Source organism: Schistocerca piceifrons, chromosome 2 (genome assembly GCF_021461385.2).
Source record: "Schistocerca piceifrons isolate TAMUIC-IGC-003096 chromosome 2, iqSchPice1.1, whole genome shotgun sequence".
Classification (NCBI taxonomy): domain Eukaryota; kingdom Metazoa; phylum Arthropoda; class Insecta; order Orthoptera; family Acrididae; genus Schistocerca; species Schistocerca piceifrons.
Window position 1 is genome coordinate 1,113,237,819 of NC_060139.1, and position 72,089 is coordinate 1,113,309,907.

General features: G+C 37.8%; 2 long non-coding RNA genes across 3 annotated transcripts; both read right to left on the reverse strand.

Annotated features, from left to right (window-relative positions):
- Positions 1-6,605: 6,605 nt before the first annotated feature.
- LOC124776840 lies at positions 6,606-23,818 on the reverse strand. The gene is made up of 3 exons (XR_007015659.1): positions 23,759-23,818; positions 8,412-8,567; positions 6,606-6,666 (listed from the first exon to the last, which is right to left on the reverse strand). It is a non-coding gene; the product is annotated as an uncharacterized LOC124776840 (long non-coding RNA).
- Positions 23,819-23,833: 15 nt separating this feature from the next.
- Positions 23,834-33,214, reverse strand: LOC124776841. 2 transcript variants are annotated; one of them, XR_007015660.1, is made up of 3 exons: positions 33,134-33,214; positions 28,255-28,394; positions 23,834-23,894 (listed from the first exon to the last, which is right to left on the reverse strand). It is a non-coding gene; the product is annotated as an uncharacterized LOC124776841 (long non-coding RNA). The 2 variants fall into 2 exon arrangements; XR_007015661.1 differs by lacking the exon at positions 33,134-33,214 and adding an exon at positions 32,830-33,123.
- Positions 33,215-72,089: the final 38,875 nt, after the last annotated feature.

Sequence of the window (72,089 nt, forward strand, 5' to 3'; positions counted from 1 at the left end):
ATGAATCCCCATCAGTTCTGCTGCACACAAGATATCGCGGTGAATATGGTTCCTGTCTGTCCGCAGCCCTGCGTCCCTCCCAGGGCGTGGCTAGGGAAGGGAACGATTTGGGGTTATATGCCACAGCGTTAAAGTCTACTTTACCGCGCTTAGAGACGTTGGTGGTCGTGCGACCACCGGATTGAGATTGTACCCGCTTCATTGCGGGGTATCCGCCCCGATGCCACCCACTCCGACCAGGGGCTCTCCCCACGGGTGCCATCCAGCCACAGCAAAGGCCACCTAGCAGGATGGCCGTTGCCGGGAGTCCTGATGCCCCGGAGAGACGGGCATCTACTCCTTGGCTTACTTGGGGAGGCGGCAGCGCAGGCATCGGCAGTAAGATCCCTGTGTTGTCAGGGGCTACAACCTAGAGGGTACATGACGACCCCACCACAACGGGCTGGCTACCGTGCTGGATTTTGGGTGCCATGGGTAGTCCATAGTGATCGTGGGTGCGGATTATGATGCACTAAGGGCGTAACTTACACAATCCATCAGGTGTGTATGCCCAAAATGAGGGATAGAGGGTGCAGTTACGACACCCAGACGATAAAGAGTGCCAAGGTCTTAGGGCACAGAGGACTGATGGTGCACCACGTAAGGGGTCCTTCCCCAAAAGGCTCTTACTTCTGTTATGGAGGTCAAACCCTAATGAGGACCATCACATTAAAGGCCGAAACAGTTGAGACTCCTTTTAGTCGCCTCTTACGACAGGCAGGAATACCGCGGGCCTATTCTAACCCCTGAACCCGCATGGGGGAAATGGACACAGGCAGACAGTGATTGTTGGTAATGAGGATCACCCTGTGGCTAAACATGCCTTGGTGCACGGCCAGCACATCTTGGCACAGTGTTACACCGTCCGGGTTATCTGGATACTTCCCACTAACACCAACCTGTCAGAACTCCGGAGATGGGAACTTGCCCTTCAGTATATCCTCTCTTCTCGTTATCCGCCAGGCCTCAACCTCCGCTAATTTCAAGTTGCCGCCACTCGTACCTCACCTGTCTTTCAACATCATTTTTGCCTCTGTACTTCTGCCTCGACTGACATCTCTGCCCAAACTCTTTGTCTTTAAATATGTCTGTTTGTGTCTGTGTATGTGTGGTTGGATATGGGTGTGTGTGCAAGTGTATACCTGTTCTTTTTTCCCCCTAAGGTAAGTCTTTCCGCTCCCGGGATTGGAATGACTCCTTACCCTCTCCCTTAAAACCCACATCCTTTCGTCTTTCCCTCTCCTTCCCTCTTTCCTGATGACGCAACAGTTTGTTGCGTCGAATTTTACGATTCCAACAGGATAAAAACATGCCGTGTGAACTTACATTTGAAGAAACACTAGCAGAACTAGAGAACCATCAAGAGAGTGACGATGAAGATGATATATAGAATTGGCGATTATTCCACCCGATGCAGATGTAATAACAGATGAAGAAGACACTGACGAAAATGTACTGTTGTACAAGATGACGCCGGTACTTTAGAGCTCACAACCAGCTGAGATGAAGTTAATGCTACAGTTGTACATCCAGAAGCCAAAAGAAGGAAAGCATTGGGAGGTGGAGGAGAAAGTGGTATGTTATCTACAAAAAAATATATATGTAAGTGGTATAAATGTCAACAACGTACACAAACAATAGTGAACCAGGGAAGAGCAACAAACATTATGATGCGGAATGTCTAGCAAATAACACAGTGCCCCAGGTGTTTGAGGATTTTCTTTTTTCTGAGAAACTAATGGATACTATTATTGAACAAAGCGAAATTTATGCTTGCCAACATAACAGAATAAATTTTCTGTTAACCAAAGAAGAACTAACTGAGTGGTTATCATAAGCTTCCCCACAAGAATAAGTACTGGGAACAGGTTCCTGATGTCGGTGTTCCTTTAGTCTTCAACTCCGGGTCAAGAAATAGGTTTTGGGAAATAGAGAGATTCATTCATCTCAATGACAACTCCAAAATAGACAGAAACGACAAGATGTACAAACTGAGGTTATAATTTGAAATGCTGAAATAGGAATTTGGTAAATTTGGCGTATTTCATTCAGAACTCTCAACTGATGAAATAATGGTACATTATTATGGCAAACATTCAGCTAAAATGTTTCTGAGGGGAAAGCCTATCAAATTTGGATATAAAATTTGGTGTCTTACAAGTTCCAATGGCTTTCTTTATAATTTTTCACCATACTGTGGCAAGACTGACAACAAACAGGAGCCTTTAGGTGCAAGGGTACTAAATGAACTAACCAGCATGATTCCAGAATCAGAGTATCCGAATTATAAGCTTTTCTTTGACGACTTTTTCACCAGTGTTGACACACTGATCACACTCGGAAAGAGTAAAACGAAAGTTGCAGGAACAATAACAGAGATCCGAACTAATGCATGTCCTTTGATTGACTCAAAAAGAATGGCAAAAGGAAGGAACGAGGATTCTATGACTACATATTTGACAAAGAGAATGAAGTTCTGGTTGTGAAATGGAGTGACAACAAACCAGTATGTGTAGTGACAAATAACAGTACTATTATTCCTCGAGTTCTACTAAAAGATACTCACGGGCAAAGAAAAAGGAAATATCTGTTACACTGCCACATATCATTGAAGAATACAATGCCCATATGGGTGGCATATATCTACTGGACAAGCAGATATCACTTTATAGGACGAGGATAAGGTCAAAGAAATGGTGGTGGCCATTATTCACACAGATGATATATATCTGCGTAGTAAACACATGGCGTGCATACCAAATTGCTAACTCTAATGAGAAGCTCTTACTTTTGGATGTCCGACAGAGAATAGTGATGTTTTTTCTATCAAAGAAAAAAGGATCAGTACCAAAACAAAGAGGACCACAAGGAAGCAAATTGATGGGAGGACGGGTGAGCACAGATGTACGACTAGATCCAGGAAATCATTTCTTTGTGCCAAGTAAAACACAGAAGAGATGTGCTTACTGCAAGAAAAAAACAAGAAAAATTTGTGATAGGTGCAATGTTGGTGTACATGACAAGTGTTTTGCTTCATTTCATACTGAATATACATTCCATAATATTAAAATATTCTTTATTTAATGTTTGTGTTGCTTCTTACAATATTATGCATGGAGAATAAGATTGTGAATTTGGATAGCGCATTTGGCCAATGTCCCAAAAATGGGACGTCTGTAGTTTTTGTTCTAATAAACTGAAACTTTTCAAAACAACTTTTTATTCAATTTATCACTCAATGTAACATATTTATTTATAAAAGTTTGCAAAAAAAAGATCCAATAGAGTTCTGGCCGGTAGAGCGTTAAGGGAAAACCAGATGTAACACAAAATGTCTGGCAGAAAATCTGCTACAGGAACTACATCACAAACCCCGACTGCTCACAGATTATGCAAAGGACAATGGTAACTTCCGAAAATTCTCAAAAATACACATTTATTTGCATTGATATACAATGAAATTTAGGGGTGATGTATACTTTGGCTGAGCTGTGAACCACAAAGCATTGATTTGCTACGTAAATTACGTATACAAAACACTGGTAGCACTAACTTACAAAGTATAGTTTTGCAGGCATCTCAAAATTCTGAAACTAAACTATTTCTCACATAATTGGACAACAAAATAAGAGACAGACTATATTGAATGAGGATAATAGGCATACTGTTCTAAAAATTTTTGAAAGAGCACAATTTAGTTTAAGCCTACAATTGACGCTAATAGTACTAGTTTATCACGGGATTCCCAAATGTTTGAAATTTCACAACATATCAGAATTCAAACAAGTATCGATACAATCAATGAAAAATTACGCAGAAGTGACATGAACAGCAAAATATACTAATATAGAACTTCAAATAGACACATTATCTAGTACAAACAGTCCCCACATAAGGGAAAATTCCTAAGTCAGCTTTATTTAAATGGGTAAATAAAATAAATAACAAAACTGGAAATTGTCCCTCCTCTTGCAATGGATTGCTACTGGACAACTGCTTTTGTACATTAAATGGAGAGTACAGTACACATCTAATTAACACCAATGGATTTCTTTTCACAGAATAACAATCTTTGGATACTGTACTGCATAGTGTGGGAATTCTGAGACATTCTGGGTTGCTGCAGAGTGATTCATTTTCTAAAATAGACAGTGTAGTGGTGTACACTGTTAACACACTAGGCATATTACACGGGCCACTTGTTCACTCCTTTTGTACACACATCTGTTAGACTGAGGTAGCAATGGAGTTTAAAAGAAGACATTCATACATGGCACTGAATTTAAGATAGAAGTGAATTTAAAGCAGTATTTGGAATCTCTTCATGCAATAAACCAACAGTCTGCTGCTGATTTAATGATTTCTGAGACACACTCTTGAAGACTGAAGTCAATAATGACAGCCACTACTGAAGGAAACTAGCTTCACCTCTGGATAATGATGACTGAAGAGGACAGCTCCCCACTGTCTCTACCAACAAAACGAATGCAATCTTTGAATCAGATCAGAACTAGTTTGTTGAGTTCCTGCATGGCAATCTTCAGATCAGAAAAATAGTTGTTAGATACAACACCTTTTAACACTTGAGTAAAAAAACTTGCTGCTAAATCCTGATATTAAACAGTTGAAAAATTTGATTCTCAGTGGTCAAAAGCAGCATACAACAACTAATGACAGAAAACAACTGTACCAATCTTAGAAACAAACATGTGATAGACCTTCTCAGAACACACCCATATGGCAAAAGTGAAAAAGAGGACACAAAAATTATTAATGTCATTGGATGAAAACGATACTTTTCAACTTAAGATAATATAGTTACTAAAAATATTTTTAGTTAAGCAACTAGTTTCAGCTCGAAAAGCCATTTTTCGGTTTACACACATAGCGAGGTCTCACAGAAATAAAAAGGCAGCAAACTCACACTATGTGCTACTGTTCATCATGGCTTACAAATTACAGTAGAAATGCTACTGTTTGTTGTACTTTAAAAACATTTAAAATGGCTTTTTGGGCCAGAACTAACTGTACAGGGTGATTCAAAAAGAATACCACAACTTTAAAAATGTGTATTTAATGAAAGAAACATAATATAACCTTCTGTTATACATCATTACAAAGAGTATTTAAAAAGGTTTTTTTTCACTCAAAAACGAGTTCAGAGATGTTCAATATGGCCCCCTCCAGACACTCGAGCAATATCAACCCGATACTCCAACTCGTTCCACACTCTCTGTAGCATATCAGGCGTAACAGTTTGGATAGCTGCTGTTATTTCTCGTTTCAAATCATCAATGGTGGCTGGGAGAGGTGGCCGAAACACCATATCTTTAAAATACCCCCATGGAAAAAAAAAAAAAATCGCAGGGGGTAAGATCAGCGCTTCTTGGAGGCCAGTGATGAAGTGCTCCGTCACGGGCTGCCTGGCGGCCGATCCATTGCCTCGGGTAGTTGACGTTCAGGTAGTTACGGACAGATAAGTGCCAATGTGGTGGCGCTCCATCCTGCTGAAATACGAATTATTGTGCTTCTTGTTCGAGCTGAGGGAACAGCCAATTCTCTAACATCTCCAGATACTGTAGTCCAGTTACAGTAGCACCTTCGAAGAAAAAGGGACCAAAATCTTTATTGGCTGAAATGGCACAGAAAACGTTCACCTTAGGCGAGTCACGTTCATACTGAGTTGTTTCCCGCGGATTCTCAGTGCCCCATATACAGACATTGTGACGGTTGACTTTCCCGTTAGTGTGGAAAGTTGCTTCATCACTAAACACAATCTTTGAAACGAAAGATTCATCTGTTTCCATTTGAGCAAGGATAAAATCACAGAAATCGATTCTTTTAATCTTATCAGCTGCAGACAGTGCTTGAACCAATTTCAGACGATAAGGTCTCATAACTAACCTTTTTCGTAGGACTCTCCATACAGTTGAATATGGAATTTGCAGCTCTCTGCTAGCGCTGCAAGTCGATTTTCCTGGGCTGCGAACAAATGCTTGCTGGATGCGTGCTACATTTTCATCACTCGTTCTCGGCCGTCCAGAACTTTTCCCTTTGTACAAACACCCATTCTCTGTAAACTGTTTATACCAACGTTTAATACACCACCTATCAGGAGGTTTAACACCATACTTCGTTCAAAATGCATGCTGAACAACTGTCGTCGATTCACTTCTGCCGTACTCAATAACACAAAAAGCTTTCTGTTGAGCGGTCGCCATCTTAGCATCAACTGACGCTGACGCCTAGTCAACAGCGCCTCAAGCGAACAAATGTACAATTAAATTAAACTTTATAGCTCCCTTAATTCGCCGACAGATAGTGCTTAGCTCTGCCTTTTGTCGTTGCAGAGTTTTAAATTCCTAAAGTTGTGGTATTCTTTTTGAATCACCCTGTATAATTAAGGAGAGGTCTTATTAAAATACAACAGCTTAAATGGAAAAAAATATCACCTTCATTCATTATGAAGGTTGTCGTAATGTCAGAGACATTTTGAATGTATCACACATATGTAAATTTAATTACCTGAGCAGATCAGTATCCTTCATCACTCCAAGTAATGTTGTAAACAGGATATGCAGTCTTCAGAATTTCTACAGTCTTGCTGTGGTCTGCCTTCCCAAACCCCTGAAATGAAGCAGTCCTTGGGTATTTTAAAACTAAAGTACAATTAAACAGTGTGCTACATATCACAATAATAATTAAACACTAAAACGAGAACTCTTAACTACAACTACATCATAAGTAAACCATGGGCTTGTACGTACACTAAAACTGCGTCTAATACAGAGCACATGAAACCGTAAAGCAATCTGAAATTTTCTACACCACACATCACAACACAAAAGCAGCAGAAAAAGGGAGTGTGTAAAGACCATCAGAACAGATGTGCAAGATGCAGCATCAGAATTAATTTTTCTATTGATGGGTCTGGCATTGTACACAACACTGAAACACAAGCAGCAGTAACCGTGCAAAAAAAATTAAACACGTACCCACAATCTGCAACTGTATTAACTGTGTTAAATGAAACAGGTAGGTCACAAAATGTGTGAAACACAGTCTGAAAAGTATAAAATAGGTGCGAGGGGTACAGAGGAATCATTTGGTCTGCTCCAAGTGCAAGGAATTGTTGATTTGAGTAATTATGACAACTGTCCTGGCAACTGGAAAAAGTCTTGTAAAAACACCAGGCTCACCACAATTCATGTGCTGCCGTAACTATACTCAATCAAAAGATACAGAAGCTGGTAATAATAATAATAATAATAATAATAATAATGTCATAAAATTATGGGACAGAAGATCCCCTCCCTCTCTCTCTCTCTCTCTCTCTCTCTCTCTCTCTCTCTCTCTCTCTCTCTCTCTCTCTCTCTCGCTACATATACAACTCTCTCTCGCTAAATATACAAGTGGAAGCAAGGATTGTGGCCTCAAAAGTAATCTGAAAGGTGTAAGAAAAAATCCTGAATCAGATTGAACAGCACAGTTGGTATCAGCATTGTCCACGGAAGGCAAGGTTTCAGGATGTAGTCCTGGCCCAGCACATAGTTTTAATTTGTCAGGAAGTTTCATAATCATGGCTGCTACCCAGAACAACAGTAGCCATTTCAATCATAACACTTGTCCACAACACCACACCCAAATTATTGTACACGGTTGTAAGAAGCATGATGATGATTTACAGGTATTAACATCTGGTGACATTTACTTCTGACCATCTAACAAGGTATTCTATAATTTGTGCCATGTAACCAAAGCAGAAACTGCTTTCCCATGGAGGAGCTTGGCGTATAACATTCTTAAAAGTTTTAAAAATACTTGAATTATAGGGCACACAACGTATGAACAGAAACTTCACTGTTCTTAAAATATCTTTTGTTAACTGTGGTCTGCAGCTTATACGAATTGTAGAAATGACATCATGTAACACTTTAAGCTGTTGATAATTTTTTTTTACGATGCAACCAGTTTTGGTCAAGACCATTTTCGAGCACCTGTTGTTCCCACAGCATAGAAACAGGAAAAATTCAGGCAAAAAGGATATTTCAAAATTGTAGTAACAATACATACAATGCTTGTGGATATTTAATTTATATTTCTGACATTGTATTCTTTTGATATATATAGTTTTTGCTGGTAATCAAATTCTGTAAGTGTTGCTTGTATTGTTCCTATAATTTTCAAACATTCTTTTCATCCCAAATTTTCCCGTATCCGCGATGTATATACAACAGGTGCCTGAAAATGGTCTTCAACTGAAACCATTATGGTCTTCAACTGAAACCAGTCACACAGTAAAAAATTAAGTTGAATAACAGCTCAAGATGACACATACTGTCATTTCTACAACTCACTGCTTTTGGTACTACCTGTGAGTAGCTGTACACTTTGATGACCTTGGCACTGGGGTCGTGCTGTATTCTGCCACCACCAGTGCACTCTGCATCAACGCCGAGGCCTTTCACCCTGTCCATCGTCTCATCTTAGACATCCGAATGGAAGCCAACTCACTTGTATCCTCGCACCTAGTAACAGGAACCATAGTCAAACTTTGAACAAAATGTATCAAGAGTACTAAGCAAGAAGAAAACACAAAAGTAGAAACGTGAGTGGAAATTGTGGCATCAAAAATAATCTGAAAACGTAACTTAAAGGAGCTGTTGTTATATCCACTATCTATAGGAAACACACACAGGAGCTTCTGTTTCTTTTTTTTTTTTTCTTTTTTTTCCCATACCTACTGCAAATGCAAATGAAAGCTTTTGTATATTCGGACACGTGTTCTCTCGGAAAACACTGAACATAACGTAAATCATCTAGCTGACAAGGTAGTTGGCAACATCAGCACATGGCTTTTGGAGAACGGATTAATACTTCACTGCCAACAACTGAACTCTTGTAAAATAGAAATAGTCTTGTCCTGAGCTGGTCGAACAGACATTTTAAATTCTTAAGACTGAAGATAGATGAAAAGCTCTCTCAGAAGTATCATGTTCAACACCTTAAGCAGAAAATGAACACTTCTGTCTTCACTATACACTATGTCTTGGACACAAACACAAAAGCTTGTTTACTTTTGCTCTGTTATCTCATATGGTGTTATAGTTTGGGCCAATTCTGTGCACTTGGCAAGAATATTCTCATCCCTGAAAAATGCAGTCAGCAAGCTCTGCAGTGCCAGCTTGTGAACATTCAGGGTTGCTGCAAGTTTCCCCAAGTGACATTCCCCGATTTCCAGCAAGTTTTAGCATTTTTCCCTGACAAATTTCGAGGTCTCAAGGGCAAGTAAAGACAAGTTCACAAAAAAAAAAAAAAAAAAAAAAAAAAAAAAAAAAAAAAAAAAAAAAAAAAAAAAAAAAAAAAAAATGTAAGGACTTCTGTATTTCTTCCCCTCATGAGCAAAAATCTTAAGTACTAATTTCAGCATCTTTTGTAATGAACAGTTTTTAGATGGAGAAAGAAAGACAATGGTATATAATATTCCATTAAGACCACTGATGTTATTTTATTTCAATAAAACTAAACATATTTGGTGACACAAATACGCATTTCCTTGGAGTCACAAGACAGATTTAAAATACCTACACTGATTTCAGAAATAACCTCAGAAAAAAGTAGGCCTATTGAAAGAAGTATATAAGGCAGGCCAAAATATACAGGTACATAGCATACAAACCGCCTGTGACTGCCACAAGTTGTTCTTCCTATCGCTCATACTTTCTAATATACAGGGTGTACATTACATCTGGGAACACTTTCAATTATTTGTTGCACAAGAACCAAACATAGCACAGATATCGCACATATGTCATTTTGAAGAGAAACCCTGAAAGTTCTTTTTCATGTATACCACCACAGCATACTTTGGTGATTTGCCGATAGCACCAGTCATAAATATGGCAAGTTCAGGTGCGGAGCGAACTTTCTGTGTGTTGGAGTTCGAAAAAAAAAGTGTGTGCTACAGCTGTTCAATGGATGTTTAGAACAAAGTACGGTAAGAAACCACCAACAAGGAAGGCACAACAAATTTATTATGACGGGTTGCTTGTGCCCAGCACAGAGAAGCAGACATCCCAGTGTGAGTGAAGTGAATTTGGATTGCATACGAGAGACATTCATAAGGAGTCCAAAGAAATTGGTGCGTCGTGCATCCCATGAACTCGAAATGGCTCCACTGACTGTGGCAAGTCATGCGACAGAAGTTGTCTATGAAACCATTCAAATTGGAGCTAGGGTAGAAGGTCAATAACGACGACAAAGACAAGTGTTTTGAGTTTTGTTCACAGTTGCAACAATTGAATAAGGACGGGGATGGAATTTTGATCGCTTAAGTTTTAGCAATGAAGCCACTTTTGACACTAATGGGAAAGTGTACAGGCATAATTGTCGAATCTGGGGTACAAAGCATCCACACGAATGCATTGAATTTGGGTGTGATTCGCTAAATGTAAATGTTTTTTTGTGCTTTGTCGTGTCGAAAACTGTACAGGCCATTCTTCTTCGCCAAGAGCATTGTCACTGGATATTCCTACTCGGATATGTTGCAGCAATGGCTGATGCCTCAGATGCAATTGGGCTCTCCGTTCATCTTTTAGCAGGATGGGGCTCCACCCCATTTTCATCGTGAAGTTTGTGGGTACCTGAATACGGAGCTGCCGCATCGATGAACTGGCCGTGCTACAGAAGGGAACAGCTGTTTCATGAAATGGCCTCCCTGATCACCAGATCTCACTCCGTGTGACTTTTTTTCTGTGGGGACACATTAAAGATCCGGTGTATGTATGGTCTCTACCACGTGATGTAGCGGAGCTCCGGGAGAGAATACGAGAAACAAATATCGCAACTGACGATGCCATGCTGGGACAGGTATGACACGAATTCGATTACTGTATTGATGTCTGCCGGGACACTCATGTTTCGCGTACTGAATGTTCGTAAAAAAAAAAAAAAAAAAAAAAAAAAAAAAGATATGTACATCCTGTATAAATTATTTTCTAAGCCCCAAAATGTACTAGAATAAATAAAATGTTTATAAAACAATGTACCGCACAATGTACTTGCAGTGAGAAAGTCACAATTCCTGAACTCCATCGCCTGTGGCCTCTGGCCTGCCGAGGAGCACCACAGTCCTGAGTCCTCGGATAAATCACGAAAACCCACTGCATTATACCACACACAAACAGAGCCGGCCTGGGAGCAGATCGGCGAGACTAGATCCGATGGGCAGGGCCTGCACATTATTGGGAAACGATGGGCTTCAAATCGGCAGCCCCAATCCGTTAGAGAGACCCACAGAAATGGCCTGTGGGTTTGGCCCATCATGGAAGTCCATTCATGTGGCCAGCTTTACACAAGTCACTGACATTATGTTGACGAAATGAGATGGTGGTGATAAATCCATCAATTTGTGCAAATACTCTGAGAATTAATGCTAATGAAGATAGGTAGCAACTCACCGTAAAGATGATTTTCGGCCATAGCCTTTCTTAGAAAATAACACACACACACACACACACACACACACACACACACCACATTCACACAATCACTCAGACACAACTCGTGCACATATGACCGTTGTCTCCAGCCACTGGGTCAACAATCTCCAAGAATCATATCAAAACAAACCACCCCTCACACCTCCCATCGGCAGCTACTAGGCTAGTGGCAAGAAGTGGTGGCAGCACTGACTGCAAGCTGAGGGGAGTGGTAGGAAGTGGAGAAGCAGTAAGAATGAGGGAGTAGGGAAGCGGTGCATGTATTAAGCTGCATCCAGCCAGCGAGGATGCAGGAAATCCCAGTAAACAAACTGTTTCATCTACTGAGACAAAAAACAAGATTTCTCCAGGTTTTTTTTTCCAAATTTCCCAGCAGGGCAGAAAAAAAGAGTGATACACGTAAGTATTCAAATCCACACACAAAGGTTACCTTGTGGTATGCTACAATTCTGCACAAGAGACCCTCACAATACATGAGAACTTCTCTATGCAACATGTAATTTATCCTAATTTCTCTTAATTTCATATTTTATTAATTCTGTAATTTTTTGTTTATAAATTTTATATTCAGCTTTCTGTAAACTAGGTACCACCTCATCCCACGAGCTTTGGCTCAAAGTCTCAAGATACGCGATAAAAAAAATAAATGTCAATCCCAAAACCTCACACGCCAATATAATGATCTGCATGCAATCATTCTGTTGATAATGGCACATTAAATTTGGAAAAAAAAAAAACTGATGCCCTTGATAATTCAAAGCTGTCATTTAAAGTCACAATTGTATGTATTATAGAACACTGTACAGGAAAAATGGAGTTGTAAATGTAGCTGTGTTTTAGTGAAAACGACGTTTTTTCAAATGATGGAGAACCAATGGAATACTTGTTGGTAACATCTGCTCTATACCATAAACCAGCACAGTACGGCACTTTATGAAGTTTAGTCAAAGGCCTGTTTTGTGAGATAATGTCTTTCTGGAAGTTGAACGCATTGCTTCCGTCACCAAAGCAGACGTAAAAAAAAAAAAAAAAAAAAAAAAAAAAAAAAAAAAAAAAAAAAAAAAAAAAAATAATTTGCATTCAGCCCCCTCACATCATTACATCATCAGTGCAAACCAGACGATATTTCTCGTGTAAATCTACACGGCTATCTGGCAGTTCACACTTAAGGATACAGGGCATTTTTCCAGCTCAATATTATATTTCTTTCAGGCACTGTTTATAATGTATATGTTTTAAGATTTTTTGTTGATATCAGGTAATAGAGCACACTTTCTAAACAAATTAGAAGTATTTTGAATATTTTTGAACCTGCTTAGAGTTATTTAAAAAAAGTAACAAGGAAATTCTTCCTCAAACTGAGGTACCATTTAATCCAATGTTATACATTTGAAGGAGACCAAATTTTTACCAGACATGCATGACATGGCTGAGATACTAGACCTATTTAATTCCACCTATTACGTATATTACAAGGATAAAAAAGTATCACATCTTACATTTTAATATTTATAATTTTTTCCAAATAAAAATGTTATTTTTTCTATGATTTAGCTGATTCTGCAATAAAGCTTAGGTCTACTACATAAGTATGGACTACCAAAAGTTACAGAAAAAATTAGAGCAATGCTTTATAAACTTTAGGAAATATTTGTACCTGAATTCTGAAGAAAACAACTAGCGGGAAATTGCGAATGAACATATGAGTCCAATTAAACTGTGCCTCAGAACATTCCTGAAGCATAGTCTACATCCTGCAGCCTTTCTTCATCTTCAAGCTTCCTCTTGGCATTCCTTTTAGCACTTCTTGCTTCTTTGGTAACTTGAAGAGCGAATCTTTCAGCTTCATGCACCCGTTGTCTGTCACGCAGAAGAAATTGATCTTTCATATTAGAGCCACATTTTATGCCTAAATTTCTCAGGACTTCCTACCTTCCTATCACTCCGTCATTGAAACATAGCACACCATCTAGTACACCAACTTTTAATGTATTTAGTCCTACAAAAACATTCTTGAGTAATCTTTCCCGTATGGAATGGTTGAAACTTTCATTTGTATTCTGAGTGCCCCCATGAAGACATTTACCGTATTTACTCGAATCTGAGCCGCACTTATTTTCCGGTTTTTGTAATCCAAAAAACAGCCTGCGGCTTAGAATCGAGTGCAAAGTAAGCGGAAGTTCTGGAAAATGTTGGTAGGTGCCGCCACAAGTAACTTCTGCTGTCGAATATATGTAGCACTACACAGGCATGCTTTGCAGGCACAAAGATAAATACTGGCGCCAAACCCTCTGCATGAGTGCATTTAAAAAAAAAAAAAAAAAAAAAAAGGGGGGGGGGGTGGCAGACAAGTTTTTCCTCCGTCTCGAGTTTCGACCACTGCATTTTCATGCATTATCCAACGAAGTAAATACAAATTCCGTATTGTGCACCTTTGAATGTAGCAGCATTTCAATGCACTACAAAAATCCGACTGGCAAGACTGTTTGGGATGTTTGTCAATATGGCCAACTCTACGTTCTGAATTTTTTCCTAACTGTGAGAAGAGATGGTTCCTTATAGGAACTTTTATGAATTATGAATAGCATGCAGTATTCTCTTCACATAAGAATAATTAGAATATAAACATTTTGCCATGTATTCTTTCGTGTTTGCTGCTAACTCATTTAAATCCTGTCTGCCTAATAAACTACGAAACTAGAGTGAGACAACAGCAAACGCGGAAAAATATAGATATCATCCCATGTTTATATTTGTATTATTCTTATGCCTAATAGTGATACAGTCAGAAATGAAGCACGGCAATTGACTAGATTTTTAAATCTAAGATGACTAATTTCAGTGCAGAATGTAATGTACTAAAGAGGTGCCTGCAAAGATTTTCAAACGGAGAAAAAATACGCTGTCTATTATTTGGTTCTTGTTGATCATTCTCAAAGAAAGCAGGAGTGTAGGTAACAGCAAATAGCAGTCTCTTGCCATTGTTTCGCTAACGAAGTACGCGAAAGAGGAAGGGTACCCTTATAATACGGACGGAGCGCCTGACGCATAGCAATGGCTACCTGGTAAAGCTTAACTACTGAGCTTACGACTCGAACCAAACTACTGTAGCTGTATCGTCATTCATTTGACCTAAATTGTGTCTCATATTACAATGGACCAAGTTTGTTTCGATTTGGAGGTGCGGCCTAAAACTTTTCTCTCCCCTTGAATTTCAAGTCTCAAATTTCAGGTGCGGCTTAGATTCGGGAAATTTTTTTTTCCTGGATTTCGAGTCTCATTTTTCAGGTGCGTCTTAGATTCGAGTAAATGTGGTACTAAGCAAAACGGGGTCCACTCAGATCTCTAAAAATTGGTTTTATTTCATTCATAACAGGCTCAAGAAGATAATGCTTATGATATTTTGATAGTATATTTGACCACTTTCCTTTGCTTTTTGGTAACCACACCTAAGAATCTGCTCCTTTAGGGCAAAGTCCATGAACAGTGTGGTCATCTGTGGACAACTTATGAAAGTAGGTGGCCCATACAGCTTTCCTCATTGCTGTATCATCATTCAGAGGTGCATTTTGTCTAATGGCCAGTCCTTAATACCTCTGAAGGAGGTCTATTTCAGTTTCTGTCAATCTGTCTCAGCCAGACAGAGATTTTCAATCAGACAGCAATTTTCCTTTCATTTCACTTCTTAGCTTCCTCAATCTAGCACCCATCCTCTTTTGCACATGTCCACAACACTCCAGTTTTGTTACGAAGCTATCACCATAAACATTGAACTCATTAATTTTATTGAAAGCTTTAGAGTACCCATCACCTAGGTACTTTGTATATCTAACGTTATAAACGGGCACTGACCTCTGAAATAATTTTAGAGCTCCATCACACTCCATACCTCTACTGTAACCATCATAATTATTATAACACTGATGTTCAATATGTCCTTCAGTGTTACTGTGTCAGATGTGACAATAATTAGATAAGCACTCAACATCAACAACTTTTCCATTCTCCACAGAAGTAGCACTTAAAACACCATTCAAGGAACGATGTCCTCGATGTTGCCATGTCCCATCAAGTGCAACAGCAATGTCCCTTGTTTCACTAATATTAACAGTTTTTTCTACTGCACATTTCATAGATGCTTTAGACACAACCGTCAAGGCATCTAAAAGTATTCTTATGTACTTGCTGAACCTACTGGGAGGAGGAAGGTCAATCAAATGACAAAACGTTTGTGCAGCCTTTTTTTCCTTTCCCTATTGCACGCATTGCGTACACTAACCTCAAATTCACATCATATGAATTATGCACAATGTTCAAAGTCATTTTCGAGGTAGATTTATTGCAGGATCTACACAGACCAACTAATTTTGACGCTAAACCCTTCCTGCTACTTTGTTGTTCAGTTATTTCCAGACAGCCTACACCATCACATTGTTTACATTTTTCCACTTCCTTTATCAAAGAAGATAAGATACCCACACCAACAACAACAAATCCACTACAAACAGTGTCATTTTTAACACAAAAATTTGAATCACCAGGAGGCGTGCCATGTGCGAATTTCTTCACTGAAGAACTGACACGTAGTTTACTTTCAACAGTGTGGCTTGTTTTGTTTGTGAACTGGTTACCACAGAATTTCCTTTTATTGAATTTCTTGATGTGTGGCACACTAAAAAATATGTATTTTCACAAATATATGTAGCGCTTGGGAAACAAACGTTTATTAACATGTGAACAAACTGCTTCAGAACACAAAAGTAAATACTTGCAAAGATAATCATTTACAGACGCTAGAAACCTGCACTGTTACCAACATATACAATGTATCATACATATAATCGCTGGAAACAGAAAGAAAGTGCACAGTTCTTTTCAAAATAATACTGGTTTCTGTAACAGAAATAAAGGGGGCATGGCAGTATACAAGGTGCGAATGTAAAGTAATGACACTGATGTGAAAAAAAATGTTGCTTACAGTTTTAGTCAATTTTCGTGTTGTCTCCTTCAAAGTTCCCTTCTGATTGCACACACTTTTTTTAGCACTTCTGCCATTGATGGTAACATTTCTGGAACTCATCTTCTGTAATATCCTCCAAGACCTTCGTCACAGCTTTTGGGACATCTTGCGTTGTTTGAAAATGGTGTCCTTGACCGCCATTTTGATTCTTGGACAGAGAAAAAAGTTGCACGGAGCAATATTTGGTGAATAACGTGGCTCTGGCAGTACCGAAATTTGTTTTGAGGTAAAAAATTACTGTACTGACAGAGCAGTATGGGATGGTGCATTATCATGATGCAGAATCCAATTATCAGCAATGTTATTATTAGACAAACCGTTCCTCGATTGATGTGCAGTTCTCCTGCAATCATTTTCATGGATAACCTTCTATCAGATTTTATGAGTTCATGCACCCTGGCCAAGTTGACATCCGTCCGTGAGGTTGACAGTCGTCCACTGCAGTCTTCATCTTCAACATTTGTTCTGCCTTCACTAAACATTTTATGCCAATCAAAAACTTGAGCTTTTGACATAACCTCCTCTCCAAAAGCCTTCTTAAGCTTACCGTAAGTTGTCATCGCGTTTTCACTCAATTTAACGCAAAAAGAAATGGCATACTGTTGCGCAATATTATGCAGTTCCATTTCCGTGATGAGACACTAACACGTGTTAACTTATTACAGCACAACTAATGACTGAGCAGTTGCTTCAACATGCCGCTTGAACTACAAGTGGCTTATAGACCAAGGTCACAGATATTGTGCCTACGCAAGCCTGCAGGGGTGCCACATCTTGCAAAGAAAATCAGTCTCATTACTTTATTGTCGCACCTCGTACATGACCGTAACTTTAAAATTTGGTATGTATAGGTCATTTTTCATTTCAAACCCTACAGTGTATATATCAATGTAACCAGGAAAGACTATAGAATTTAATAAAGTCATTTAAAAAATTTTGATTTTTCCACCATTTATAAGTATCCTGTATCCTTAAGTGTTCGGCAGAGGATGCATCGAAAAGCCTTCAGACTATTTCTGTAACATTCCACTCTTCAACAGCTTCTGTGGGAGCTCTGATTTCTCTTACTTTATCACGATAATAATTTCTCCTTATGTAGGTGGGTGCCAACAAAATATTTTGCCATTCAGAGGAAATTTCCTGAAAACATCTCATCATAACAAAAAACACCTTTGTTTTAATGACTGTCACCCCAACTTGTATATCATGTCAGGGTATATGCGGACAAGGAAAAAAAATTCCCAGATTTCTCAGTCAAAAATACACTTTCCCCCAAGTGAAAACATACTTTTTCCCTGTTAACTGACGGTATATTTTCTCTTGGAACTGTATAACTTATAAGTCCTTTGATTATGGTTTTATACAAGGGCGTAGAATTTCCTGGCGCTTTAGGAAAAAAAACACGCATTTTGGAAAGATCTTTGATGTGCAGCAACATGTATGCTGCATATTTTTGTATTAGGAAAGTATAAACTCGAATTCCACCAAACACCGCATGTTACTTTCCAAAGCATTGAAATTGAGATTGGGATGCGCTTTTGTAAGTTAGTCATAGCTCATTTCATGCGATTTCGCCAGCCGATCACAGCAGGTATTCAGAGCTTAGGACACGTGATGTAGTCAACCAACAGCAACATCACTGTTAAGTAGCGCGAACACACAAACAGAAAAAGTTAATGGCTCAAATTAATGTAAATAGTGTTGCTAAACGAAACGCAAAGCCTTCACATATAATATTGGTCTATCAGATTAATACGCTGCAAGAGAAGCTAAGCTTTCTCATAAAATGTTGGTCTTTTATGCGCGTATTACAATTTAAGATGTATCACACAAATGTGCCAGTAAAATTTTTAATAACGACACAAATGTCTGATCTCCCAGGCTCAAAATTCATCTAAATGGCTCATCATCAAAGAGTTGATTTTTAAATGTGAGTCAAACACTTTGTGATTTAAGAAATTCATCGTACATTATCTCACATAGTTCTGGTGTAACTGCTAGAATGGTACTTTGATGGTAACGATTTTCAACCCACCATTCGAAATATTTTCCCACGACCTGTTAGAAATAGGTTCGTTTCTGCAGTTGCCAGAGAGCGCCAGATGACAGGCGTCACCGCGCAAGCGCAGCTACGATGTCGTAGGGAGCCTGCATGTTCGTACGTGTGAAACATTAAAAGATCTTACATTATGTAAGAAACAAGACATCAGAGGATACTCCAAGAGAATCGGAATTTCGTGACCCATACTAAAATGTTCACATTTAAAGTGCAAATTTGTATGTCCAGAATCCCACGACCTGTTATTAAGCTTTTCTTTTTGGGATGTAAATTTTCTTAGAGTACCAGTACTGTCCTGTCTCATGTTTGGTTCTTTATTATGGCGTAATGCCAAATGTGCTAGAAGTTGAAAATGTGCACTTGAAATGCAGCAAACACAGTGTGTGGAATTAAACACTTTGTCTCAAATATATTGTCTGCCTTAGTGGAAAAGATTAATGAAAGAAAATTTCTTTGGCAAACCAACAAAAATAACTTCATTGTTCTAAAAGGCAATTAACGCTTGACTGTCAGAAAGATGGAAATATAATAAAATCTGCAACTAATAACACAGTTTAGCCTTCCATTATTATGTGAATGTATTTTAATTCACTTGATAGCTCCCGGCCACAGAAATCTGTTTTGCCTTCATTTGATGTGGGAGCAGTAAATGAAGAGGAAACAGCAAAAACACTAAATGTAAAAATGGGTCACGTGTAGACTACCCACTTCCCAACTGTAATTCAGACTGCTCTGCGCATCAGTCCCGGATCTAGGGGTAAAAAGGGATGGGTATACACTCGCACACACACACATATCCATCCACACATATACAGACACAAGCAGACATATTTAAAGACCTATTTTGTGGGGGTGTTGTGAGGGTGACATGGTATTAGAAGGTGGAAAGTGTAACATGAGGTTGAAATGAAAATGAAAGATAAAAATATATGGGGAGAGATAAAGGTGAACTAGAAAGCAACTGGAAATCTGGTATGAAAAAAGGCGAAAAAGTGTTGGTTAAGTTGATCCTGTGGTGAACTTGGGTTGGTAGACAGCGATGTGCATAAAGGTTAGGTGGTTGTGTTGCCGCTAAAACACGTTAAAGGACGGAGAAATTCGGGAAAATTTCGAAAAAACGTGTAAATGTATTAAAAGGAGTGGTGTTGTGGTGAAAGATTACGAAAATGGGGTTAACAATTGTCTGACGAAGAAATAATGACGTTAAAACCTGTGGGGAGCGGCTAAAAATGATCAGTGATGTGCAAAAACGGAAGTGGAAATAAAGTGAAAGTTCTTAGAACTAGCCGAAATGGTTGTTTAATACGTGAAAGCAGCTGTTATTGAACTAGAAACGGTGGATTTTATAGCAGCGGTAGTGTTGAAAGCGGAAAATAAAATTTTTTTGGTTATGTTTTGGAAGTGGGTTACATATTATTGAGTATATATAGGTGGGATAAAATTTTATAGTAGATTACGGTAAAAAGGGGAAGGTGAATACAAAGTGAGACTACTGGTAAAAACAGAAAGAGAAAATAAAGGAAAATAAGACGACAGGAAAGATTTCGAAATGCAACAGCGACAATAACAAACGTAATTGTTGGGTTCAAATTAATGATATGGTTATAATAGAGGGAAACATTCCACGTAGGAAAAATATATCTAAAAACAAAGATGATGTGACTTACCAAATGAAAGTGCTGGCAGGTCGACAGACACACAAACAAACACAAACATACACACAAAATTCAAGCTCGCGCAACAAACTGTTGTCTCATCAGGAAAGAGGGAAGGAGAGGGAAAGACGAAAGGATGTGGGTTTTAAGGGAGAGGGTAAGGAGTCATTCCAATCCCGGGAGCGGAAAGACTTACCTTAGGGGGAAAAAAGGACGGGTATACACTTGCGCACACACACATATCCATCCACACATATACAGACACAAGCAGACATATTTAAAGACCATTTTTTTTGTGGGTGTGTTGTGAGGGTGACATGGTATTAGAAGGTGGAAAGTGTAACATGAGGTTGAAATGAAAATGAAAGATAAAAATATATGGGGAGAGATAAAGGTGAACTAGAAAGCAACTGGAGATCTGGTATGAAAAAAGGCGAAAAAGTGTTGGTTAAGTTGATCCTGTGGTGAACTTGGGTTGGTAGACAGCGATGTGCATCAAGGTTAGGTGGTTGTGTTGCCGCTAAAACACGTTAAAGGACGGAGAAATTCGGGAAAATTTCGAAAAAACGTGTAATGTGTCTGCTTGTGTCTGTATATGTGTGGATGGATGTGTGTGTGTGTGTGTGTGTGTGTGTGTGTGTGTGTGGGTGTGTGTGTGTGCGCGCGCGCGCGCGCGAGCGAGAGTGTATACCCGTCCTTTTTTCCCCCTAAGGTAAGTCTTGCCGCTCCCGGGATTGGAATGACTCCTTACCCTCTCCCTTAAAACCCACATCCTTTCGTCTTTCCCTCTTTCCTGATGAAGCAACAGTTTGTTGCGAAAGCTTGAATTTTGTGTGTATGTTTGTGTGTCTGTCGACCTGCCAGCACTTTCATTTAGTAAGTCACATCATCTTTGTTTTTTTTTATATATATACAAAAATATGTTCATTTTGTAGTGCACGTCTTTCTGAAGGGTCTGATGCATGCAACATGTGTGTTTGAGGAAATGTAAGACATGTCATAAGTGTGCCAAAGTGCAGTGTCTCATCTCCTCACACAGTATTCTCCTATCGCACGTCACTGTACTTCGCTCTGTGGAATTGAAATGTGTACATTTTGTAATGGATGCCATCAAACCATATTCAGGACAGTGGAAATTAAAATGTCCTGTGGTGCCTCTCCTGTTTACAGTTGGCCGGTTTGACATTCTGTCCCTCTTTTTTAAAAAAAAGAACTCTTCAGAAAATGTGCACTCTTTGTTCCCTATCAGCTAACAACTTGCTGCTTTGTGTGACATAAAATTAAATATAGGATATATAAACCCAGTAAAGACATGAGACAAGCAAGACAATACATGTTTCTTCAATCCTTAGCTCCTAGAATTTTTTACCCTCTATAATCTTGGTACAGCTTTACATGGAGTGCTTTCCTTCTGTGAAAGAATCTATTACCTCATCAAAGTTCGTCAAACATTTTGCTACACGAAAAGTCGAAATGTCATCGTCTAATATTGAAAAAGCTGTTAATACAAATAGGAACCAAGACTGGTGTTATTTCCCGATCTGATTACACCTATTTTGTCACTGTCTGCTAGATAAAACAAAATAGGCCTTTCTAATACTACAACAATTGTAATACACACAAAATAAATGAGACTGTTTTGGCACAAACGGTCTGTTTTGTAAGGACAGAAAATAATTCACAAAGTACCAATATCAAATGCCTATTAGGCCAACTACAAGCAAAAAGCTTTACATTAGGAAATAGTTTCACACTTCATTCATACACTCCAGTTCCTCAAGCACGAGATCGAAAAGTAGTAGTATGAAATTTTTATACGAACTTGGAATCGTCATATTGTTCCATAATTTGTGTGATGCCCCCATTTCTTCTCCTTCATCATTCTAACAAACAGTCTTGTTATCGCTAATTCTGTAACTATTCCTGCCAATGCCAAAGCTTATTTGCAGGTTAACTTCATTAACTCTACCAGAATCACCGGTTTAGCTATCCCGTGATTATTCTCCGGTTAGGCGTTGTTACATGGTCGTACAACACATTTTCCGTGCTTCTTCCAGAACAGAACTTAAAGTAGCTGCTAGCTGGGGACTGTACAACTCGCCCTTACTAGTATAGCGATCTGCCCAAAAATTTTTTGTCAAAATTTCATTTTCTTGTATACACCGCAAAGGTAATACGTAATCATTCTTACGTGTTATTCGTTTATTTCCACTCCTGTAGTCTGAATCTATGGATTCCGCTAGTAATTACAACAACGCTCATCATTTGCAAACACAATCAACCACACAATCAGACAGCGGTTGGTATTCATCCGTTCAGCCTTACTTCGCTCAGCTCTGTCAGATTCCACTGACAGAGGAAACATGTACACTACGCACGCATTCACAAATCAACTTACGATTCATTCAAAATCAACTTAGAATGTGTTAAAAATGTTCAAAAACCGACAGGGATGAGTTTCAAAGTAATATGAATAATCGATAAACTAACGTGCGCTGGATGCGAGTCGCTTTGTGAAACAAGGTTTCCTCCCCCGCCCCCCCCCTCAAGAATATGAATTTGCCCCCCCCCCCTAGATTTGGACCTCCTGCGCATGTATAAATCTGGCAGCTTGGGCGCTCCAGTAAAATTTTTCCCGGTAGCATCTAGCTGCTTGCTGCGACTGCTTACACAGCCAACAATTTCTGTAGCCAGAAGCGAGAGAAGGTACTACTCAACTGTGCTTGCGCATGATCGAGCTCGTAACTGCTAAAATGAATTTAATGTAAACAGTTGTGACGTCACGCTCAGCGGAGGCAATTTGCTGTTACGAAGCATTGCACAGTCTTCCTAAAGCCTTTGACACATTTTACTGTTGGCGGACACTTGTATGAGCAGTGTTTTGTTGCTGTATATGGTGCATTTCCCTTGAAATTTAAGTTTTATTTTCGTTTTTTCTCTTGTTCATGTTTTATTGCTGCAGTATTGAGACACAGTAATATCCTTTGTTAGAGTATCGGTTCTTACCAATCAAAATTACAAAAATTTAACTGAAAACAAAAACAATGAAAAATTTCCCGGGTTTTTCCCCGGATCTTCCGGGTCGTATACACCCTGCATGTCCATGGCGCACTCCCCCTTCTTAGCTATAAAACAACATACGTTGCTCTTCTTTGAATGCTTTTTTATGTCCTCTGTCAACACTATCTGGCAAAGATACCATAGCACACAGGGCCATAACTGTAGTTCAACAGTGTTTCAGTGAAAATCTTTTGTGCGTTTTCAGTTGTATCGCCATCCACCATCTCACTTCCAATTTAACAGTAAACACTGAAACACTATGTTATGCAGATAACAACCAACCTTAGGCTACAATTCCCCATTGCAAGTCACCGACATCAGAAGAAAAATTCAACTGAGAAAATTGAAAAATGATGCTAACGACTGTCTCTCAAATAATAATGTATCACAAAGTTGACCAAATATTAGTTTACCAGTTACTGACCACTAATTTGCTCGGTTCTTTGCCATCAGGACCCTCTGGACCAAAGACACGTATTAGAACATACTTAAATGTTCCTTCTGGGTCGATATCCACATCAGGAACAGCGGCAAGCTTCTCTGCTGCTGTCATTAGTGTCCTGTTAAACAGATGTTAAAATTATTCCAGAAATATTTATATACAACAGGTGAGAGAAGAATAGTGCTGCAGTCACAATGTAAACAATACAATTCTGCATCTAGGATTTATACTGGAAACAATGTTTCCTTCAGAGAAATAATGATCTAATATTTGGATTTTTAAACGTGTGCCTATTAAGTAAATACAAGCATTCCGTGGAAGATCTTACACCATCCAAACCATAAAACTATCAATTAATTGTATCCAAAGGGAAACATACTTGAGAAAGCCATAAAATTACAAAGAGAGACAACTGCATTCTCGTAGAAAGAATTCACTGGGTGAATTCCTTCATGTTTGGTGGACTCAAAAATATTTTTTAAAAACATTTATTGGTTATCGTTTAGAAAGAGCAGCCATTTTTGTTTCAGGCTTTCTTACACTTTTATAAGCGTCTGTGGTTTTTTAAATTATTCAGTAATGGATTGCCCCAGACCTTTCATATAAGAGGTATTTATTTCAGCAGACACTGGGCTATAAATTAAAACCATGATCACCCTGCTGAATGTATTAGGGAATACACTTTTAATGTCTCAAAGTTGTTGGTTGTAAATTTAAAAAACCCATTTTTAATACTATCTTTCCAAAGAGTAGTTTCTTAGCCTTAATACATTTTGTGGTATTACACTACTCAGTACAGATACCTTTTTTTTTTTTTTTTTAGAGAAACAATTATGACAAGCTTATACTTAGAAACACTTTAAAAACAAATCTTTTGAATTTTTTCATTCTTTGGTCTGCAAATCTTTGTTAATGGACCAGATATAAATCTGAAAATTACGCATTTAATAGACCTTTATGATATCAAACTTCTGTATAAATTTCAACCTTGAGATTCCATGGACAAAAAAATTTCAAATATGAGTCAAAAATATGTTTCTTACTGTTTGCAATATCTGGGCTGATGGAAACAGTGTATAAATTACATAATTTAAAAATATCTAGGATAACTCTTTAAAAAATGAGACAATTCATTACATTATCCCGTTCTCAACTTGTTTGTTTTTGCTACGTTGTTTATTGAACAACAGAGATATTTCTTCACTCATGTTGGGCACAGAGTTAAATGTTCGCCTAGTCACAGTCATAAATTCCAGGGGAGAAGACAACTCCTTTAATGCATTTTTAACGGGCCTCTCGTGTTGATCCTTTTCAAATTTTTTTAATGGGGTTCTTGGTGCTGGTAAAACGTAACATCCACATCTTGGTTTTGACGAGCAATGTTACCAACTTTGGCAATCCACCACTGTTCGTCATAGACACAAGCCACTATGTCCTTACTTTGAAGTGTCAGTGGTACAAGTTTTCCACAGTGATGACATTCACTATCAGAGGATGTTGATGTGAACTTACAGTTGAGCAAGTTGTATGACTGAGGTATAAAACAATGAAAAGATCGGGTGCCTTTAATCTTCTGACAAGTTTTGAATCTTTCCTCCAAGACATTGGCATAGAGTTCTCATATTTCCTCACATTTAATGAAACATACGTAATCCCTTTTACCTATTCTTTACAGAATTTGAACATTTCTTGACGTGTCCAGATTTGGTTCTCATAGGTCCGTTGCAGACTAGCTTTTGTGACAGCTCGCTTTGTTGTACCCTTTATGCCATCACACTCATTCTTCCCAGGACATGATGCAAAAAAGTGCTATTCTGCACCGAGCCAACAGTCTTTTTTCTTTGAGAAAGGAGATATTAATATTTGTTTGCTTTTATATTGGCTTGCAGCACCATCAGAGAAGTTCATCAGTTTGTTTACAGAACTGTCGTGCTGTTTTACGTAGTTTGTTAACTGCAGGTGAAAAGCATGCACTGCTGTAGCTTTGTGCTCAAAGTAATCATTTGCAACACAAAAACTATGACTCTAGTCTATCTGGATCTTTATAACAGAACACAAATGGACAAACTGTGGCCTGTTTGTTTACCCAGTGGCGCCCTTGTATTTCACTTGAACAACAAAGGAATAGTTTTCAGAAAAGTCAGCAAGAACTATACATTCATCAACTGCCAAGGTTTGCTTTTGCCCTTCAGAAATTTATCCTGACTTTGGCAATTAAATGACACACTATTGAGTTTTCAAGGTTAGTAACCAACACTTAGAAAAACTATTCTCGTTATTTTGAGACTCCATTGTTCAACTGCACACTTCAAGGGCTCATTATTAACCAAGTGTGAGTGAACAGATGTTGGTGGAAGGGGGATGACAACACACAGATTTGTACAGGCTTGTCTACATCCACATGGATACTCTGCAAATCACATTTAAGTGCCTAGCAGAGGGTTCATCGAACCACCTTCGCAGTTCTCTATTATTCCAATCTCGTATAGAGCGCAGAAAGAAGGAACACCTATATCTTTCCATTCGAGCTCTGATTACCCTTATTCTATTGTGGTGATCGTTTCTCCCTATGTAGGTCAGTGTCAACAAAATATTTTCACATTCAGAGGAGAAAGTTGGTGATTGGAATTTTATGAGAAGATTCTGTTGCAACAAAAAATGCCTTCCTTTTAATGATGTCCAGCCCAAATCCATTATCATTTCTGTGACACTCTCTCATATTTCGCAATAATACAAAATGTGCTGCCCTTCTTTGAACTTTTTCAATGTACTTCTGTCAGTCCTATGTGGCAAGGATCCCACACCGCGCAACAGAATTCTAAAAGAGGACGGACAAGCGTAGTGTAGGCAATCTCCTTAGTACTGCCAATAAATTGCAGTCTTTGGTTAGCCTTCCCCACAATATTTTCTGTTTGTTACTTCCAATTTAAGTTTGATATCATGAAGATCTATTAAGTGTGTAATTTTCAGACTTTTATCTGCTCTCCTTACAAAGATATTGTAGGTCAAAGAACGAAAAAATTCAAAAAATCAATTTTTTAAAATAGTGTACATTTTGTGTAAGCTTCTCACTATAAGAAGTAGTTATACTGTATAGTGTAATAGCACAATAAATATTAAGGCTGAGAAATTACTCTTACTTTGGAAAAATACAATTAGGATTGATAAAAAATCTACTCACCAAGTGGCAGCAGAACTCGCACATAAAAGACGGAAGAGGGGTGAAGGAAGAGAACTGGAGGTCTAGGAAAATTGGTAGATATCGGGAAAGTCACCCAGAACAGCGGGTCAGAGGAGACTTACCGTAAGTAATGTCTTTCCTTCTCATCCCGTACGGTAAGTCTCCTCTGACCCGCAGTTCTGGGTGACTTAACCAATATCTACCCCTTTTCCTAGACCTCTCCAGTCTTTCTCCTTCACTCGATTACTTCCCCTTCCACCCTTCTGCCTGAAGAAGGAGCCACTGGCTCCAAAAGCTTGCCAATTACAGCTGTCTTTTATGTATGTGTTCTGCCGCTGCTTGATGAGTAGAATTTTTACCTATCCAATTAAATAGTTTAAAGAATACGCTTTTTTAGCTTGCAATCAACAAGTTTGAGCCATTAAAAGTAGGGCCTATATTAAGGAATACATTCAGCATGGTTATCATGGTTTTTAATTTATAGTCCAGTTAATGATTCTTCAACTCAGTACTGAATAATTTAAAAAAAAAAAAAGGAAAGGAAAAAAAAAGAAAAACAGATGCCTGTAAAAGCAAAAAATAGCCACTGTTTCTAAATGTTGAGAATAAAATTTTTTAAAAATGTCTTTAAACCCATTAAACATTCGGGAATTCATCCAGCAAATATCAATTTTTTTCTGAAATGACCGAGCGACTAGTTAGTTTTTTCCCTGGCCCACTAGTCCTAGCTTACATAACAGAAATTTTGATTTTTATCAATACCAACCGTCTGCTTTCACCTATCACATAATCAAAATGCTGGACATAAATCACTCATCGAAATCAGCCACACACTGCAACGACAATTTTATCTATTCTCATAACGAAACAATCATAGGCTCCCCAACTTGCATTTAAAAATAATGCAGAAGCAATATAAATATGGAAAAAAATGACATACTGTTTTAGAGATAAGGGATCTAAAATTCTTTTATATATTTTTTGACATAATCTCACAAGCATTTCACAACGCTGTATCCAATTTTGACAAGCCAGCTAGCGCCTTTAGGGTAAAGGCACATACTGGTTTCCATTCTGTTCTCAACGACATTGAACACAACAGAAACTAATCTCTGTCTACCGTCAGCTTCAGCATATGCCTTTCGTCTGAAGACTACCACTGACTGGTTGAAACTAATTACGGCATTGTGAAACGACCCATGTGTTTGTGTGGAAGTTTTGTGCATGGATATCACACACATCACATCATCAGTAGCATGCTACCAGGCAAAGGCAGTGTCAGTAGATCCAATCAAACCTTCGGAACTCGGCATTAGGGAAGCATCCGATTTAATCCATCTGCTTTGACCCATGACGTCATCCATATGACAGAAACGCCCACGTCCAGAGTATACAAAATGTCGTCAATATTGTCACTATGTACACATGCCAACAAACCTGCAGGAAAACAGAAACAGTGAAAGTAATCTTACTTCAATGATAAAATGAAACTACAGAACAACCGCGGGAAATAGGGGGTCTAGGGCAAGGACAACCTAATTTTAACAATACAAAACATCACATCACATCACCCCTAAAAAAGTCTCAACCTACGACATAATGCTACAGCCACAAAGCCAGCAGGAATCATACAGTTCACTCGACCTATATAGCTCAAACCAAGCCCACAATACCAAAAAACCAACATCTGCAATAACGAAAATGGCACTTACGCAGTTTAGGGGATACATGCGCTGATCATGAGAAAAATACCTATTTTTGAAGCAAACATATTTCTGAAGATATAAGCATATATATGCGCGGAATACCAAAAAAGTACTTATTTTCATATGGAGGTGGGGGAAAAAAAAAGATTAATTAACTGTCTGCTTTCACCAGCTTATTCATGTTGCTATGCCAATATGCTGCAGACACTTTAATATATTTCTTCACAGAGTTCTTTAGCCATAGGTAATGCTTACAGTTTCATACATCCTAACTATGATAGCTATTGTTGGCTTTGCATATTGTTGCATATGATATATGTCCCTGTTGCTCACAGTTATGCATCTTGATCAGTGCGCCCAACAACCTATATTTTTCTGTTGAGGCTGTCTGTTTTGAAGTATCGTATATTACTGCGTGTGCCAAAATGGCGAGAAATTTTCCAGATTTGAGCGACTTTGTAATGGAAGATTTATACCATGTTATGGAGAACACCCGAAGCTCAATACAATGGGCTAGGCAACAAGATCTTATGAAGAACGATATTGTGTGTGAAAATGGGTATTGTGTTGGATACAACGAGATGAAGCTGGAGAAAACTACAGGGAAAGATGGCGAAATTTGGAGCTGCTCCATTGGCAGGGACTGTAGAAAGAAATGTTCAATCAGGAAAATGTCATTTTTTGCTGGCAGTCATTTAGACATTTCTAAAATTTTGCAACTGTCTTACATGTGGGTTTTCGAACTCAATAGGCAAAAGTTTTTAATGAGGGAGCTCAAAATTGGCAGTGAGCACACTGTGGTCGATTGGTGCCAATTTTGTAGAGATATCTGCCATGAATATTTCTTAATTGAGCCAATAGTTTTGGGCGGCCCTGGCCATACTGTTGAAATAGACGAGAGCTGCTTCGTCAGCATCATCAAAGTCATAGGTGCGAGAGCAATGGGTCTTTGGTGCTTATGACGTTGAGACAAAGCAAAGCTTTATGGTTGCTGTGCCACAACGTGATGCTACCCATTTGCTGCCAATTTTGCAACAGTATGTTTTGCTACTGGAACCACAGCAGTTTCTGATTTGTGGCAACTTACAACACCATAGGTAACTTGGGCTACAATAATCTGGCTGTTAATCATTCGCTTTATTTTCTCGATCCCTTTACAAACGCAACCACAAATCACATGAAGTCAGTCTGGCAAAAAGCAAAAGAAAAAAATCCTATAAGGCCTTTCAGAACTCACCGTGCTATGCTGAATAACTACCTGGCGGAATTTCTCTGGCGTCAATGTTTTGGGAAAATCCATTCCACAATTTTGTTATTAATTCCACCTTTCTTGAAGAGAGAGAGAGAGAGGAAAAAAAAAAATTAAATTCTGTGCATACATATGCAATATGTCATTTTTGATACAAAAAAAATTTTGAGACAGTTAACTGATTTTTTTTTGCATCCAAATGAAAAATAAGTACTTTTTTGGTGAAGAGCGCGTCAGATATGACTGTAACACTCAAGTTTTGAAATAAAAAAATTTTTGGTATTCAGCGCATATATATGCTTATATCTTCAGAAACACGTGTTTCCTTCAAAAATAGGTACTTTTCTCGTGATCAGCGCATGTACTCCCTAGACTGCATAAGTGCCACGAAAAGCAGAATCAGATGTTTCCCTTGACCTATACAGCCGAAAGGAAGCCCAGATAGCAAGGAACCAATACAGCTGAAAGGAAGCCCAGATACCAAGGAACCAATAGCTACAACCCGAAGAGTGGAATCAGACATTTCCCTTGACCTATGTAGCTCAAATGCAGCTCTCAATACCTACCAGCAATAATAATAATAATAATAAAAATGAAAACAATGTAAACTTCACACACCAACATAACTCAAAAAACACCACAAAAACGAAAACCTTCAACAACTCGAAAACGCAAAAACTTGTATATACACCAGATCAATTAAAACCAACCAAAGTACGATAAATGTAAAACAGACAGAACATCAGAATTACTACAGATTAAAACAAAAATAAAAGTTTATTACCAACAAAAGCATGCAACAAAATCACCTAGGTTGACCGCCGCTACCAGTCACACACACACACACACACACACACACACACACACACACACACAAAACTAATCAAACCTAACAAAGTGCCACACACATAAATAACCATCACTGAAAAATGAAGATTTCCAAATCCACATTGCAGCACTGGCTACCCAGACTCAAATAAACCCATGTTACCATAGTGATAATGAACCCAATATCACATGTTAAACTCAACAAACACAAACCAATTCAAAAACATACACACAACACCATTATCTCATGGGTCAAAGGAGACAGGTGGAATAGAACACTTCCAATGGCCCCTTAACTTAGTTCCTACCTCACGCAGACAGACAGGATGTGAGGACAAGAATGAATAGTTCTGAAAAATAAGATTAGTGTTTCACTTTTAAAAGTGTTAATCAGCAGTAGGGCCTCCTGGGATCTTGCTTCCTTGACTATCAGTAGTGACCAGCCACACTGTTTCTTTATAAAACAATTCCTTAATAACTTCATTGTTTAATATTTGGATTCCTGCACTGATGTCACCTCACGTGTAAGATTGTTCCCCCTATTGTTATCTAGACAACAAACTTCAACTCTAAGACATGATATCACGGTACACAAAAAGATTTTTACATGTTAGTCTGAGAACGTGGACAGTGACTAAGAAGGCATACCCTAAAATTGCACTTACTTTAAGTTTTCAAAATGTCACAACCCCTTTCTTCTGTCATTTATCACTCTTTAACCTCTGGCAACAATCTGTTAATATAAAAACTGCACTGTTTTTAGAGTTCATGTTAAACCACAGACCTCTCTATAACTGACTGGTTGGAGAAAGGCGAGACAAAGAACTGGTTATGAACTGTTGTGTCCAAATCAATCTTTGAAATGCCAACAACAGGATTAGTTAAAAATGTGATACCAAGCTTATGAACGACAACACCCTTAACGTGGTGGAGATATAAGACACAGAACTGATCAACTGCTCACATAACTAATAACACGAAAACATTAGCGAAATAAAATGCTAGAGACTAACAGGATCTCTGTGAGAAAAGGTAGTTTTGGGCCCATGATGTTCTTTCTATTAGTCCTTCAAATATATTAAAAACTTGACAATACCAGACCACAATTCGAAAATGGAGCCTCACATAGGTACTTAAATGTATCTATGGAATGACCTACCTTAAATGTATCTGTGGAATGACCTACCAACCCAACCTATCCTAGATATATGTTTACACTAGTCTACAGATCAGCCTGTCAATGTAAATGAACACATATATACATCTTGTATGCCACAAGCATTCCCCCAGTCGAACACCATCTCCAGTAGGCCTAGACTTAAAGTACACCTAGCAAACAATACAGTCTAAGCTACCAGCCACAAAAAATAAACTTCATATTATGATCAAAACACACATTCAAAATATTTCACTGAAACAAACAAAATATCATAGATGCCATATGACATCACAGTTCATATAGGCTACCTATGGCTCATGTTGTTCACTGGACTCCAAACACGTTTATTTTTTCACACACAAGCATTTATTGCTTAGTCCAGTTTCTTGAATAAGTATCATGAGGCTATCATGGTTAAGTTTGTCAAATTAACTCCCAAAAACATCTTTTTGGTAGCAATATTCTTGAATACTGGTTGTTTCTCAGATTCCACACCCCCTTCAGAATACCAGCTTGGTGCTTTCTGGGGTTTAGATATTAGCTACACAGTCATATTTACGCTACCAAGACCTTACCAATGATTTACGCTACAATTAAAACAAAACTTATTCACAATTCCAATTACAATAGCTACACATTTCATGTACCGGTATTCGTAAATACAGATCTTTACATACTTGGTTTAGGTGAAATAATGCCAATGCGTCACAATTATTTCGATGTGAGCAATGAAACTTCACGTAAAACATGACTGCGATACAATGCATAATAAAATAAATATACCGAGGTCTAGAAATAAGCATGATTACACATAAAAGGGATGATTAATACAGTTCAATATTAAAAAATCTGTATTCAACAAAACCGTAGTCCTACAGAACTGGAGGGGTGCGACGGTAATGGTTTTATTTTATCAGTGAAATTACATACCAGTACTGGATGTTACTAATGCTCCAAAACATCAGACAGTATATATAATAATGGTATGAGACAACGAAGGGAGATTATTTTAGGACGTATTTTCATCAATTTTGATATGTTATGACTCGTAATAGCCCTGGAGACGTCTTTTACAACAATCGAATAATTTGTAGCAGTACACCGATAAAAATAACTGCTTGCAACTAGCAAGTAATCGCGCAACGCGCAACCAAACTTCGAACACGCAAATAACTTCTTAACCCGATACGATTACATGACAATGGACACCATACGCATACTCAAAATAACAAACCTAGACAAACACAGCACTGGATTTCGTACGCCTCCAAACAAACTGCTTTTCAGAGATTGTATTTTAATAAATGAAGACATACCGGAGCAGTGGATTTTAATAATACCGACAACCAAAGACAACAAAGCAACGGAACTACGCACTAGAATAAGCCAGTTTATTTGATTAATTTAAAATGTGAAGGAAAAAGCAGAGTTGTTATTTGCTGACATGAATCCATGGCTTTTTAGATTAAAGTACTGACTTCGAAAGTGGGGGCATTTGATGACAGAATTAAAAATCATTATTGACAAAGCCAATCCAATCCAATAGAGGTGGTGGTGGTTGTTGGGATGTTTAAGGGGGACTTCCAATAGAGACCGTAGATCTTACACTAATAACTAAACAAGAAATTTCCAGAAACTTACCTCCGCTTATAAAAATGTCCACAGTGTGCGTTAGAAAAATGTGTAGAAGAATGAAATTCAAGGAGAAAATACGAATTGCTTTGGAAGTAAAGGATACTTATTATAAATGTCACTATCTTTATAGTAAATTTTGCATATGATTTTTACGGCTTAATGCTTTGGTTGCTATTATTGGCTCATTGTAACACGAGAGTTTCTTATTTAAATTTGAACAAAACCATTAAACAGAGGCACATTTTCGAAGTGTTGTTTGACTGTTTTAGTCACTCAGTACAAAACACCTTCCTATACTCTTTACTAGTTTCAAAAAATGGTTCAAAAGGCTCTGAGCACTATGGGACTTAACTTCTGAAGTCATCAGTCCCCTAGAACTACTTAAACCTAACTAACCTAAGGACATCACACACACCCGTGCTCGAGGCAGGATTCGAACTTGCGATCGTAGCGGTGATCTGATCACTGAAAATATTACTGCAACTTTTCTGAAGTGTATAATCCTCGACTCATTTGCCAGATTTATGCATTCTGTAATCTCACTAAATAACTCAAGGAAAATAACAGAGACAGTTCTATCCTTCTCCAATCCGTGCATGTATCATGTCTTCAGTGAATTCGGCACCGACAGGACATCACGAATTTTACTTTTTTAAATGTTCAACCACACATGCATATTTCCTTGTCCAGCAGTTCATTCGGTTGGGCAGTCTCCAGTATACGTTTCCTTCTGTGTTTTGTTTGTACAGCACCAATCATTCACATAGATTTTAACTTATTTTTTTGCCAGTGCACTGTTAGTATCTGCGAAAACAAAAACTGCTGCACAAGCTCTGCAAACAACAAATGTGATCTTACAAAACATCAAACAATGGTTCTTCGACAATAAAATGAAAACAAATGAAGAAATAACACAACAAAATCTTACATGTAGCCTTACAAATGTTGCATACCCCGATAATATGGTGGCTATCAAACTGCTGGGATTCCTGGTTGACAGCAAATTAATAATGAATGAACAAACAGTGTATGTGTGCTCCCAGCTCTCCGATGTACTGTCTGCAGAAAGTAAGTTGACACTCGGCGCCGTGGCTTATGGGAATGACTGTAAATGGGAGATGCCTCCACTGTCACTCGTTTCAGCCACCGCGCCGAGTGTCAACTTAGTTTGTGTGTACAGTAATATACCTTCTGAGGAGAACAGGTGTATTAGCTGACCCATACCTTATAACAGTACATTATGCAATATTTAATAGCCACATCAATCATGGCCTACTGTTATGGGGATATTCTGAAGGCTGCAAGAATGTGGCAGTGCTTACATAAAAAAGTAGTCAGAATCTTTGCATCAAGCTAAAGACTGCAGCACTGCAAGCCTATGTTCACCCAATTAGGAATAATGAAATCTACATCCATTACGTGTTTTTATACCACATCAGAGTAAAAGAAAACCAAGGTGTTATCTGCACGAGACAAGACATGCATAATCATGAAAGGAACATTGATACAATGGTTGCTTTAAAAATATTCAACTCATTGCCCCAGAATTGCAGTTCCTGTCACCAGGACCATTCAAAAGGACAACTGCACAAGATATGAAAGAGTAATCTTCTCTCTCTCTCTCTCTCTCTCACACACACACACACACACACACACACACACACACACACACACACCGAAGCGCCAAGGAAACTGGCATAGGCATGTGATTTCAAATACAGAGATATATAAACAGACAGAATATGGCAATGCCTATGTAAGACAAGAAGTGTCTGGAGCAGTTATCAGATCGGTACCTACTGCTACAATGGCAGCTTATCAAGATTTAAGTGAGTTTGAACATGGTGTTATAGTCAGTGCAAGAGAGATGGAATACAGCAGATCTGAGGTAGCGATGAAGTAGTGATTTCCCCATATGACCATTTCTCGAGCATATGGTGAATATAAGAAATCCAGTAAAACATCAAATTTACGACATCGCTGTAGCTGGAAAAAATCTTACAAGAATGGGAGAAACGACGACTGAAGAGAAGCATTCAGTGTGACAGAAGTGTAACCCTTCTGCAAATTGCTGCAGATTTCAATGCTGGGCCATCAGTGTGCAAACCATTCAATGAAACAGCATCAATATGGGCTTTCGCAGTCGAAGGCCCACTTGTGTATCATTGACAACTGCACAACACAAAGATTTACACCTCGCCAGGGCCCGTCAACAATGACTGATACCATGTTGCCTCTTTTCAAATTGTATCGAACGGATGGACATGTATGAGTATGGAGACAACCTCATGAATTCATGGACCCTGCATGTCAGCAGGCGACTGTTCGACCTGGTGGAGGCTCTGTAATGGTGTGGGACGTGTGCAGTTGGAATTAAATGGGACCCCTTATACTTCTAGATACGATTCTGACAGGTGACATATATGTAAACATCATGTCTACCTGCCTCCATTCATGTCCATTGTGCATTCCGATGGACTTGGAAAAATCCAGCAGGTCAATCCGACACCCCACACGTCCAGCACTTCCGCTGGCCTCCAAACTCTCCAGACATGAACATGTTTGGGCATACCTGGGATGCCTTGCAACAAGCTGTTCAGAACAGATTCGACCCCCTTCTACTCTAGCAGACTTATGGGCAGCACTGCAGGATTCATGGTGTCATTCCTTCCATGACTACTTTAGACATTAGTTGAGTCCATGCCACGTCATGCTGCAAAACTTCTGCATACTCGTGGGGGCCCTACCCGATATTAGGCAGGTGTACCAGTTTCTTTGGCTCTTCAGTGTGTGTATCATATATATTTCCTTATATATATGAAAAATGATAAATAACTCTTGCATATTTAATCTTCACACAGACCGTCCAATCATGACTGGTAAACGACGCAGATCCAGAAATTAAAAACATCAAGTTACTGGTATTTCTATAGATACGTTTACTTTGCACACCTTATGTAATGGAAGTAAGAGCTCTGGAAACCAAGGGGCTGTTAGTTCTGTTTTGCATATATATCTACTTGATTAGTTCTCATTAGTTGGAAAATAATATTGTGGAAATATGAAACCTACCACCCCAAGAAACGACAGTGAGAAGATGGATGTCATGTAAAAATAAGCAAACACTGCAGAAAGTGCTAGATTCCCAATTTCTGGAATAGACAGGAAGATTTATGGGTCTCTACGTCAGCCGAACATAACGAATAGAATAGTTTGGTAAATTCCATAAATGGATATAAGTCTGCCACAGCAGCCTGTATTCGAGATGACTGTAACTGCAAAATCATCTGAAAGGAAAAAAGATCAAGGTCAATTACAAATACACACTTTCTATCTAATCAAGTGCTTCAGATGAAGGATGTTTCATTTATTTATTTATTATACACCTTTAAAAATGCAACCAACATAATCTTTTGTGTACACAGACATAGCAATACAATTACATAAATAACAAGCACAGACTAAAAAATATTTTACGTAATTACTATTCGACATTAAATTGTCCATCATACTGCGCATGATGTATTCTGTAGAATCACATACATAAGTTTAATGTAATGAAACTATATTACCGTCTGAGATAATTTTTAAAGCCTATTTCGAACTCTTCTATTGTATAAAATGCTTTTTCTCTCAAAGCCACATCTGTGCGATGTCTTTAAACATATTGGTGACACATTGTGTACCTGTAGTGACAACATATTAAACTGTTTTACCCTCATGTATTTGTAACTGTCTAGAGATTCCTTAAGTCTAGCGACTGTGATGTCTGTCTTCTGTTTTAGGTGTGTATTATATTGACGGGCCACGTGGTTACACCACCGCGGGGTCGAGGCACCTTGCCACAGTTCCTGCAGCTCCCCCCCCCCCCCCCCCATCAGAGGTTCGGATCCTCCCTCGGGCATGGATGGGTGTGTTATCCTTAGCGTGAGATAGTTTTAGATTAAGTAGTGTGTAAACCAATGACCTCACGACCTCAGCAGTTTGTCCCAATAGGAACGTACCACAAATTTCCAAAATAACATCAATGGGTAGAGTGTTTTAGTTTGTAATAATGCTAGTTTTCTTTTGTATGTATTAGACAACTTAATATGAAGAGGAATGTAGCTGTTAGTATTTTTATTTTTTTTTTAAATAGGGTTTCCAAGACTCATTATTTATAGCCCCACAGATGCATCTGAACTCCTTATTTTTGCCAAATGTGATCTTTTTTTGCTCCAGGGAAATTCCTCAATAACACAATGGCATGTCAATTGTGCTTGGAAAAAGGTATAGTATGCATTTAGCAATAGCTTATCATTAACACATAACCTTAGTTTACCTAACAAATATGTAACACATACTAAGTTAGTAGAGATATATTTGGTATAATTCTTCCATGTTAATTTCATGTGAAGACAGAAGTCAAGAAGTTTAGCTGAAGCAGTTATTGCCATCCTCTTTAATTGATAAGGTAAAGAGAATATTTACAGTTTGTCAGTATTAATACAAAATTCAGTGAGATGGAACCACTTACTGGCTCCACTGAAATGATCCCAACTTTACTGCTTTAATGCTCCTCAATTTTTACCAGCTGGAACAACAGTGGTACCATCATAACATAAATTTTCACATACTAATCACTGGTTATGACATAACATATCGTTAGTCACTAAAATTAGGAAGTATTATGTTATGTGGCTGGCATTTGGCTGAAATCAGAAATTAGTGGCTAGTGTTTGGTTGAAATCAGAAATCGGTCATGTGACATTCCTCACTCACTAATTTTGAGACATAGTATTGTATCCATCATATTTCGTTGTTTCCATGTTATAACTTGGATTTTTTGACAGTATGCAATTTGAAGGCAACGTCAAATAGAAGATTTATCACAAACACATCACTCTATACACGATTTGTTATAATTAAATATCTCTTAGACACATCAGTCCTTAAGAGATTTCAAGATGAAATGCATTCACTGTGGTTAGAGACGTATTGTTACAGAACTGAAAGAAGTAGGATAATATCCTAGAACACACTAATACCTTTTCTCTCCAGCTTTGCTTTTGTAACACATTCTGGGTCTTCTTATTTATGTACTAGAAGCATGTCCCACAATATTCGATGTTATTTACATGAAATGAGTTTCTTCTCTTTCATGGCTTCAAGCTTAAAAAATGAACGATGAAACTGCTGCTAGTGAAACAAGCAGTAAAGACATTTACATCATATGAAATTTATATTTTTTCTTATCACAAATACTTGACCTTTTTTTAATATGTCATGATTCCTGAGGGTGTGGTTAGATGGGAACCTACAAGTAAAGCTTAAGTTACTGCGAGTGAAACGAGCAGCAATCACATGTATAGTCTTGCTTGTTACCAATACTTCGTGGTTTCTTTGAAATAAGCCACGATTTTTGAGAGTGTGGTTATACACAAACCAAAGAGCACAGCTTAAATTGGTGCAAATGAAATGAGCAGAACCATATTTATAGTTTTGCTTGTCATAAATGCTGCTTGGGATTGGCCGAGCGGTCTAAGGCGCTGCAGTCATGGACTGTGCGGCTGATCCCGGCGGAGGTTCGAGTCCTCCCTCGGGCATGGGTGTGTGTGTTTGTCCTTAGGATAATTTAAGTTAAGTAGTGTGTAAGCTTAGGGACTGATGATGTTAGCAGTTGAGTCCCATAAGATTTCACACATATTTGAACGTTTTGTCATAAATATTTAGTTATGATCGAATCTTTAGCAGCGCTTTCATAAATGTGGTAGTCAAGACAAAGAGCACATTACACTGTGGGAGAAAGACATCATGTCACAGTTTGATTTCATGCAAATGCCAGTCACACACTGTGGTACTTCCTGATTTCAGTCACTCATAGCATAAGAAACAGTCCCTAATACAACATAAAAATGCTATCAAGTTATTGTGTCTTTTCATATAAATCTTTTCACTTATATCTACTTTATCAGCTTTCACTTTGTAATTTAAGTTTTCTTATTTAGAAACTATCATCAGAATTACTAACACTTAGTGGAAATCAGAACCACCCACAGTAACATTGTGTGTGTGGAGGATGGCTTCTATGGACTAATCCCACTAACTCTGATACGAAAGTGTGTTTCACTTTGCTTTTTGGTACTTTTGTTAAATATAGTTTTTAAGCATATGAGATAGATTGATCAAACTGTGAGGTCAAAATGCCGTGATGGAAGTGATCTGATTAATCTAAATGAAGATGTTTTAGTCATTATTAATTAACTAAAACAGAAATAAGGATGTAGCAGCAAATTTCGAGATAACTCAACCTTACAAAATCCGACGCCTAATACGTAATGTGCTAATCAGATACAGTCTTTTAATATACCAATTAAATTACATACAATTTTGATTTTGTAGTAATTATTGTTTTCGTAACTTTTAGCCCTTCTGTCCCCACACCAAACCAGTTTAGTCAATATATTACAAACACGATTTGCCTCCAAACAACAGAGACAGAGTGTAAGGATACCTGAACATCATTTTGGTTGTCTTTGAAATTGTTTAAACGATAATTTGATTGAAAAGTCATTGTGTAATTATAACCTGACGCCATAAGAACGACATTACACATCACCATTGTAAAATTAGCTGTTATAGGCAGTTATCTACTAACCAACTAATAAGGGACACATTTGTTTGGTTTGACAGCTTCAGATGACAGTGTGTATTTTCTTTTCTGAGCTATGATATGGTGCAAACATTGATGGCAGCCATATTTAAATGCAGCAAACGTGGATGTTTGCAGAAATTTATTCAGGAGTGGTCAAGGTTTTAAAATTTTCGTATTTGATATGGCCCTCAGCAGACAATTATACCCTAAGAATAAATTGTAACATGGTATTATCAGTTTTATTGTATCTCAAAGCATTGGTAGTTTACTCAGTATATTTCGAAGAACACACTACTTTCATAACCCAAAAGGCAAGCATATTTCATAAATAAATGCAAAGTAAATCTTTTCGTACTAGTAATAATGAATATGGATACATTCTTTTCAATTAAACGATCGAAAATGACATTTGCATATGATTCAACAAATCGGGAAATTATGGCAGACAATATTCACTAAAGATATTTTCATTCATATAGTTATAATGTTTAGATTGTCACTGAATACTGCAATAGAACGAAAAAGTCAGACAGGCTACATAAACCTTGTTGAATATCACAAAAATAACAATAAAAAGTGACTGATTAAAATAGTAACTTTGAAGTCATCTGGCTTACAAAATGTAAAGTCTGATCATGTGAATGGATTTATTAGATTATTTTCACACAATCCAGTGTTTCGGGCTGACCTGCATAATTAAAGTAAAATGAAGCTTCTTTTTTGGTTTGTTTGGATAATGTGCAACCCACAGTCAGCATTCTAAGCTCCCATAAAACTCAAGTTAACCAGTAGAACTGACTTAACAGCCTAGAACTGAAGAAACAAGATGATACTCTAACCCCAGGTTGTCACAATATTGTGCAACATACCTACTGCACTTCAGGGTTCATAACTCTATAGCTACATGTAGGCAATGGTTTTGCCACAGTGGTAACACCGATCCCCATTGGATGACCCAAGTTAAGCGCTGTAGAGCTTGGCTAGCACTCGGATGTGTCACTGTCCCTGTCTGCCAAGTGCTGTTTGCAAGTGGGGTGCATCGAGCAGGTAGTTTGGAGAATTTAAAAAGGGAAACGAATAGCTTGAAGATTGATATATTTGAAATTAGTGAAGTGCAGTGGCAGAAAGAACAGGACTTCTGGTCAGGTCTGTACGGGGTTATAAATACGAAATCAATTGGGGATAATGCTGGGATATGTCTAATGATGAAGAAGAAAATAAGGGTGTAGGTTAAGTTTCTATGAACAGCATAGTGAACACATTATCGTAGTCACGAAAAAAATGAAGCCAACATCCACTACAAAATTACATGTTTATATCCCAACTAGCTTTGCACATGACGTACAGATTGAAATAATTTATGATGAGATAAAATAAATTATTCTGATAGTTGAGGGAGAGTAAAATTTAACTTTGATGAGGATTGGAATTAGGTAGCAGGAAAACGAAAAGAAGGGAAAAGAGTAGCAGGACAAGGACTGGGGGAAAGAATGAAAAATTCTGGTAGATTCTGCATGGATCATAATTTAATCATCACTAATAGATGGTTTAAAAATCATGAAATAAGGCTGTACACATGGCAAAGACTTGCAGACACAAGAAAGATTTCAAATACATTACCTGATGGTAGGACAGAGATCTCGAAACCAGATATTAAACTCAAAAAATTTCCAGGTGCAGATATGGATTCTGCAAATATTTTTATTGGTTATGAATTGCACATTAAAACAGCGGAAACTGCAGAAAGGTAAGAAATTAACGTGATGGGACACAGATAAGTCGAAATAAGCAGAGGTTGATGAGAATTTCAAGGAAGAAGTAGGCAACTATCGACTGAAAGAAGCTTAAGAAACCCAACAGAAGGCAAATGGGTAACACTGAGAAATAAAATGGTGAAGATAGTAGAGTATCAAACAAGTAAAAAGAAAAGGACCAGTAGAAATAGCTGGATAATGCACGAGATATTGAAATGATTGACGAAGAAGAAAATATAAAAATACGGCAACTGCAGCCGTGAAAAGGAAATACAGATGTCCAAAAAGAGAGATTGACAGCAAGTGCAAAATGGCTAAGCAGGACCTGCTATATGAGAAATGCAAGGATTAAGAAGCATGTATAACTAGGCAAAGATAAATTCCGCCCACAGAAAATTAAAGAGTCCTTTGGAGAAAGGGAAGCTGCTGTATAAATGTCAAGAACTTCAATGGCAAGCCAGTACTAATCAAAGAAGGCAAAGTTGAGAGGTGGAAGATATACACAGAAGAGCAATGCAGTGTAAATTATGTTGAAGGTAATGTTATGGAAAGGGAAAAGAAATTAGATGAAGATGAGCTGAAAATATAACACTGGAAGAAGAATTTTGGCAGAACACTGAGGACTTAAGTGGAAACAAGGGCCTTGTAGTGGACAATATTCAGTGTGGATTATTAGACGCTGTAGAGAGCCAACCATGACAAACTATTTTACCTGATGTGCAAGATGTAAGAGACAGGCGAAATACCTTGAGAATTCAAGAAGAATGTATTAATTCCAGTTTCAAAAGAGGCGGCTGCAGATAAGTCCGAATATTACCGAACCATCAATTATTTAGTCATGGTTGCAAAATACAGACACTAATATTCACAGAAGAATGGAAAAAACCATTAAAGCTGATATTGGGGAATATGTGTTTGGGTTCTGGAGTATGAAGGTACACACAAAGCAATACTGAGACTACGAATTATCTTAGAAGACAGTTTAAATGAAGATAAACCTACATTTATAATTTTGTAGACCCACAGAAAGCTTTCAACAATGTTGATTGGAATACAGTCTTTTAAATTCTAAAGGTAGCTAGGATAAAATACAGAGAGCAGAAGGTTATGTACTTCTAGCGAACAGACCGTATTGCAGTTATGAAATCGAAGAGCATGAAACATAACTTTAAACGTAATTTTAAATCTTTGTTAAATTTTTTCTCCCTTACATGGTTAGTGTCGAATATTTAACACCTTACCTCATTCGCATATTAATCAGACGTTTGAAGGTGTTTCATACATATGAGTTTGAATCTTTAAAGAATCAGGTGATGGGTTTACTGATGAGGCACGTAAAAGTTTTAGTTGATTTTTGCTGTTTTGACAGCAAAGTAACTGAGGATGGCGGAAGCAGAGAGGATATAAAATGCAGACTGGTTGTAGCTAGAAACACATTTCTCAAGAAGCAGAATTTGTTAACATCTAATACAAATTTCAGTGTCAGGAAGTGTTCTCTGAAGCTATTTGTGTGGAGTGTAGCCTTCTACAGAAATGAAATGTGCATTACAAGCAGTTCAAATAAGAAGAGAATAGAAGTTTTCCAAATGTGGTACTACAGAATAATGCTGAAAATTAGATAGGTAGATCGAGTGTCTAATGAGGTGGTACTGAATCTAATTGGGGAGAAAAGAAATTTATAGAAGAATTTGACTAGAAGAAGGTAGCATTTGGTACTACATGTCCTAAGGCATGAAGGTAGCGGTAGTTTGATAGTAGAGGGAAGTGTGCTGAGTAAAAATTGTAGAGGGAGGCCAAGCGATGAATACAGTTAAGCAGTTTCAATTAGAGGTTGCTGTATTTAGCCAACATGAGGAGGCTTGCACAGGATACAGTAAGGTGGAGAGCTGCACAAACCAGTCTTTGATTCAAGACCACATCAACAACTTCATCACGTTTTATTGGTAGCATTATTATTATTATATTTTCCTTATTACTATGCTTGAGACGCTGGAAACAAAGGGAATGGATACCGCTACTAGCTTCACAGTTGTGTTAGGCTTTAACCATAAAGATTGCACTGTCTGAGAGGCTAATTTTGCATTTTTGAATTGATGTGTTAATCCGAGAATGTTATTAAAATTGTATTTAGAGAAATACAATATCACTCTTTCCAACGATCTGTGTGCTGAGATGACGTGGATGCGACCACACCCTGCTCTGTACTACTATGAGAGTATCACGCCACTTCAAGACAGCCAATCCCGTGTCAGCACGTCACCACGTGACCGACGGAATGACGGCAGCTTACGGGACTTTGTTCTTCCTGTTTCTTTTGCGCAGTACTCTTGCCATACGACTGGGCAAGCTGACGCATTGGTTAGCTCACTGTACTCGCATTTGGGAGGACGACAGTTTAAACCCGCGTTCGGCCTTCCTGATTGAAGTTTCTGTGATCTCCCTAAATCGTTTCAGGCAAATGCCGGGGTGACAGCTTTGAAAGGGTACGGCCGACTGCCTCCCCCGTCCTTCCCTAATCCGATGCGACCACCGATGATCTCGTTATTTGGTCCCCTCACCCCAAATCAACTCAAACCCTCTTACCAAATGAGGCAACATAAAAGAAATCTATTGCTTCTATTAGTGAAAACACGATTTCTCGAAAGTTTTTAAAAAAATGTTAATCATGACAAATAACAACCATCCTGTGGTTTTCCACACTCATGCAGCATATTTGTTTGCAGAACCATTATAGCCGTAGTCGCGGCATGAGTGAATAAACACCAAGTATGAAGAAAAAATTACGACTAATCGTGGTAATTTAGAAATCTGATAATTTCCGGTATGAAAAACTGTCATCATACCCACTCCTGTGTGTGAGTTTCGTCTGAGGCGAAACGACGGGAAACTCAAAGCGGTCACAAGTCAGTGTAGTGCGATTTAGGTTTAACAATAAGTTGTAAAACGAAGGGCAGCAGCGATCGAGTATTCGCTGCTGCATGGTGGTCTTACGTAGCAGCGGCGTGCGAGACGAAAGTGGAGGAGGCTGGCAAAGAAGGCGTGGCCAATATCTTATTCACAATCTCTCGACGTCAGCTATTATCGACTGATCGAGAAAAAGAAGTAGTCCATCTTTAGTCAAAGCCTTTACAAACTATTTCATTATGCCTAACTTTATATGTAGAGGTGGCAGGAGGACGTTATTTGGATCTACAAGGATTTGTGTAGAATGTTCTTCTCACCAGGGTTTAAAGACTTCCTCACAGACGAGTTCTTTCTGTACCAGTGTTCATCCCTAGCCCTACTGTCCCATTCACACAAGAAACATGGAAATTTGGTAAAGCCACCTTGCTGACCAAGGAGCATGCATATTACTTTTAGATCGCCACATATCATCCAACCATGAGCAGAATAGCCTATTTTATTTAACATTATTTCTAGATTTTCATAGCTTTTTTTCATGTGTACAGAATGTCCAACAGGTACAGATGCATACATGTTACAATTGTCTAATAAAACAGCCTTAAAACTAGTTTTGGATGAATCAATAAACATCCTCCAGTCTTCCTTGTTGTATTCAATACCAAACTCATTCATCAGACCTGGAATGTCTGAGCAGTGCACTAAATCACCTTCTTGTTGAAAAAAGTTCGAAAATTGCTGCTCACTCTTTCTATGCATGTATATGCTGGTTTCAACTGCCAATAAGTTCTTTTCTTTTAATCTAAAGCCAAGCAATTCAACTTTTTCTTTCATTAAGCCCAGATCCCTAACCAAATCGTTAAGCTCGGTCTCAGTAAACAATTTGGGCTCTAGACTTTCTGTATTACATTGGAATTTATCATCATCTGGTTCATCTAAATCACATTGTGCATTAGAAAATACTTCTGTTAGAACAGAATTTAAATCATCTGGTGGGTCAGGAAACAGCAAATCTACACCATACCTTACTGGTCGGATGGCAGATGAAAGGTTAGAGTAGCTTATTACCTTTTTTGTTTTCCGCATAATGACCAGTAATATCAACACTGCAAAAGTAGCAATCATCGGAATGATTTCTTGGCTTCCTCCATATCATGGGAACAGCAAATCTAAAGGCTTTTCTCTCCTTTTTGAACCATTTTCTCAGGTCTCCAACACACACACAATATGCCTTGTGTGGCGCCTAAAATTTATCTTGATCACCAAGTTTAGATCGAAAGTATGATAGATAAACGTTTTTCAAAAAGTCAACAATGTTTCTTTGGTGTTTTTAATCACAAATTCAACACAAATGTAACAAAAACTGTCAGCAGAGTTTTTACAACCACGATTAAACACTGTATTGAGCACATGTACAGGAAACGAGAAAGTGAAGTTAGATTGACAGTATACAAACCACCATCTGTTAACACAAAAATAGAATTGACCTTTTGTGCCAGCAAATGTTTCTCATCTACATTTATTACACCTCATTTTAAATTATTTTAACTATACAAAAGCTGTTAAATTCTTTAAAAAATCGCTTAATTTAATGAATTTAACTGTAAAGTGTGAAGAAATGGTGGGTGATACAGTTTTTGAAGTATCATATTTAGATTTCCCATCCTAACAATAAAAAGAATAAGGTATTTTCACCAAAAAGTTTTCCATTGTTGGTCTGTGTAATTATTTGTTAATATGGATTTCTCTTCACTGTAACTTTTCTGGTGCTGTAAGCTGTATATTTTTCTCAAATTAGTAACTTTCTGCTAATTAGGAGATAGCATTTCTTTGGAAGTACAATTGTACTGACCATTCATATATGATGCAAAAACACTTGATAAAGGTTTGTTTTCAAATATGAGCTGTAACGTTACATGCATTCTGCTTAACCTTAATGAAAGTTATCTTAATCCATTTTGACATATAAAAAATGTTTGTTTTGTTTTTTCTCTTGCATGCAATAATTCATATTGTCACACAGTATGCAGTTTCATGGCAAGTCACATCTCCGATGGAATAAACAGCCGAACCAGCAAGTACCACAAAAGTAAAGTAAAGCAGCTGCCATCATTCCACCTTGCAGACATGTGGCGCCCATCCTTACCCATGTACATGCACAGACAGTCATAAACTTCCAAACAACATGCTATTCTAGAACAACAAACTTATAAAAAACTGGTATGCTCACTATGATACTCGTCATTTGTCGGCCTGGTGGACATTGTGCAACACATTACCTTACCCAAGTGGTATGTTATACTGTATGTCACCTTTTTGTTATGTAAATGATGTCATCACAACCACAGGACATAGAGAAATAAATAATACTGCTAGTTCAGATTGTACATTCGTCTTCAGAAACGAAAATTGTTAAAACTTTGTAAAATAAAAACCCTTTACTTATGGTATTTGAAGTAAGTAATATTTCATATAATTCCATTTCAAAACATCTTTACTCATGATATAGCCCTAACCTTACTTAATGATTACTTGTGGATTACTTACAAAGACAGTAAAAATTTATCATTTCAATGTATCTGATCTCAAATACTATGCTTGAGGTCGGATAAACACTGGTGCAAAGTAACCATTCTTCAATAGGAATTTGAATTCTTGAAGTAAGTTATAGTCTTAAAATGTTATGACCATATATTATTTTTTCATTGTCTCTATTTATGTATGTGGACCAGCCACAATGGTGGCTGGTAAACCAGCTGTACCTCTGTTTTAATTATCAATGGTCTATTCAGACACAGTGAGTATTCATAGCCTAGTCATGCTGACTGGACATGGAGTAATTATTAATTCCTATCATGAATTGATCATAGTTGTATCTTCATCTGGATTACCAACTAAACTTGTGAGGAAACATAGGCTTAGGAGCCTCATTTCTTATTTCCTCTACACTTCCTTCAAGTAGGATAAGGTAAGCAGGCAGTTAACCTACTTATTCTAAGTTAAGCTAACATTCCCTAAAAATGTGTATAAACTAAATCATGTGATTTAACCATCCAAAATAAGTAAAAATTCCCCTCGTAAAAAGCTCCTAGCAAACAAAGGTACTGCTAACCATAAGAAAAGTACGAAACATTCTAAGGAATAGTTGTGAAACACGCAAACATCCCAAGTCGGATGTATCCATTCAGTTCTGACAGCAAATTATAGTTTTCCATAGACACTTCGAGCTTTTCGGAGTTTATATATTAATCTGTCAATTCCAAACAATCAAATGTAATAAATGTTGAGAACAACTAGTGTAGTAAACTCGTTAACTTCCTACTTTCTGTGTTAAGAGCAGCACACAAAGTTAAGACAATTCTGTCCTAGTTATCCATTTCTGAAATGAGTATAAGAATTAGACCACAAAACTCAGGTTCATTCCTATATTTTGCAACTTTGGAGTAATCCTCAAAGCTAATAGTATCCTACTTCTGCAGAAACCCATAAATACTCCTCCTCCTACAGAAAAATCCTTCATAAAGACCATTCAAATTTTATAGCTATATTGGCCCTATATATATGCCTCCATTTTTCCTCCATTTAAACTTAAGTAATACTCCCTTTATCCCACCTGCACTATTCATAATATAATTCATGTATATATGCGTATCATAGCCTGTTCATTATTACATCACTCCCATTAAACCACTACTTTCTCGTCTTTCCTCTTATAACTTTTGTTACCTTAATTCTATTGTATTTTGAACCCATACCTTATTACTGAGCTTCCTCTTAAATATACTACTGTCTCTTAAATATACGACTGTCTCTTAAATATACTACTCTTTGTTCAACTCAGCATGAGCAAGAAACATTATTTTGAGTAAAGTCATCTAGACCGATATTAAGATTTTCTTCATTTATTACACCACTTCAGCTCCTGCCACTATCAGAGATCGAAAAGCTTAGAACTTACAGAACAAGGTTGTCCTTGACAAAATATATGTTGTTCCTTTTACAGAGTAGCCTTTTTGGACTTAGAATGTAATCTGGATATTCTTGCCATTTATTACCATCTCTCTATGTGGTGATGGCTATGCATGTAAGAGAGAATCTATTCAGTTCTGATGTCTCTTCTGATCTCTTGTTCTTTTTAAATGTGAGCTGTGGTAAATTATGGTGACTTCTGTGAGTAATGAGTAATTCCTTAATAGTAAATGCTATCTTCTCATGCATACTTATTTAGATATTACTCACAAAATATTTATTCTCATCTATTATGAAGTGAAGTTCATAGTCAGTGTGAAATAGTGACTTGTCTTGCTTCCAAATTGTTCGGTAATTGAGTAATTCAACTCATGCTTGCCAATATTTCAGGTAATGAAAGCTGTTTTTCTTTGAGCTCCCTCTCCTGGATTCGATTCTCCTTGGTACAGCTCACAACCCAAGTTGAATTATTATACATCAATGGCTAGTTTGAACACCTGATTCACTTTAGGATGATGATTTTGCTGTAGCTTGGTTAATATTGCTAAAGTCTTCTTTTGTACTTTCATCACAGTTCCAGATAGTTTTCTATTTCAATAAGTTCGATAAATGAGCATCTTTCACAGCCTAGCCTCTTGCAAAGCTCCTATAGAATCCAGCCAAATCTAAAAGTGATCATAGATGCTTAATATTTCTAGTCTCTGGACAGTCTTTTATAACTTGCATTCTTTCTGGACATGGCTGTATTCCCATTATTCCCACACTGTGTCCCAAAAAGTCAACTCTTGTCACCAAAAGTATGTTTTAGAAACTTTTATTAGTAACCCTTTTTCTTCCAGTCACCTCAAAATATATATCAATAATTGTCAACAGTCTTCCCAAGTCTTGTAGACTATTAATAAATCATTGACATACATTATTAATTCTTGCACTAATTCCCTCCCTAATAAATATTGAGCAGGAATGAAAACTGACACAGGAATGTCCAATTCGGTAATGGAGTAATTCAATCATGCTTGCCAAGACTTCAACTAATGAAAGCTATTGTTCTGTGATCACCCTCTCCTGGATTCCATTCTCCTTGGTACACCTCACAACCCAAGGCGAATTGTAATACTTCCATGGCATTTACTTTAAACTGTAAAGATTTTCTTTCAAATAAGAAGGCTGTGTATGGCCTTGAGTGTTCATGTAATGCTACCTGCCAGTATCCTTCCATGAAATCTATGGAAATATGAAATTCTGCTTCATCAAAGTTAGATAACATCTCTTCTGTACTCAGGGTTCTAACCCTTTCTGTCTCTTTGTGTTTATGGAGTGATCATGAATCTAAAACTAAATGAACATCTACCACAAGTCTCTTAAGTACCCACAACAGACCCTAAAAATACATTGAGTTATGTTGTTGTCTATCTCCTTTCGTATTTCATCTCTCACTGCAATTCGAAGATTTATTGGTAGTGGATATGACTTGCAAAAGGAAAAAACTGTGTCATCTTTTACTTTAAAGTTACAGAAGTATTCCTTCATTAGTCCCAAGTTATCTGTGACCACATCTTTATGTTTTAACAGAATACCTTCTAATTAAAATTTCTGTTCTTCTGGCACTACAGGTGATTCTCTTGCTATCGATTAAATGCCAACTCCTCTTGATTTAATACCTCCCTTCTTTTTCTTGTTTATTTTCATCTGTTGCAATAATATCAGTAAACACAACTAAACGAATATGCTCCTCTGATGATGGGCCTTGCTTAGATTTCAATGGATTACTTTGGAAAGCTATGCTAGCTACCTTTTTACCTATTTTCCACACAAATATTTTCTGGTTGAAATCCAATCGATAATAATTATCAAGTAACCAATCTTATCCTAACAGGATATCTATGACACCAGCAACAATGTTTGATGGAAGTTCCACTTTTTAATCGTAACTGGTAGTCATGATTCTTTTTTAATTTGCTTCCCTTTATTACAGGTGGTTCAAGTAACACACGCTCCCATTACTGGTACTAGGAGGCAACAATATTTCTTCCTCATTAGCGCTAGCCATGGTGTAAGATTAATGATATTTTATGCACAGAATATAGGTGAACATCAACTTTCTTTCCAAAAATGTCACTCACTACTATTGGTTTACAATGTTCTTCCTTAGCTGTTACTTTTCCTTCTTTAAACAACTATTCAAGAATAGGTCTCAGCCACGTGAGGATTACTGTCTTCTCTGAATGAGGGCCTACTATTCTATTATTAGTTTGGCATGGATCTTAGTGTCAAATCTCTTTCCTGAACTTTAGGGTGAATTTTACAGCAATTCATCCACAAAGCTTTAATGTAGCAAAAATTATGTTTATATCTTTTTTAGTAATAGGTCAAATTTCGGACAACTTTTTCCATAATGAATCATATTTCGACCAAATTTTTTTCCAGAAATCCAAATGTTTGTCGTATTTTTAGGTACACAAGAATATAAACACGAAAATTTTGCTGACATGACAATGTTTGAGGTAATGTTGTCACAATTAAACACAATTACTACAAAGATTTATTTATCGGGTTTATAGTAGACAAGCAGTGTAACACATTATGTAGTCCATTCACTGATGTAAAGATTGTTGCACAGAGTCTACAAAACATTCTCGAAGCCAACAAGTGTGGCTTCTGGCGTAATAAAAGTAGCACAAGTAGTCGCCCCATTCAGTTTGAATACAAACTTAGTCCTATTCGACGAAACCAGGGGAGAAATTCTTCAGCAATGACAAGGAAATATTATTTTATAAACTATATGAAGTTAAGGTTAATGGGGGAAACGGCTTTATAGTGTAAAAACACTGCAACACCTCCAAACACAGTAGCTGCACGAAGATAAGTGCTGAAAAGGACAGCAGACGAACGCTGTTATTTGAGTAGACATGTCCATCTTCAGAGGTGCAAGAACTTGTTTAAGATGGTGGTGTCTTGCAATGTCCTATTGGAGAAGCTGAAGAATCCCCGCTTCAGACAGTTCTTGAAGTACAAAATAAATCCAGTTCCAGATGAAGCTACGCTGAGAAACGACTATTTATCTGTGTGCTACGAGGAAGTGCTCGACAAAATACGAACTAAAGTTGTTGACCAAGAGATTAGGGCGTCTATCGGAAATCACCAATTTGGATAGGGGTTAAATTGTAAATACTTTTGTTGGTGTTCTTAAAGTTGACGGACCTGGAGAAATGTTTCTCCTAAGGGTGTGAAGCTCTCAGCAGAATAAACAGCTCAACAACCGCCTTTGCGTTTGACAACTCAATGAAGCTACTGTCGCTAGTTGGTGTGAATAGAGACCAATAAATGGTGCTTCATACATGGCTGTAGCAGCCTACAGACTTCAGAGTCTCTATCCCAGTGTGGCACACATCACTTGCCTTGCACACGCATTGTACAGAGCTGCAGAAGAGGTGAAATTAAATTGCACTGATGTGAGCCAACCGATCTCCTCTAGCAAGAAAATCTATGTGAAAGCTCCACTAAGAGTACAAAAATTATAGAACAGGAGCTTCCCTCCATTTCCCCCTCAGCTTGTACTTACACAATGAGGTTCTTGGGTTAATGTTGTTGAGTATTACTGTACCTATTACACCAAAACAAGACGATCTTTTCTGAGCCTGATAGTGATTAATAAAGTGCTATCAGAACTGCGAAAGAGTTCTTTACAGATACGTTGTCTCTAAACTTGACATACATCAACGCGCTGTGTCGTCCGAACAAGACACAGGTGCAAAGATGCGAGCTGGTGCCAGTGCCATAGAGACTCTCCACTTGCGCGAGTTCCACCTGCGCCACTGTCGGCGCACGTGCGTCTCGCGGGCCCCGAGGAATCGCTTCATGACGTCATCAGAAAGGCTGAAAGCGTGACAGCGCTGCCTGGTGACTAGCCCTGTTAACAACTCTGTTGACGTAAGTGACGTCAAAACAGCGTTTATACAGACCTGCCTTCAGCTGTTTTTTTGGAACGTCAAATCAATCCGGATTGTTTGAATGAATCTTGCGTTAACAGAATTAAATGTAGAAAGAAGATTTGAATGCGAATAATCTCGATTATAGTGACATAATAATCCGCAGCGTAGTCAAAGTTACATATTAGAGTCTTACGTGATTGATTGAAGCCAACTGATTACAAATTATTGGTCGAAAGGCAGAGTGATTTATAGCATAACACATATTACGCCTTGAGGACAATGTGTCTAAATGTTTTTAACACATTAACTGCAGCTTACTAATGTAGACTAACTACCACTGAGACGTTTGCAGCACGAATTTGTCTTTGAACCCATACCAGCAGTAGCAAATGCGGAAAAACGAATCAAATATGGTAAAGGATACGTAGTGGAACGCCCATTGCATTTTTCTAGTTTGTGTACGATATCTGTACGTAATATGCATCAAAACACGTCGGATGCTTATTCATTTTCTAATATATGTTTTTGTGGATGACCTAGAAGTTTTATTATTTTTTTAATTATGAGAAATGCGTTAAATGTGGGAAAAATACATTTAACTATGCCGCAAATATTAGGCAAAGCCACACGTCTGTCTGTTACCACAACCTTTATTTCTCATTCGCTGTGTTCCACAACTGTCAACGAAATGATCTCTTTTTCACCCTAATCTATACCTTAGACTATGCTACAAATAAATTTATAACTCCAGCCAAGGTTTCTAGGGAAAATGGGGGGAGGGGCGGGGGGAAGGGGGCGGAATCCAGTATAGTGCTCTAGCCCAGATATGTGCTCTTGCCCAGTGTCTGTTACCGATATGCTTAAATTTTTATCGTTTTTCTGTAAACAGCTATATGCCATCTTCCTGTGTGTAGTTTCTCAAAAATCCAGTTTATGTGATCTTAAGATAAAAAGAGCTCACTGAGGGAATATTAATAGATTTAAGCAATACTGACATCTCCAAATTGTAAGACTGCTATAGATGCAAGTCACTGACTGTCAGAGTGTATCAGTGGGAGAAAACATTTGAAGTAAATCACGAAGCTTTAGGTTAGTTCAACTATTACTTCTTAATGTAGTAAGCAGTCACAATTAACTTCCGTATTTTGATGTATATACATACTACACAAGCAACCAAATGGTACCTGGTGGAGGGTACCTTGTACCACTACAAATCACTCTTTCCTGTTCCACTCGCAAATAGAGAGAGGGAAGAAAGGCTATCTACTATCTGAGCCCTGTTTTCTCATGCCCTCTAAATTTTCTCAATAGTGTTATAAAAAAAGAACATTGTTTCTCCTCCAGCAATCCTCACATGAGTTAGCCAAGCATCTTCATAATACTCGCACATAGTTTGAAACTACTGGTAACCTATCTAGCGTCCAACCTCAGAGTTGATTCAGTGTGTTGCTTAAATCTGACCTGGATCTCAAACATTGGAGCAATACTCATGAATGTGTCACATAAGTGTTCTATACGGGTGGTGTAAGTGATCTTCCCCTCATTTTCAGTCACAAAAGATATTCATCTTCACAGAGGAAGGAAGTAATGACCGTGACAGCTAGAAATTTTTTTTTTTTTTTTATTCAAGTTCTGTTTTTCTCTCATACTTCGTACAAAGCAATGAGTACTGTCAGCCCTGCATAAAATGATAAAATTAAAATCCTGTTAATTTGAACCGTAGTGTTAACTAGCATATGCATCCTTGAGTCGAAACATTACATTTAATTATAATTATAGAAGGAGAGACTAATAAAATAATTTTTTTATTTTGTATTTTTTTTAATATCTTAGGATATTCAGTTTTCTGCCTGATGGCTAGCAGCAACCTACTGAAGACTTTCGATCCAAATGTGAAATTCAATTCTGAATCGTAGGCATGGATGTATAGTCTTCATGGACATTGTTTTTACTTCCAGTATTTTGCAAGTTCATTTAACTGAACGGAGTAAAATTACCCCTATTATGGACAACAAATACTATTAGGGAGTAAATATGTTGACATGTAAGTGAAAGACTCCGAAGGGCCCTGAAGAGACTTCTGTAAGAAGCTGCGCTATCGATTTTACACAATACTTTTACTCACATGGATAAAAAGTTCTGTTGACTTGCCACATCAGATTTGAATAAAACTGCAAGCTTTTCATAACAGCCTCCATCACCATCATCAGTAATGGTACTGAATGGTATGGTGTACTGTAGCAGCACATTAAGTGTTTCAATTGAATTGATTCTGCATTATTTCTCTTCCTCATGTCCTTGACATTAATGCTACCAAGTTATGTTCTTGTATGGTAATTAGTTTCCACATTATAACATGTTAAATATAGAAAGTTTAACTGTAACCAAGCAGTAGTTTTCTTTGATGACAATATCAGTTCCAGTGCACAACTGAATTTCAAAATCTGTCTTGTGGGGTGAAAATCCATTACTGCTGCAATCTTGTGCTGACAATGAGATGATTTTCATAGAAATACCGAATTATTTCATTTGTAATACAGTTTCATAGTTTTTGCAGTTGCTCATGATCTTTACACTTGCGTGCAATGGATGTAGCATCGGCATACAGAACTATCCTTGAATTTGGGGAGCAGTATTTTGTCATTTACATAAATCAACAAAAGTATCCCAGTACAAAGTCCTGGGTACCCTGTATTACATATCGGCAATGTCAGATCTGTGTGTGTCACTCACCATCCCTAAGAGTGAAAACTGATTTGTGTTAGATAAGGTTTTATTAAACTTTGAACAATTATCAGCATAATTACCCAGCTGTTTTCCCAGAGTGTTTACTATCTCTCTCTACAAGCAACTGATAGAGATTAGCTAAAAAAATATCTGTACTTTCAGATGGAGGTCTTTCTATATCTAAAATTATGTTTCCTTTCCCATCTATAGCTTATCGCAGAAAGTTCAGTAACACCTTCAACACGTAACGAATTACATCTTTGAGCACCAATTATTGCCACTTTTTGCAACATCACCATAAGGTTTGATATCCCTACTGAAAGATGAGCAGAAATTCTTTGTTAATGGGTGCATAATAAGATTCTTTTTTGGTGCTCAGTAATAACTGAAACATCTGGTTTATTAAAACATGCTGTTGTTGTTGTTGTGGTCTTCAGTCCTGAGACTGGTTTGATGCAGCTCTCCATGCTATTCTATCCTGCGCAAGCTTCTTCATCTCCCAGTACCTACTGCAACCTACATCCTTCTGAATCTGCTTAGTGTATACATCTCTTGGTCTCCCCCTACGATTTTTACCCTCCATGCTGCCCTCCAATACTAAATTGGTGATCCCTTGATGCCTCAGAACATGTCCTACCAACCGATCCCTTCTTCTGGTCAAGTTGTGCCACAAACTCCTCTTCTCCCCAATCCTATTCAGCACCTCCTCATTAGTTATGTGATCTACCCATCTAATCTTCAGCATTCTTCTGTAGTACCACATTTCGAAAGCTTCTATTCTCTTCTTGTCCAAACTATTTACCATCCATGTTTCACTTCCATACATGGCTACACTCCATACAAATATTTTCAGAAATGACTTCCTGACACTTAAATCTATACTCGATGTTAACAAATTTCGCTTCTTCAGAAACGCTTTCCTTGCCATTGCCGGTCTACATTTTATATCCTCTCTACTTCGACCATCATCAGTTATTTTGCTCCCCAAATAGCAAAACTCCTTTACTACTTTAAGTGTCTCATTTCCTAATCTAATACCCTCAACATCACCCGACTTAATTCGACTACATTCCATTATCCTCGTTTTGCCTTTGTTGATGTTCATCTTATATCCTCCCTTCAAGACACCATCCATTCCGTTCAACTGCTCTTCCAAGTCCTTTGCTGTCTCTGACAGAATTACAATGTCATCGGCGAACCTCAAAGTTTTTATTTCTTCTCCATGGATTTTAATACCTACTCCGAATTTTTCTTTTGTTTCCTTTACTGCTTGCTCAATATACAGATTGAATAACATCGGGGAGAGGCTACAACCCTGTCTCACTCCTTTCCCAACTACTGCTTCCCTTTCATGCCCCTCGACTCTTATAACTGCCATCTGGTTTCTGTACAAATTGTAAATAGCCCTTCGCTCCCTGTATTTTACCCCTGCCACCTTCAGAATTTGAAAGAGAGTATTCCAGTTAACATTGTCAAAAGCCTTCTCTAAGTCTACAAATGCTAGAAACGTAGGTTTGCCTTTTCTTAAACTTTCTTCTAAGATAAGTCGTAAGGTTAGTATTGCCTCCCGTGTTCCAACATTTCTACGGAATACAAACTGATCTTCCCCGAGGTCCCCTTCTACCAGTTTTTCCATTCGTCTGTAAATAATTCGCGTTAGTATTTTGCAGCTGTGACTTATTAAACTGATAGTTCGGTAATTTTCACATCTGTCAACACCTGCTTTCTTTGGGATTGGAATTATTATATTCTTCTTGAAGTCTGTGGGTATTTCGCCTGTCTCATACATCTTGCTCACCAGATGGTAGAGTTTTGTCAGGACTGGCTCTCCCAAGGTTGTCAGTAGTTCTAATGGAATGTTGTCTACTCCGGGGGCCTTGTTTCGACTCAGGTCTTTCAGTGCTCTGTCAAACTCTTCACGCAGTATCTTATCTCCCATTTCATCTTCATCTACATCCTCTTCCATTTCCATAATATTGTCCTCAAGTACATCGCCTTTGTATAAACCCTCTATATACTCCTTCCACCTTTCTGCCTTCCCTTCTTTTCTTAGAACTGGGTTGCCATCTGAGCTCTTGATATTCATACAAGTGGATCTCTTCTCTCCAAAGGTCTCTTGAATTTTCCTGTAGGCAGTATCTATCTTACCCCTAGTGAGACAAGCCTCTACATCCTTCCATTTGTCCTCTAGCCACCCCTGCTTAGCCATTTTGCACTTCCTGTCGATCTCATTTTTGAGACGTTTGTATTCCATTTTGCCTGCTTCATTTACTGCATTTTTATATTTTCTCCTTTCATCAATTAAATTCAATATTTCTTCTGTTACCCAAGGATTTCTATTAGCCCTCGTCTTTTTACATACTTGATCGTCTGCTGCCTTCACTACTTCATCCCTCAGAGCTACCCATTCTTCTTCTACTGTATTTCTTTCCCCCATTCCTGTCAATTGTTCCCTTATGCTCTGAAACTCTCTACAACCTCTGGTTCTTTCAGTTTATCCAGGTCCCATCTCCTTAAATTCCCACCTTTTTGCAGTTTCTTCAGTTTCAATCTGCAGTTTATAACCAATAGATTGTGGTCAGAACGCAAATCTGCCCCTGGAAATGTCTTACAATTTAAAACCTGGTTCCTAAATCTCTGTCTCACCATTATATAATCTATCTGATACCTTTTAGTATCTCCGGGATTCTTCCAGGTATACAACCTTCTTTTATAATTCTTGAACCAAGTGTTAGCTATGATTAAGTCATGCTCTGTGCAAAAGTCTACAAGGCGGCTTCCTCTTTTGTTTCTTCCCCCCAATCCATATTCACCTACTATGTTTCCTTCTCTCCCTTTTCCTACTGACGAATTCCAGTCACCCATGACTATTAAATTTTCGTCTCCCTTCACTACCTGAATAATTTCTTTTATCTCGTCATACATTTCATCTATTTCTTCATCATCTGCAGGACTAGTTGGCATATAAACTTATACTACTGTAGTAGGCATGGGCTTTGTGTCTATCTTGGCGACAATAATGCGTTCACTATGCTGTTTGTAGTAGCTAACCCGCACTCCTATTTTTTTATTCATTATTAAACCTACTCCTGCATTACCCCTATTTGATTTTGTATTTATAACCCTGTAGTCACCTGACCAGAAGTCTTGTTCCTCCTGCCACCGAACTTCACTAATTCCCACTATATCTAACTTTAACCTATCCATTTCTCTTTTTAAATTTTCTAACCTACCTGCCCGATTAAGGCATCTGACATTCCACGCTCCGATCCGTAGAACGCCTGTTTTCTTTCTCCTGGTAACGACGTCCTCTTGGGTAGTCCCCGCCCAGAGATCCGAATGGAGGACTATTTTACCTCCGGAATATTTTACCCAAGAGGACGCCATCATCGTTTAATCATACAGTAAAGCTGCATGTCCTCGGGAAAAATTGGAGACATTGGAGAGCTGAATTTGGAATACCACCACCAACAAGAGTAACAATTCTAATAATCAGAGATAAGTTTGAAATCGAAGAAACAGTGCACAATGAGAAGAAGAGACATAGCGGACGAAAGAGAAGTTCAACAGACAACGAGGGTTTTGATGCAGTAATCCAGGCATACACACGATCCCCGAAGAAATATGTGAGGCAATGCTCTCATGGGGTTGGGATCTGCAGAAGCAGTGTTCATACAATTTTGCTGTCTCAGAACTTTAAGCCTTACATTCCAAGACTTCTCCATGCTCTTAACGAGGATGATCCTGATAGGCGAAGCGAATTTTGTGAGTGGCACATTAACAGATGTGAAGAAGAGCAATGTTTCCAAGATCGAATTATTTGGTCAGATGAAGCGACGTTTGAACTTGATGGAGCAATTAACAATCATAATTGCGTGTACTGGGCCAGGGAGAATCCATACATAACTGAGCAAAGGCATATTAATCTACTAGGAGTAACAGTCTGTTGTGGTCTGTCTTCTAGAGGGTTAATCAGGCTGTACTTCTTCAACAACACTGTCACGGGTGACTCGTACTTGGAAATGTTGTAAATGATAACTCCTGGTCTTAGCGTTGTGTCTGGAAATGAAGATTATTACTTTCAACAGGATGGGACGCCACCTCACTTTCACCTGGATGTGAAGGCATTTCTCAATCATACATTCCGTACCAGATGGATAGGTCGAAGATGGAGTGTGGAGTATCCTGCTCAATCTCCAGATTTAACTCGTCTAGACTTCTTTCTTTGGGGTACTCTCAAGAATACAGTTTACACTGTGAGACCACACACACTGGATGACCTTAGAGAGCAAATTAAACAAGTCTGTGCTGCTATTCCGTTGGAAACAATAACATTGGCATGTCGCTCAGTTGTAAGTCTTTGTCGACAGTGTATTGCGATGGACAGACACCACTTTGAACATTTACCATCTTAAGTCGGGCCATGAGGCACCTAGTACCACTAAAATTGTATTTCTAACCCCTTTCATTAAAGAGATGTTCAGTTTCAAAGAATGTATACATTATTTTGGGACATTCTGTATTTCTTATAACTACCAGGATGCCAACTATTACTATAATATTTTGGGCCAAATAACTCTAGCATTAACTTTTCCTGTGTGCTGGGCAACCAGTACTTCTTAAACATTTCCTGAAAATCATTCCAAGAAGGGAATTCTTCGAATGACCAGTTCCTCATTTAGCACCATCCTCTTCCAAATAACTCAGGGAAAAACAGTTTTTTGGATTCATCACAACACTTAAGCAGGGACTTATAAAATATCTTTAAAAACATGTAGAATGTACATCTGCCGCTGGGTTTAACTTAATACCTCCAGTTTCAATATTTGCGTAAGTAGTATCCAATTTATTATTAAAGTCAGATTTTAATTCTGCAAAAACCTTGAATAGCTCTTCCATCTCATATTGGCATATGGTAAAACCATAACGAGTTTATACCTAATATTCTACTGCTGCTAACTTGAAGCTAAACAAGTGCTGTATCGTTATAAGAGGCACAGGGGAAAGCTAGTGTGCAGGGGTTTACTCCAGTTCACTACTACCAATGTCACATCATCATAACATCTGTGCTTAACATACAAAGGATTACACCATAATATAATTGTGACATTAAATCTAAAATAAATGCTCCAAACTTCATCAGTGTATGCTTAAGTATATTATTTTTAACATTTTAAGGTCTCAGAATGATCAAATGAATATGAAGGGCTTATATCAATAATTGTACAAGTCCATTTTTGTTCATTCTGAGATATAGAGTCCTAAAATTAAATGAGAGCTGAAAAATCTGCAGTTGAGATACCAGAAGTATTCAATTATACTATTGAAATAAGCCCTTCATATGTCAGGCAAAATATATGACCTTAAGAAAAAATAGTGGCACTAAATAATACAACTAGAGAGCTAAAAACTGGTCATAATATACAAATGCACATCATGTACATCACAATCAAAAGTTATTTGGGTTTTTATGAAAAATTAAAGGTTCTAAATACTAGACTTAGAAACATCCTCAGTAAGATGTAAACATCTTCTATATGTAGCACCAATAAGTTACCTCTATTGGTTTTCAAATTATTTACTAAAAACCAAATTTGAAATGAAGTCCTTACTCATAATTGATTATCATTTGTATTTGTAATAGAAAGTTGTACTTATAGTACGCAATTGCAATAATGCAGTAATACAGCTATAGCAAGTTTCGAGACAGTTCATAAATAACTGTGAGAACAAGGAATCTTAAAAAGGCAGTTCAGAGGTCATGTTCTACTGTCGATTCCGCTTTAAAAAATTGTAGCCAGCTAAAACATTTTAATAACTAAACCAAACTTAATTCTGTTTATATACAAATTGAGAAGATTACAAATCGTTAAACAATTATTATTAATTAATACGTGTCCGAGAAATGGGCCTTTTAGATTCTGACCCTGTCCCTAGGACGACTGATAGCAGATGTTCCCTTTGGTGGTCCACTGTGGCCATATATAAAAATGGCCAGAGAGGCAGTTAGGAGAGACACTTTGAACCTGGATATCAATATGTTCATGTCAGTCAAATGCCTGTTTGCCTGGTGTCTTGGACGACGTCAGAGCTTGGCAGAGTTGAATGCGATTTTCCATAAAAGCTGGAAGTGAACCTGTGAAGATATTCCACTATCCTGGTTCCCTTAAATTTCACAGAAGTAACTGTATGTCGCCCACAATGCTGACAAAACCACGTGGCAAGTGAGGAAATTATTTTTCCGCTATATTGGCAATGAAGTAACTTTTGGTCATTACAAATCAGGATGATATACCATTTTACTTGGAAGTTCCCACAGTGGTCATCTCTGCACTGTTAATAGTGCTGTTTCTGAAACGATTATTATTATTATTATTATTATTATTATCAGGGATATTATTATATTTTGTACATGTGAACTTTTACAGAATGTAGCAATCAGTTAAAACTCAAAAGTTTTACTAATAGTCGTAGTTCCTGATCCTGCTGAGTAAGCAGCAAAGAGGCACATTTTCTTTCAGTGAGCATAAAGAGGAATCTGGACTTGCAGACTGGAAACCATGCTCAGTATGTTCTCCACTACTTTCTGCCAGATTGCAAAATTAGTTTCCAGGCTCTTGTAATTATCAAAGGAAGGTGTAAAGCATGCACACAAAATTTAAGTGCTTATTCATAACTACATAACAAAAGAAATGACCATTTGAATATTTACCCGCGACCCCATGAACTGTCAAGCTGGCGTATATATATTTCGTTCAACGTCTCTGTTTTTGGATGTAGACACTTTTAAATTATTTCACAGTAGGTACTACTGTCACAAAAAAGTAGTATGAATTAAGTACAGCTCACCACAGTTGCTGTGCAGTCTGGTGTGTAGCGGACACTGATGACGAGCTGGATCACTGTGCCAGGTGGACTCCATTGCTGAAAGTTAATGGGTGGCTGACACATTCACTTCTCAATTCTATGACATAGTTGTGGAACCAATGAAACAATTTTAGTCCTTAGAAATTGTGATTGACGATCTTCCCACTCATTCTTCAACAGCAGAGTTGATGGCTTTAATAATTACTCATCAACCAAGCAGGTATTCTAAAGTTTCTTTATTGAATTGCTGGTAATGGCTCGTGTGCTACTGTAATCTCAACTATTGGTCACATAGTTAAGAACAACAACAATATTTTTCGATGAAACCTCCTTCAAAATCGTTTTTTTTCCTGGGTTTCTGTTTATTTTTCTTATCAGATTTACAGCACAGAAGTAGTCTGGGCTCTTCAATGAGTTGTCAGGATGAAGTGTTTTCCCTTTTGTGAGACAGTATGTTTAGATTACGGCCATTATTTCAATTTATGATCTACTTCTTTATTGAGTGTTCTGACAATCATGTAATTCTTCTTTAATGTGGACTAATTCCCCACTGCACCTCCTCAGGTGGTGGAAGCTGTAAACTTTGTTAATTAATTATTAATTAAGATCAACCTCTACACAATTCTCATATTCTTCAAGTTTAAGATAGACCTTCTCTTTCAGCCACTTTAGTGAGACCTGAGGTACCTATGAAGGTAATATACTAAAATGTCTTGTAACTAGACGCTTGTAACTACACTGCGTTTTCTCTAGTTGTTTGTGTATCTGTTTTTAATATTTGATAAGTATTATGTTTGTGCACAGGCTGCCTTAGGCTATACTGGCGGTGGTTTTCTTTTAAAGCAAGGGACAACTGTGTATGAAGAGACATGTAACTATTAATACAATTTACTGTTTGGAATAAGGCCCACAAGATGTTTCAGTTATGGAAACAGCTAATGCTCTACTTCTGCTACATTTTTTTTTTCTCCAGGAGAATCACCCCATCCAACAAAACCAAATCTTATATAAAAGTGAAAGAATGCACAATATGAACAAAGGTACAGTTTTTCAGAAAGACATTTATGTAGTTTACTCAACAGATAAAATCTGCATCCATATACATGCCAAGTAGTTTACCAGATATTCATTGGCATTAAACCAAGTATTTGATAACTTGAAGGACTCACCGTTTTGTAGTTTCAGTTTGTTCACCTCTTTTCCAGAATTTGCAGTCATTGTGTCATCTGCATCATGTACAGATATACATGACAAATTACTCTGAAGATCATTAACAAACATTGCAAATGACAGTGCCTGAAGAATTGATCCTTAGGCAAAGGTTCCAAGTCGTGGATGCCATAATGCCTTGGTATCTCCAGTTTACTAAATCAAATACATTACTCAGATCAGCTAGAGTGCCTTCAGTAGATGGTTTTGATTCAAAAGAAGCTTGCACAAAAGAAATAACATTTTCACATCTTTGAATATGAACCATTGGGGCCTGAAACCACACTGAGACCCAGTGAATTATGAACAGTGTGTATAAAAACAATCATATGATTTCGTACATCAACATTTCTGAAACTAAAAATAAAATATACAATGAACTTTGTTTTTTGATGAATGGGATACTCAAAAAGTTTTTTCAACTTAAAAGGTCATATTTTTTTTATTAAAGTTGGATATGGGAGTGGACATCTTGTAGCAATCACTTGGGAACATCCAGTATGCTAATAAGGAAGTTATCTGCTTGAGACAGCATTCATTTTAAAATCATTTTTGAATGAGTAACATCAATTTTGAAATCTTTTTTGAGCTATATTTGTGGCTCTGTAGCAAGATCTAGTACACGTATGCAAGCTGTCATGCCACCTCACATTAAATTAGAAGTAACACTGAAACATCTGACAAACTGAAGTCACTGCAATATTTGTATATGTTTGTTTCACTGGTGCAGCACTTATTTTGTAATCAAAATTTACAAAGCTGTGGAGAAAAGTAATCACTCAGTAACAGCACCAATATGAACAATGTCATATTTGCATAGTATTTTAATGATGGACAAGAGTAGTTTTAATTCTCTAAAGTTAAAAATAAACTTCTATGTCGCCATAATACTTACACTCAGTGACTAAAGCAAGACCTTATTATCACTATACTGAAATAAAAAATACCTTTACAGTATTGAGTGTTCTGCTGTAATATGAACTTCAACAAATCCATTCTGCCAGTAACAATACTGTTTAATCATTTCATCGCTTTGAAAGATGATATGTTACTCTGATACAAATAAATGATTATAAAGAGTTGTTGAATGTTAAAAAGATGTCCCTGTCACATAGTTTAAGAATATTTTATCACTTTAGAAGGTATTCATTTACTTAGTTGAAGAGCAAGCACATTATTTTGGTATGATGCTAACTTTTCATGTAAATAAACAAACGATTCTAGATCTGTGCTGTTGAATGAATCAGAGTAGAATGAGAGCAGATCCACTAATCATAGTTGCTGAAACTTGTAGATGATGGTGGAGGAGGTAGAACGCCACTTAACTTTCAAAGGTTAGGTGTAAGTTGGTATAACAACATGCAAATTGCATGTTTCCACACGTATGTTGAATTATGGGAGTGGTAGCAGGGGATCTACTTGTAAGAAATTCATGCCAGTAGAAACCCAGCTTTAGAGCCAGGTATGGACTTCTGATTACCAAGAGCAGGGGAACTGGCCTTTGTAGCATTGTGACAACAAAATGAAAGATTAAATTTGTGTTAAGTAACATTAACATCATAGATAGCTTTTTCACACTTTCTGCTTCTACCTAATTTTGTGTTAATGATAATCCAAGGAGATGGGATAGAGACCATGATGTGGAATATGAACTAGAAATAATTAAAAATACAGAAACATTATAATTAAAGTTAAACTTTCAAACCACTGTAGAAATAACACCACTGGTCAGAATAACTTCAAATTGATATGTAATATTATCGGAGAAGGGGGAAAACGTATGGCAGAAGAAAAACAAATAGTTACAAAATGTAGCAAAAGAGGGCCCTGTAAGCATCATGATTTAATAGTGGTCGACTAAAAATGAAGAATGAATCATACAACGATACCTAAGGTGTATGTTTGACTTTAAACAAACTGTACTACTCAGTGTGCATGGGTGTACAGTTGTGATACTGTTAGTTAAGTAAGCCCATCCACCATGGCAAGGTCATATCACATAAGATGGGAAAAATCGATTTTTAATGTCCTGAGGTCAAAACCGCATAAAAAGCATCACTCACATGGGTTTTTAATTGTTCTGAGGCATAAAACCACTTAAAAAATATCAGTCACATCGGTTTTTAATTGTCCTGAAGCCAAAAACCGCATAAAAAGGATCAATCACATCGGTTTTTAATTGTCCAGAAGCAAAAAAGCGCGTAAAAAGCATCAATAAAAATCAAATCGTATTATTAATTTCCATGTGACTGGCGCAAAACATGTGCAGTATGCTGTCCACCGTTTTCCGCAACACTATGCCTATTGACACACAGTCAACATGGGTTCAGAAAACATCGTTCCTGTGAAACACAACTAGCTCTGTATTCACATGAAGTGCTGAGTGCTATTGACAAGAGATTTCAGACCGATTCCGTTTTCCTGGATTTCCAGAAGCCTTTTGACACTGTACCACACAAGAGGCTCGTAGTGAAATTGCGTGCTTATGGAATATTGTCTCAGTTATGTGACTGGATTTGCAATTTCCTGTCAGAGAAAAAATGGTTCAAATGGCCCTGAGCACTATGGGACAACTTCTGAGGTCATCAGTCCCCTAGAACTTAGAACTACTTAAACCTAACTAACCTAAGGACATCACAAACATCAATGCCCGAAGCAGGATTCGAACCTGCGACCGTAGCGGTCTCGCGGTTCCAGAATATAGCGCCTAGAACCGGTCAGCCACCCCAGCCGGCCCTGTCAGAGAGGTCACAGTTCGTAGTAATTGACGGAAAGTCATCGCGTAAAACAGAACAGATTTCAGGCTTTCCCTAACGTAGTGTTATAGAGCTTCTGCTGTTCCTTATTTATATAACCGCCCCCCCCCCCCCCAACCCATGAACCATGGATCTTGCCGTTGGTGGGGAGGCTTGCATGCCTCAACGATACAGATGGCCGTACCGTAGGTGCAACCACAATGGAGGGGTATCTGTTGAGAGGCCAGACAAACGTGTGGTTCCTGAAGAGGGGCAGCAGCCTTTTCAGTAGTTGCAGGGGCACAGTCCGAATGATTGACTGATCTGCCCTTGTAACACTAACCAAAACGGCATTGCTGTGCTGGTACTGCGAACGACTGAAAGCAAGGGGCAACTACAGCTGTAATTTTTCCAGAGGGCATGCAGCTTAACTGTATGGTTAAATGATGATGGCGTCCTCTTGGGTAAAATATTCCGGAGGTAAAATAGTCCCCCATTCGGATATCCGGGCGGGGAACTACTCAAGAGGATGTCGTTATCAGGAGAAAGAAAACTGGCGTTCTACGGATCAGAGCGTGGAATGTCAGATCCCTTGATTGGGCAGGTAGGTTAGAAAATTTAAAATGGGAAATGGATAGGTTAAAGTTAGATATAGTGGGAATTAGTGAAGTTCGGTGGCAGGAGGAACAAGACTTTTGGTCAGGTGAATACAGTGTTATAAATACAAAATCAAATAGGGGTAATTCAGGAGTAGGTTTAATAATGAATAAAAAATAGGAGTGTGGGTAAACTACTACAAACAGCATAGTGAACGCATTATTGTGGCCAAGATAGATACGAAGCCCATGCCTACCACAGGAGAACAAGTTTATATGATCACTACCTCCGCAGATGACGAAGAGATTGATGAAATGTATGATGAGATAAAAGAAATTATTTAGATAGTGAAGGGAGACGAAAATTTAATAGTCATGGGTGACTGGAATTCGATAGTAGTGAAAGGAAGAGAAGGAAATGTAGTAGGTGAATATGGAAAAGGGGTAAGAAATGAAAAAGGAAGCACTCTGATAGAATTTTGCACAGAGCATAACTTAATCATAACTAACACTTGGAACAAGAATCATAATAGAAGGTTGCATACGTGGAAGAATTCTGGAGATATTAGAAGATATCAGATAGATTATATAATGGTGAGACAGAGATTTAGGAACCAGGTTTTAAATTGTAAGACATTTCCAGGAGGAGATGTGGACTCTGACCACAATCTATTGGATATGAACTGTAAATTAAAACTGAAGAAACTGCAAAAAGGTGGGAATTTAAGGAGATGGGACCTGGATAAACTGACTAAACCAGAGGTTATACAGAGTTTCAGGGAGAGCATAGGGGAACAATTGACAGGAATGGGGGAAAGAAATACAGTACAAGAAGAATGGGTAGTTCTGAGGGATGAAATAGTGAAGGCAGCAGAGGATCAAGGAGATAAAAAGAAGAGGGCTAGTAGAAATCCTTGGGTAACAGAAGAAATATTGAATTTAATTGATGAAAGGAGAAAATATAAAAATGCAGTAAATGAAGCAGGCAAAAAGGAATTCAAACGTCTCAAAAATGAGATCGACAGGAAGTGCAAAATGGCTAAGCAGGGGTGGCTAGAGGACAAATGTAAGGATGTAGAGGCTTGTCTCACTAGGGGTAAGATAGATACTGCCTACAGGAAAATTCAAGAGACCTTTGGAGAGAAGAGAACCACTTGTATGAATATCAAGAGCTGAGATGGCAACACAGTTCTAAGCAAAGAAGGGAAGGTAGAAAGGTGGAAGGAGTATATAGAGGGTTTATACAAGGGCGATGCACTTGAGGACAATATTATGGAAATGGAAGAGGATGTACATGAAGATTAAATGGGAGATATGATACTGCATGAAGAGTTTGACAGGGATTGTGATATGGTTAAACATACTTTCTTTCTAGAGATAGAACACAGCCAATCGGCTGCAAATTGGCTGGTTTATTAAAACCCCTTTACCAGAGTTTCAACTTCTATAAAAACGTCTTCTTCAGAAGGCAATATAGACAGTGTAAGCAAGTTACCAATGGAAACATACATACAGATACAATCATATCATTTTTTTAGCTTCTATTTTTGAGGGTGAATGGTTACCTATTAATTTAAATTTCAGGAAATTCGCTGTGAAAGTTATCAAGATGTTGCTGACCTTGTTGTTGGCAAATCTAAACTTCTGTGTCAGCACAAAAATCCAAAATGTCTCGATCAAGGTAAATTCAAAACGCTTCCTGAATTTGCCAGCAATCAGAGTCTGAAGTTTTCAACCAGTTGATTGCATCACTCAAGAGTAGATTTGGGAACCAATCTGCAAAATTTTTCAAATCATTGGAAAAATTTACTCTTGGGCATCCTACAGGTGTCGATTAAATTGTAAAATTTTTACAAAAAAGATTTTGATGGAGAGAGATTGATAAGTGATAGAGACATGTTTTTGTAAGTTTTGAATAGATAAAATGAGCACGAAAAGAACTTGAGAGGAGGTTTTCAGTTCTTAAAAATGTTTGAATGGGCAATGGGACTAATTCCTAGATTTGTGCACTTCCTTCGTTTGCCTATTACATTTATCATCCTTTCCTAATGAACGAAGGTTTTCGTTTTTACATCCATCGAATCTTATTTAAGATCAATCGACTTAATTATCTTGTTATTTTACATATTGCTGAGAGTTACTGTATCACAAATGAATATTTAGACACTTGAAAAACACAAGAAGAAAAACGAACGTTTACACAGTTGAATAACGCAAGCTTTATTCAAAACCAAACCAAACAAAGGCACATGATCAAAAGGTAAAAGATTACACACTTGTACTGCCAACTGCTGAAAACAAAGGTACAGAGTTCAGTTATTAAATTTCCAAAGATGAAAAAAAAAAAAATACAGCACCACTCTCCCTTATTTACTAACTTACAGAATCCAGTATTATTACACAACCATTGAAATCTAACTGAAAACAATGGTTTCGTTGATATGTCAGTAAGTTGTCCTTCAGTGTCCACTTTTAAGTCTGTAATTTCACTAGCACTAACAAACGTGAACAAAGATATGTCTTATACGAATATGCTACGTTTGTCGATGAAATTTAGGATTCTAGGCTCGCTGGATAGCAGCTTTGCTATCAATATGTAAAATTGGTGTCGATTTCAACTGATCCAATTGTGTGAAAAGCTTCTTCATCCGGACTATCCCTCAAGCAGCTTCGCTAGTGGCTACAATCTCAGCTTCAGTTGTGAATATGGAAACAGAAGATTGTCTTTGACTAATCCAGGAGATGGGTGCCTCAGAATAAGGACAAAGAACACCTGATTTTGAGCGCCCTGTGCCAACATCTCTACTCGGATCAGAATCACCATAGCATTCAAAAATCCCCCTTTTTGAGCTTTTTTATAAACAAGCCCACAATTTGTTGAACCTCTCAGGTATTGTAGAATCCTCTTAAATCACGACCTGTGGTTTGTCCGGATTTGTAGACACCACACTGACAGCATATGCAGTATCAGGAACTGTCCCACACATCAGAAACATTAGTGTTCCGACAGCTAGTCTGAACCGAAATTCAGAGTAATGATGACTTTCTTCTGCATCACTGTCATTCGCAACCGAGGTAGATATAGCCTTGCACTTATTCATGTTGAAGTGCTCTAATATCTTCTCTGCAAAATGAGACTGACTTATGTGAACAGATCCGTCTTCTTGTTAATCAGTTTCCAGTCCTAAGAGAAATGATGCAGGTGATGAAGTAATTTTGAAATCTTCTGTTAAATCAATGATAAATTATTGTAGTTACTATTCACTGTGAGCTGCAATCAAACCATCATCAACATAAAGCACAAGCAGTATTTTATTTAAAAAATGGCTCTAAGCACTATGGGACTGAACATCTGAGGTCATCAGTCTCCTTACTTAGAACTACTTAAACCTAACTAACCTAAGGACATTACACACATCCATGCCCGAGGCAGGATTCGAACCCGCTTCCTTTGCAGCAACGTGGTTCTGGACAGAAGCGCCTAGTACCGCAAGGCCACAGAGGCTGGCGAATATTTTATTAGAGCCTTTCTATCTCATGACAATACAAGAATCAGCTTCGGTCCTCTGGAAGCCAAGTTTAGAGATATGATTACTGAACTTTTCATTCCAGCAACAAGGAGCCTGCTTCAGTCCATGCAGACCTTTCTTTAAGCTACATTCTCTCCCAGACCCATCATCACATCCTTCAGGTTGCTGCATGTATGTGGTTTCTTTCAAATCATTAAAAAGAAAAGCTGTTGGAACGTCAATTGCTGCAACACAGAGTAGTGCTTCATTAGTAGACACTCGAGTTACAAGACTAAAGGTTTTATCTTAGCCAACTCCACTCCTCTGAGAGTAGTCCTCCACCACCAATCTTGAATTGAATTTATTGACTGATCCATCAGCATTTGTTTTCACTTCATATACCCAACTGTTCGGAATGACCCTCTTTCCTGGTGGTAGTTCAACAAGGACCTGTGTTTTATTTTCCTGGAGAGTTTTTATTTCACAATCCATGGCTTCCTTCCAGCCAGACTTCATGGCTTCACTGAATGTTTCTGGTTCTTGGAACCATGCTGGGAGATGCATCACACAATCTCTAAACTTTTGTGGAGCACTGAGAGTTGACTAATCACGCAGAGGAAGTGAGGCTCCTTCATTTATGTCTTCTTGATCTTCCTCCTGAGTGACTTCATGTATATTCACACATCTGTTATCCTCATCAATAATGGACTGGTCATCAGTCTGATGTGTTGAATCCTGCTGATTTAAAAGTAGTCACTAGGGAAATTAATGTTTCTCAGATTTCAAATGCCTCTTCAAAGGTTACATCTTGTGATCTAATGAGTTTACCCTCCTCTTTCCAATAAATTCTGTAATATCGTATCCAATAAGAATTCCTTTCACTGCTTTCCAATCCGTCTTCCTTCTCTGATGTTTCGGAATATAAGCATAGCAGGTGGAGCCTGTCTTCTGCAAACGTTTCAGTCTTGGTTTCTTGCTATACCATAGTTCATATGAGGATATCCCTGGACTATTGGAAGGTCTGTTCAGATCAAGATGTAGGTTGCAGTATTCACCATCTTCGCCCAAAGCTTTTGTGGAATATTTCCATGTGTATGCATTATGGCTCTGCCAGTTTCCACGACATTGCGAAATTCTGTTCCATTGTCACTGAGAAGTTCCTTGAAGATATATCCAGCAGTTTTTGCTTCAGCTATGAACTGACATAACTTATTTGCAACTTCAGATTTTTCTTTGATGAAATTTAGTCTACTAAACTTCGTATAATCATCATTAAAAAGTACAAAATACCGATATCCCGTTATTGAATTCTGAAACCGACCACACAAGCCTGTGTTCTGAAGTTCTCTTCCTGGAGCCAAATGCCAAACGATGAGCCTTGCCATAAATAAGCCTTCACACAGTTTACTGTCCATTTCCAGATTGATGTTTAGCTCGCTGCTACATACAGACTTCACATGGCGCTTGTTTTGGTGTCCAAATCTTGAATTTATTTTTAGATACAAGATAGATCATTTCTGATTTAGCTAGCTAAAAATACTGGAAAAAAGAGGACGATCTGATTCTAAAGATGAATATATAAGGGCAACTAGTGCATACAGGGACAACCATAATCCTTACTGTTGTTTTAGCAGAGTATGTCATTAACTGCCTTTTGAACTGGAGATGTTATTCAGTTCTCTAATGTAATGTGGGAAGTTATTCTATAGCTGGGTTCCTGCC